Below are 72,089 nucleotides of genomic sequence, written 5' to 3'. Positions count from 1 at the left end.
GCTCCTTAAGACAGTGGTTTCCTGGACTTTCTTACCAACGCAGTTAGGCTTGCTGTTGCTGCAGGTGTCTAATTCTGCAGATACAGAAGTCATTTTCTTGCAGGTGCAACAGATTGTCTATTAAATAGCTGTCTTCTTTGAAAGATGCCTAACCTCTTCACTCTAGGAGACCATTTCAAATAAAGCAGCGTACCTCACCAAAATCCTGAGTGTTTTGGTACCCTTTTCTGAGGATCGGCTCTGCCACTGCAGCTCACTTACTAGTGGTGCTGTGTCCGTTCTCTGCTATGAAGAATTGTGTTTGTTTCAATAGGATTTGTTTAGCTCTTGCTCTTACCAGCTGAAGGAAACCTTTGAGGAGAAGTGTGTACAATTAACCTTGGCTAGACATGTAAAAGTAAAAATATGCTTCTGCTTTGCATTCACTGGGACTGTACAATGAGTGACCTACATCAAAGACAGCTTATAGTACCTTTGTTGGAGCAGATCAAATGAGTGTTTTCTTCTGCTGGCAAGAATGAACTGATGCAGAGCTTTCTCTTTCTTGAAATTTCTTACTTTTATAACTCATCCAAGAGTCTTTAACGGTGCCCCCTATTATTTTTACTTCGGTTTAGCATCACTGGGACCTTCCTCATCCAGTAGTTGTTCTTGGTCCCATGTGATGTAGCAGCATCCTGTGGCGCAGACTGCCCCTGCAGAGGGGCCACATTTCCTGGAAGTAACATGAGTGCAGGGCATGGAAATAATGACAACTATCTGTAAAAATCTAGGTTGAAAATAAATCCCGTAAGTATGGAAGCTTTCTATTAGCTTTAACTAATAAAAGCGCATCAGGTAGAACCTGAGGTATAAATCCTGTTGCTATACAATAGTCTTGTGTATTTCTTCAGAGTTTTTATTTGTGCACTGGGAAGATTAGTGGCATACCTCTGTGTCTCTGTCTCTGTGAGGGTTAGGAACCGTAAATGAGCCGAAGAAATAAATAGAGGAGTTGTGGAGAGAAGGTGGGTTTTGGTGGCCTCTTCCTGCTTCTACTCGGATAGCCCAACGTGCTCATACATGGGACTTCCACTGATTATTCTGCCAACCTTTGACATAAGTGTTTCTTGTCACGGAGAAAATTATGCTCTGCCCCCATCTTAGCCAAATACAAAAAATTGCCAGCAGGTGGCATGCAAAGGGTGCTATTTCTGATGGCTTTTTACTTTGGTGGGGTTTTCCCTTAAAAGTAAAATAAAATAGAAATAGGAGCTTAAAAGATGGTGAAGTGAAAAATGCCCTCTTTGCTGAAAGACTGGTCATCACTGCTTCACCATGAATAAGAAAAGCAGGCCTTTCTTACTTCTCCCTCCAAAATAGTGTTACAAAACATTTCCACATTTTGGGATCTCATCGTAGAGCCCTGCAGCCAGCGTCTGTCTGTCCGTGAGGAGTCTGAACAGCACCGTGCTGTCAGGATGCTGGCCCTCGCCTTTTCAATGCTTTGGGTGTTGACAGCAGTGCTTGATTTCTGCATGATGGCTGGCAAGAATGACAGAAAATACAAGGCACTTTGTTTTGTGGTGCCATTCCAAATTTTTCTGTGACAACAGGTCAACAGGCTGGCCTACTGCCTTTGGGAAACTATGTTTGGATGAAAGAAATACTATTTTTTGTTTGTGGCCTTATTACAAATGTCTGGGTTTAAGAAACTTCTGCTTCTCCCACATTAGTGCTCTAGACAAATCTTGAACTACCTTTGTGGCAAGGCCTAACAAACGCTGTCACTTTGACCTAATCCACTTTTCTGCACAGCTGTGCTAAAGTCACCTTTAGTTTTATCACATTTTAATGCAAACAAGGCCGGAAGGGTGCTTGTTTGGATTGAAGAAGCTGTGACAATTCATCTGAATGGGAACTTCAGTAACTGGGAAGAAAAATGTGACAGGGAGCTTTATCACTGCATTGTACACAACAATCTGAAAATTATTGCTTCTTTAGGGGCCTATTCTCTTCTTGAGGCCTAGCACAGTCTATGCTAAGCAGCTAGACAGAACTTTGAATGGTTTGCCAGTCCTAAAGACAGATTTTAATTCTATTGTTTGTGGGTATCCCTGACTTTCCTAAGAGGATTCAAAGACAGGCTGCAGAACAAGGCAGCTGACATAAGACTTTGGCCAATCTTTAAAATTCAAATAGCAAAGGCAGCTTTCCTCAGTGCTCCGAAATTGGTCAAACTCCAGTGATGTTTGCTTTTAAAATTTGTCAAGTTCATTCAAAACTAAATGAACTTGCAAAACATGCTTTTTTAAGCCTTTTTAAAAAAGTTTGCTTAACCACTAATTTCCTGTAACAGTGTGAATAAAGCAGAGGAAAAATCTTTTTTTCTTTTTAAAACCTTGAAATTGCCATAGTAAGAGGAGCTTTTCAGAAATTATATATATAAACATTTACCAAATATGGGCAAATATTTATATAGGCACAGGTCATGTTTGTACTAATTTTTTTTTTTATACTTCAAGTAAATTCCACGTATAACTGGACAAGTGCTTAAATGTTGAAAAGCTTTATTACAGACTTCAATAAAGCTATTGCAAACTGAATATTCAAAGTATTTGCAGAATAGCACTGAACGAATCCTTCTTGAGGCTACAGAGTAAAACGTAGGTACCGGGAAATAAGGGATTCAATCTCCTAGGAGACAGCGAACTGTCGCTCAGTGGGATCACAGAAGCGCGGAGCTACTTGACTGGCTGATTCTGCTATCCCATAGCTGTAAACTGAACTGGCAAAGCAGCGCACAATGTGAGGATCCTGCTGCTTACTGCTGCAGAAAAAAGTGCCTCTCCAGGAACTCATATACTTGCCTGTCCTGCTGGAAAATATTAAGTGAAATTTGTTCAGGAGCTGCACATCTTCAGCTCGTGGTTTGAAACGTTTTATACAGATATTAAAATACCACTTTGGCACAAATATTAGCAACATAATTGTACTTACCTAATACTAACTTCTCACAGATGGAAACATATTGGGGATGCTTTATAACAGTGTGGACAAATACATATAGTTGAGACGTACCTCCCTCTTAATGCAAGCACATTCAAGTAGACAGGAGGTCAAGGACCAAAAAGTCCACTGTCCCCGTGACAGCTCAGCACTTGCTGTGGAAAAAATTACTGAAGGATAAGATTTGTGCAGTCTTTCCTCTCCTCCCTCCTGTGCCCAGTTGCTAAGATTGCAAACCATGGTGAATAGTGGCAGCACCAAAAACCAAAAGTAATCTGGGCAATTCTGCTGTCAAACAGAAAGGGTGGCATCTGCCCAAGCTGTTTTTGGTGACCACATCTGCTTGAAAATAAATAGCTATCAGATTCTGTCACTTTTCTTTAAAGAGAACCTGCAGATTATGCAGTGGCTGGCAAATATTTCACTGTGAAAAGGTGATTTTTTTTTTTTTTTAAGGGAATATGTATTTTGAACTTTTATAGTCTTTAATAACAGCAACACTTTACAGAAGCATGATTATCCTGGTTGTTTTCAGAAGCCATGTACTTTCCGGGACGCACAAGAGACAGCGGGTTGGTACTGAAGACCTTGGAGGACAGCTCTTGTTCTCATTGGGAACTACACAGTGAAACCCAGCAGCTTCTTTTCTAACAGAAACCTGTGGGGTTTATCGTGTGGGCTTGAGGAAACAGCGGGACATTGCTGGAGAGAGGAGCTAAGCCCGTAGCTCCCGTTCAGCAGCTCAAGGCATGCGGGCAGGCCGGGGCCACTGCTCGCTGCCTCCGCCGTGGACAGCTCCTCGCCGGGCTCCCGGCGCAGGCGGGATGATTTCTGACCTCAGTGAAAACTCCTCCGTGCATAAGGACAGAGCCTCTTCTACAGCAAGTGGTGCCTGTGGAGGGGCCAAGATCTCTAAGCTGCCAGCCTTGGGCTGACTGGCACCCTGGCTGAAGCATATCTAATTAGTTTTATCAAGCAGCAGTATTGCGACACAACTTTGCATTAGAAATGGGCCACTTCTGCCTGGGTCCTTTGAGTATTGCCCAGGTGATAGCTAAGCATGTTTGCCAAAGGAACCTGCCATCCTGCAGAGGTTGCCTCTTTTCTTCAGGGAATTGCGTGCTCTTCAGCCCTACCTAATATGTATGTTAAACTGCAAGACTGTTTTCAATATATTTGAAATGCAATTAGAATTATCTCTAATTGTTATGAATTCTATGCCAAGACTTGTCTGCAGTGTTGCAATTGCTGCTTCATAAATACCTTTCAATTCTTTCCATTGTATCCTTTGCATCTTCTTACCACTTTCCCTATTATTTGCTCATCACCTTTCTGAAACAGCACAACCTTAACTTTCGACCTCTTGCAAAAAAAACCTGCTTAAACTGTCCACTAATTACTTGCAGGCTAGCTCAGGTATTTACTAAGTGGCAAACATGAAGGAGAAATTGAAGACTGGGAACCTACAAAACCCTATCTCCTTATACAGGAATTTCAGGTTGTTCTCACCTTAGCACTGCCATCCATTTATAATCAGGCACTTTCCAGGGAAAGAAAAAAAATGATCCTTCTCTTCCTCCTTCCATACCTGCCTGCCCCATGCTGACAGTAATTATACCGAGTGAGTTGGTAAATTCTTAAGCTTCGGTCTGCTCTCATACTCAGTGAGACTCTAATGGATCTGGTTATACCCACAATAGCTCTACACTCAAACCACTGTCATGGACTCCAGTGCAAGATAATTAACCACAAAGTGAGTTATATGTCCCAGGCTGAAAACGTAATGAAAATCAAGGTCAGTTACCCTGTTGTAGGAGACTAGGAGGAGTCTTCTGCATGGGAGACCATATTAGGCTTCCCACTCTCCTTAAGACTGGAGGTTTTAATATTTAGTAGAACTATATTTTTAAGAAGAAAGTTTTAAATCTGTTGACTTATTATGAAGTAATGAGTGGTCTTCACGCTAATTTTTAATCCACTATTTTTAAAAAATTATTTAGAGCCCACTGGACCTAGACTGCAGAAAAAAAAAGAAAATTCTTCTAATTCATTACTAAACAGTATTCCAGCAATTGGGACTTATTCCCAGGATTCTAGGGATGTAGAGGGAATTTCTGGCAAATCTCAGCAATTTATGGGAATCAGCTTTGAAGGACTAGATCTTTGGCAGTGCCAGAGCTGCTGTTCTAGAAGGTCTTTCTTTGATTTCTTGTAGGTATGGCCTGCAGGTTTTGGCCAAAAGCAGGAGGATAACAAAAGTTGCGTCCAATGATATTTGAGATTTGAGGCAGATCAGATAAGAGAAGCATCTGTACGTGTTGTATCAACAAGAAAATTCCATTTAATTAGAGATCATGATCTTTTTATTTGTGTTTTGTTAGGGATTATGTTTTAGATTTCATTGCATTAATATTATCAAAGGGAAAAAAATAGCCACTGTTATTGTTATATATTATTAACATGTTAACATGGAGAGTAAGGAAATAAACTCAGTAGCTGTTGGACTGTAGGATGTTCTGTGCTCACCTGTCACGTAACTGCAAAGTTCAGGGAAACAAGGGAGTATTTTGAGCAGAAATGAAACTGTGACTGTGCATATTGCCTTTATTCCATATTTGACTTTCACAGACGAAAGTATGAAGCTGTTGTAGTCGGGGTGATCCTGGATATTATTAGTGACAAATACTGCACTGGGACCAGCCCTGGCAGGTAGCTAGATGGTAATCAAGGAGGTTTTTGGAAACATCTTTGCAGAAGTATTTGAGAAACCAGACATAAACTCTTTACTGAATTGTCAGGGGTTCTTGTGGGAAACTTTCTTTTAATGAACTCTATTCTGATGCTATTATATAGCTCTGACGCTATTATGTACTCACTTACTTCAACTCTGTATGCTTATGTCGAAAATAAGAAGCGTGCTTTTCCCACAGTTTGGAAATTTAGCTCCATCTAGTACTTCTTACTATTACATCATTGATTCATGGCCTGGAATCCATGGGCAAAAACTTTTCCATTCAATAAATGATGTAATTTAGTTATCACAAAAAAAATGACAGTCACAAAAAAATTGATAGATGCAAGTCACAGACGGATAAATACAAACATTCACACTGTTTTCTTTTGTTTAATTTGCTTAATACTTTTTAGCATGGTTATACCTTCTTACCATTAGTTGGACATAACTAAACCATAGCTGAAGTGACCTATTATATGGTGTGCTGACAGGGTTAGCTTTTAAAACCCTGTGTTTAGTAGTTTAACAAGCGTTTTAATAGATATACAACAGTTCAATCTGAGAAGGTGCTCATCTGTTCTTCAATTATCTGTTAGTTTAATTTTTTAAGTACAGTCGTGGTACATATGCTTCATTTAAAGTTTAAAAAAAAAGAGTAGCATGCCTGTGACTTTTCTAAAGAAAAATGAAAAATTGATGTTTTTATGGATAACATAAAAATTAATTTGAAATTTCAAATAAATTCAGATGTTTCAATGTTTACATCATTTCATTAAATTATGTTTTCTCCATGTACTAAGAAATTGGAATGAAGCTCTTTTGCTCAAGATCTCCTATCTTAATAGGAGCCATATTGTACCTGTCATGTCCGTTACAACAAGTGATTAGATTTGCATTTCAAATGAAAGATCATTTTAGAGTTATTTTTTCTATATAAAATATAGAAAATAAATGGAAAACTATTCTGATAAAGTCTGGTAAATGGGGCATGAATAACTGGATAATCTTCATCTCTTTTGGCCTTCTTGGGCTGAATTGCTATAGCTACACTGTCTACGCCAAGAGGGCAAGTGAAACTTGTTGTATTAACCTGTTCTTACTTTGGTTTGTTCTTTTTATTTTTAACTTTTGAAAGCTCAGAGCGAGCAGTATCTGGGGGGAGGAGGTCTTGTTCGAGAATTGTTGGAGGGGGTTTTTCCTAGGGATCTGTCTGTCTCTGTGCTGCACACTTGTGTGGTAGTTGCATAGTGTAACTGGAGATTAATATTCTGGAAACCACAATTTATGATAGCTGCAATCGCACAAGTATCAGCTGACGATACTGTGTCACGTTTTATTTCAAAGAAGTAGCGGTAACAATGGCTTATAGTAATAACAGTAATGCTCCTTCCCCTGGGGGAAAGGCAGAGAATGCTATCTTGCCACATGATCTCATTTCTTTTAAGCTTTGCACTAACCGCTGACATATCGCATAAATGCCTCCTTTATTACCTGCCAGTGATTGTCTTCTGTGTTGGGAATAGCCTCCGGAACCCACGTCCACATGCCAGCAAAGTGCTTCGCTTACTCCATGTGAATTTGTCTCTGTCTGGTGCTCCGTGAGGCCCCTCTATACACCTGAGCATCCTGCCTAACTCGGGTAGCCTAAATTACACTGCCTATGAAAGGCCTTTGTTCAGGTGCCTCGGTGGAGCTGGGACTGGGAGTTGGCACAAGCTGGGGCTATGTTTCTGTATTTGCCAAGTAAGTAATTTGCCATTTTAGTTAGGGGTTGGGTTTTTTAAGTTGTGTCCAGCTAGTAATGTAGCCTGGCCACACATCTCTGCAAGGATTCTGGTTCTTATCTTTTCAGTTGCTTTTAAACAAAAGCAGCATTCAGTCACATCACTTCCCTTATCAGCTTGCTAGCAGATAAAATAGTTATTTTTCAAATTGCTCTCTCTTTCCAGTTTTAAATAGACCTATATAGAAACTTTTCAGTCATTTTAGTCCGTAGATACTTGTTTCACATAAACAAGAATACACATTCTATTTAATACGACTATTCATTCAAACTCCATTTCCATTTGGACAAAGCACATTCTCTGTCCTTCATTATGTTATGCTTTAATCTGTTCTGTCCATCCCTTGCTTAAATTAAATGCAGGGGAGAAAGTACCGCACAAGTCGGAGTGACTGTTTTCCCCAGTAGTGAATTACAGTCTACTATGCACACAACTACTCAGACTAGTATGTCACTGATGGAATTGGCAGATGGTACCTTTTACCTTCAGTTCTTTTCCTTTATTTTTCTGCAATGTACTATTTTGAAAAGACTGGTAATTATTAGGTACTCCGAGTACAGCAAAGGACTAAGCTCTTCAATAACTTTGTGCTTTGTAGATAAATATTTTGATCGATGGTAATAAATATAGCAACGGTAATAGCAAACTGCTGTGTCTGTTAGCTGTTCCTGTTTGCTGCGCTCTGGGCCATGCAGCTCTACACCTTCCTCCCTAACGTCACTCCTCCAGGTCTCTAAAGATCTACAAGCCCTTCCCTCTGTTCATGCTCTTCCAGCCCAGCCTGGACTCAGATTTGCTGGAGTCCCTTAGCGCAGCTTTCCAGGCCCCTGGGAGATAAATTGATCGTTCACCACAGGGTCTGAATTTCAGTCCCCTTGGGGCTCCTCCCAGCTTTGCTTCTGGCTTGTGTACCACCTGTGTGGGACCACGTTGATCCCTGTTAGTGGTTCAATGTAATGCCTTCCAGGCCCCGATTCCCAGAGCTGTCTCACAGGTACCTGATTCACACACAGATTCTCACTGTTTTGCCAACAGGAGTGCAAACATTTCCAAATGTCATCTTATTTCTTCTTGCCACACACACATACACACTGTAACTAACAAATAGGCCCTCTGCAAGCTAATGTCAAAATATGCTGTTAGCAGGGCTGGAGGTCCACAGTCTTTTCTCCAGGCTGTATTTCTGTGTGTGCTATTTGGGCTCTGGATGGCAAACTATGCAACCTAAACAGTGAGGTACCACTAAAAGAATACATTGTTCAAATGCTACTTTTTAACATTTTGGGACAAAGCTTTCAAGGACTTATTTTTCCCTCAACATTATATCCGTTTTAACTCTCTCCGTATAATCTCTTCCTGCTGAAATTAGGACCAAAGATGCACTTGTATGCTATAGTTTCAACTGCATAAATATCTACTTCACTTCTGTTGCCACTGCTCAAGCTGTCTAAACAATGGCTGTGAATGATGGTAACAACTAACATGCAATAGCCCTGGGAAAGTATAATAATGCAAACTTAGAATGGGGGCGAGGGAAATTGTCTTATTTTCTTTTCTTCAGAAACATGAACTTACTTCCCACATTTGTTTGCTTTAGTTTGCTGATTTGCCAGGTGCACGGATCCAGTAGGCCAGGGCGCACCCAAGACATTTGTCTGGATGGTTTTCTTTCCTTTTACATTGCTCTTCAGATCCTGTTGCATAAATTAACACGTCATTTTCCCACATTTGGTAATACAGGGTTAGTGGTTGAACATGGTTTCATTCTCTTTTGCGCTCGTGTTGAATCAACAGTGTACAGTGTTGGGTAGGAAGCGGGTTTCAAGTATGATGAGTTTCATCAGACAATAACTGTGTTTTCATGTTCTGTTGTGTGTGAAACAATCTCTGTTTCTTACTGTTTGCTCACAACTGTGATGGTAGAGTGTTCTTAAGTCTGCAATTTGTACTCTAGTTTGGTAGTTTCATAAACTTCTAAATAAAATGTTTGTATGCTCTTAGCATCTCAGTTTTGCACTGACCAACTAGTAAGCTTTTTATTTGGTCCAAGTCCTGTGAAGAGTAAATACCACAAATTATCCCCACAATACAGGAACTGTTCTACCCTTCAGTCTCTGCAGAAATAAAGGTGAGCATAAATCATTAAGAATGGTACCTCCAAAACCAGCATCAGCAGGGCCAGCCATAGCAGGGAAGTTTTGGTTCAGTGATTAAAGAAAGGAGCCGAAAGTCAGGACTTCTGACTGGTGCACTAAACTATTTTTGGAAAAGAGACTGAAGCTCTCTTTGGTTTATCTAAAATTCTGTTAATTTTCATTCTGAAGTGCACATAAAGGGTAGCTGATTTTTATGCACCTGTCTTCCATTGTTTCAGTCCTTATTGGTACTTTGTATTTATAAATACTGTTAACTGATATAAGTATTGTCAGCATCACCATTTAAAATGATTGCAAAGCAGTCCCCCCTTAGCTGAGGAACACATTCCTTCCCTGAGCATTGCAAGCGCCTTTGGTTGGCTTGCAGTGGAGGATGAAGAGCTGGAAGATTAGAGTGTCTGTCCCTTTTGCTTTCAAAACGAATTTTCATTCAGTAGTGGCTAAAGCTGGTGGACAGATGGCTTCAAAAAGCCCTTTAACTAATACGTGTTGCCAGCCCTACATCCTCTCTTCTGTTAAACATTTCATTCATTATGCAGTTTCAAGAAACGGTGAGAGCCAACTCTTTCTGCCAGTGTCACCCCTGCACGTAACTCCCCCTTCATTCCAAAGAGCTGTCAAGAGGCATTTTTCTTCGAAAGGGGTAGCAATCTAAGTCTTGCTACAATCAGCTTCTGAAGAGGAAGGGCCTTGCATTCAGCCAGAGCACTAGCGGTTGCTGAGATGGAATTAAAAAAGAGAAGAAATAAGAGGAGAGAAAATCTCAAAGGGTGTCAGGGGGCTATTTACCTCAAACAGCTTCGTTAGCTGGAGTGTGTTGTACAGATTTTGTTTTACAGATCCAGCTCAGTGTGCACAAAGAGAGCGCCTCAGATGCTGCGTAGGTTACCAACAAGGGAAAAGAGAAATGAAAATAACACTGCAGCTTTTCCATTCTACAAGAGCTTCTTAATGGCTTTGAGTAATTAGAGGCTGCAGAGCAGAAGTGGCTATTTTTCATTCCAAGTCCCATTTTAATTCAGCTCAAAGTCACCTGTTGGTAGAAGAGAAGAGGAGAAACAACCAACTGTTGGTTCTGCCTCTGTTAAGTGTCAGAATTGCTTCCCTTAAAAATGCAAGGAATGAGAGCTCCTCTGGGGACTGTGATCTTGGCCTCAGCAAACAGCTTGGCTCTCGGACTGAGGGCACAGCCGTGCCTGGGGGAGAGCATGCTGCACTCCAGCACGCTGCCTCACCAGGGCGAGTTCACGTGTGCTGTGGCGCGAGGCTTTCCAGATGCTCTAAATAGCTTGGATGTACCTACATTATATTCCACTTGATCGTAAAGTATTTGGGAAAACTAATTTAAACTGAAGTGCCAAAAGATTTTTCTGGTCTATTCAACTCTGAATAACCATGCGGTCGGGGCAACAGAGGGGCTGTGGAAGGACCAGGTTCGTGGGTCTGTTCTCAGAGTCCAGCTCGCAGCCCCACGAAGGTGCGTGCCTCAGTTTCTTGGGGAGAGTCATTGGGTTCGCCAAGGCTGTGTGCTGTCACACACAGGAAGGGAAAAATCATTGATTTTGTCCTAAGAAGGAATGAGAACTGCATTGTCTCTCATATGTTCTTTCTCCTTTCCCATATGCATACGCCTGCAAGATTGGTGTGGTTTGGACTTTCTTCATAACATGATGGCCCCACTTCCTTTCTTTTAACTGGCATAGAAGCAGCTGGGGAGGGAAGAAAAAAACAGACTCTGAGTTCTGAAATTATCTGTGTTTGATCTGTTTGCTGTTAATTTTTCTGTGACATATAAAACATTTTTAGAGTAACTTCAGCCATTCCGAGTAAATGGAAATTGAGACAGGAAGAGGAAATACATTTCTCATTTCAAAGCACATCTCAATCTCCTTTAAATTCAAGGAATTTAAAGCATCCTAGTTTTCTGGCTGCGTAGTATGAAGAGAAAGCATAGGAATTTTCCCCAATCATAATCAGATTTCCTTAAGTTGCAAGAATTTTTTAAAGTGTTTACAAATCCAAGTCAGTTAACAACTGCTCACATGAAGAGCTCTAAACAGTTTGATATCACTAGTGCACAGATTGTGAATATATGTGAAAAGTAGTTCACCAGATTAATTTTGACTCCAGTCATGACTTGCAATTATCTTCACCAAAATTTTGACACATGGGACTCTGCAGACAGAATTAATGTATTTTCTGTGGGAATTCTTTGCTTTGCCTGGTGTGAGCACCTCCCTTCTAGTAATCAGCATTCGGTCCTTAAGCACCAAATTCATGCTTCTGTAGGTTTCATGAAACATAGAACTTAAATCTGAGGCTTCATACATCACTCATTTTAGAGGAGATGTGTATATATATTCTTCACTGACAAAATAAATTTATCCATCTTACATGGATGTTTAAATGGAAGTATACAAAATATGACCAACCCCTTGTCCCAAACAACAGAATGAACCTTGATTAGTGTTTGTATGCTAAAGGAAATAAATAGCCAAACTATCCAAACAACCTCTTCATCGTGAAGAAGTGCAAGCCTGTCCAGAAGTGTTCGGGTCAAGCAAATTGTGAACATTGACGATGACAACAGCAGGTTAGAATACAGCAACATGATTTGGACGGATCAGTCACCAAAGAGGTATTCTCTGCCCAGTCGTCTAAGTAGGGAAACTACAGAATTTTTGGAGAGACTCTGAGGGGAAGAGATGCCAGGAGAGAAAGTTCAGAGGGAAGCCAGAAAGGAGGGAGAACCTGAGACACTCTGAGGGTACCGCAAGATCCTGCACCATGATATGGGGTGATCTTTCCAGCACCAAGAGAACAGGGAGAGCTTGAGGTAACCCACAACCCTGCACCAGGACTCCTGGTACCACTACACTGACCTGCCAGACTCTTTTCCTGAACTACATTACCGTTCCCATGGGAAAGGGAAGTAGTGTAATTCATAAAATAGTATATATATGTGATTAGAGTCGTTTGGTATCCAAACCCATTTAGTCTCCACACTTTAATTTGATCTTAACCAGTGACAAGACAGAAGTGACAAACCAAGAGAATAATTCCATGAAGACTGTAAGTAGCACCTTGGACATATCTCAGATGCTATTGTGATTTGACAGAGTTATTGATTACTGGTTAAAGACTTCAGCGAAACCAGTAAGAATGTGGTGTGGGGAAAATTTGAAGACATTGAAGGAATTTGAAAAAAGGGTAGCAACCCATACAACCCATGAAACTCAAGAAAGACTACTCTGTTCTGTCACAGAGAAAGGTAAGGTCTTTTGTTTCTGCTGGAACTCAAAATTGTCGGTGTGACCTGTGAAGTCGGAATGTATCCATTCCTCCTGTCTCTGAGAATCTTCTGAACTGCAAACCAGCTGAAGTCCGGGTGTAAGATGCGATATGGAGAACAAGCAGAAGGAGGTGCCTGTTATTGAACTGCATGTGGCCACTAAGATCAAAAGGCGTTTTTAATGGTTTCACAAGTGACAGAGTGAATAGGGAGTGATGTGGCAAAGAAGCCATCCAAAGGGGCGGTTCGAAAGGACACAGTCATTCCCTGTTCCTGGATTAAATCACAACAAATGAAAGACAATGAAATCCAAGAAAAGGCTGAAATGCTTAAATGTTGGAAGATAATCTGTTCTGAGCCAAATCCTGCATTTCAAAACACCTTGACAGAATCTGAATTTACTTTACTTCAGAACAGTATTAGTCAAGGACTTTATCTGTGTTTCAAAGGACAGCCTCAGAATTTGTGCTGAAATGGCTCGGAAAGCTCAGTTTCAGGACAGATGATAACTGTGACATGACTGTCTGTGCCAATTTGGTCTGCAAAACTTGGGTTGGAAAATTCAAAGAGCTTCTTATCCTGTTCAAATATTTTGGCTGCTATACTCAAACTCACAAGCACAGAAGGAGAGTTAAATGAAAGTTCACTCTTCATTAATTAGCAAATGAGACTATGGCACATCTGTATGACAGGACATACCAGAATTAAGCGGTCTAGTACGAGTCTCTTGCCAGCAATTACTAAGCCATGTTTAGGTGAACACAAGGGTCTCGCAGAATGAAAGCCCTGCACTCGCTCTTGATGTAGTCAAGGTTCTTCAGTGCTCACCAGGCATGACCTTAGCCATTGTAGAGAATACTAATAATTTTCCCATGCAGTCTTACATTAGAGGTGCATTTCACTGAGGGGAGGGTGTGTGTGTGTTTGTTTGTTTGTTTGTTTGTTTTCAGGGAGTGTCTTTCTACTAAAGAATTCTGTAGCCTGATTAAGTAGTCTAATAGGAGTCAGCTGATCATGGTTATGCTGTACTTGTCTCCACTCTTCCCGCATAGATGTACAGATCTTCATTTTACTTGCTTTATAGCAAAGTTTTCATTTAAAAACTGAAACAACCACCCTGTAAATCCTATTTGTAATGCTTTATAGCTTAAAGACTGAGACAATGTGCTCTAAATCATAAAATAATAGGCCCCCCACAAAATGCAAACCTAAGTAGTATAATTATCATGTAATGACATTTGACCATGTGAATTCAGCTGTCCTGAATAACACACGCCTTGATGTTTCACATTGTAATGTAGTTTTTAACACCCTGTGTTTTGTAGGGATCTGGGTTTGGGGGGTTTCTTTTCCCATTGTTGCATCATTAAATGTAGCAGAGCATCACTTGATTGCATTCCTTAGTTGTTCAAACTTGTGTGTGATTTCAGTCCATTTAGTTGAGTTGAACTACCCATGCTTTAATAACCAGTTGTAAGAATGGACTATGGAGTTATTCCAAATAACCCACAGAAGAAAGGAATAAATGTGTTTTCTCTCATATGTTGATATGAATACTACTCTTGAAGGAAGAAGATTATCTCATTACATTAGAATCTAATAGGAGGAAGTGCTCAATGTAATACATTAATGTACATTATAATAGTTACTCTTCAAAGCTGAGGAATAATTTAAAGTCCAATATACTTGTAAATATTCAGTCATTCAGTAAACCTACCGATCTTTGACTTTGTTAGTTAATGCTTTTTAATTGCCAAAGCAATAACTGAAAAAGGAGGGCATCATTCTAATGTAATTGCCTCAAAATACTATGCTACTAATATCAATCCAAGAAGGTGCCTTTCATATTGAGTCTGCTATGGAAAGGAAATGGAGCTAGTCTAGAAAGAGTTCAAGGTGCTTTGGCATTCAGGAAGGTGGTGAAGGGAAGCAATGTGCATGGGAGAAGGAGCTGTTGGGGTCTGCCAGGAATTATGAATGCCAACGCAAGGGACCTGTACCTCAAGGACTGCTTCGGCACAGTACACAGTTGCAATATTGCTTGCAGCTGCATAAAATACAAAGGTTAGTGACATTACCAACACCACATAACTGAATGTGGTGCCATCGAATGAATCTTGCACTATATGCAGTTCATGGAAGCCAGCAGTATCTCTCTCTTTTTCTCTCTCTTTGCTGTGGTCTAGAAATGGAGTGACACTTGGCACCGAGCATTTGGGAAGACCCTCTGATTTTCTATTAACTGCCAGTTTTTAAGACCTCTCTATCTTACTGGTTGCAGTATCCCGCTCATCACCTTTAGTGGCTGGGAGAAAAGGGAAAGTGAGTTGGATAACTCATCCCCAGTGTATGGTTCCTGCATTCATAAACTGCTGCAATTCTGCACTTCCCATGTACTGTAGCATAGGAATAACGATAGACTTTACCTCTTCTGGGTCTTACTGCACCCGAGTACCCTGTTTACTGGCAGCAGCATCTGACCTAGCATGTTTAAAAGCAGAATGCTTTCCTTAACTATATTGAGTTGATGATAAATATTTCCAGGAAGTACAAAAAGGAGAAAAATCTTTTCCAGGAGAATCGCTTGTTTAAGAGTGCACATGCTGCAGTGTAGGTGCATTGCTGTGTGGCTTTAAATGTTGTTCTAGATATGTCAGGTGCTGGCATCTCCATCATATGCTAGTGCCTTATTTTAGTAATAAGGAGAAGATGTATCATTTGCATGATCTTAAATCTCACTGAAAAGATTAAAAGGTATTTGGATGCTCAGACTTACTATGACATAGTGAAGTTGTAGTATTTCTTTACTTGAGATGTATAGGAACAATTAGACATGTTGTAGAAATTATCTTAATTAATTGTCTCATTTAAGGAAGCATGAAATGCTAATATATGAAATGACTCAATCCCCATTCATCATTTCATACTCTATAAATCCAGTCCATAACCTTCAGCAAGATGCAAGTCAGACAACAGAACAGAATTTCAGCAGTCTTGTCCCTGGCAAACCAAAGACAAATCTTGGTAACAAAAGCAAGGTGGTTAATGATAAGCTTCTAATAATTAACACTCTTGAACAAACTATTGAGGAATTAGATGAATGAGCAGATCTGTAGCCAATTCAATAATGACTTTTTGTTTATGTAACTACATCAGCTTTTAGAAAGTCTAAGACAACTTTGGCACATAATTGACTCATGCGATATATTGGAAACAAGAAGCAGATTTGCCTTACTGGATTGAATTTACCTGATTTTGCGTAATCAAGCAGTGAATGGGGAGGTGGTACTAGTGAGAATAAAGAAATAAGAGTAAGGGGAGAGGAACTGGTGCATGAAAGACAGAGGTACTGGGATGGAGAATAGAAGGGAATGGATGAGAATGACACTTGTAAATGAAATCTATCTGCATGGATTGGTACCCATTCGTTTTGTTCTCTGTTTTTCAGAGGGAAAAGCTTACTTTCAGTAGCTTTTTTGCTTGTTAGACTCTTCTATGTGTCTTTAAACAAGGTAAATGATCTAGAACTTCTTTATCGTGAGAAGGAGTGAGAAGCTGTCTGCACCTTCTTTCCCTTCGGTAGCAGCACAGCAGAGTGAAGGGCAGCTCTAAACTATGTGCCATGTTGACTGAACTGTAAAAGAACAACCTTGTTAAAAAAAAATGTTAAAGTTTGGAACCCACTATTTTTTCCACACTTTCCAATTTTTGGCCTTCTGTCATCGCCTGTACCCTATGTCCTTACACAGATTGATGGTATCCTGAAACACTGTTGTAACCTGACAGCTGTACATGCATTTGATGTAAACTTTATCACTACATACTGCAGGTCCTGCTGTGCTGTACCTCAGAAGAACAATAACTTCCTGAGATCTAGAGCCATGGATTCGACTCTGATGTGGAATAGGGTTTCTGTGATGAAGACGATACCATCCTTAACATACAAGCTAAAGGGTGTACAACATACAGGGCTAAATTTGCTACAGCTGCACACCACCGCTAGTAGTAAGACAAAAATTTCATTGTCCACTGAAATCCTGTGTAGATTTTTAGATAGTTATAGGTAAAAGTACCTATAGATATGATATAGCCATATAAAGTAAAATTTAAGAGTTACTGAATATTTTGTTCTGGTATTGAATGTCCTTCTGAGAAGCAGAAAAATCTGTATAACTCTATTTTGACTTTTGCTTTTGGTTGAAACCAACCCTTTTTTGAAGGTGACTAAAAGCCTGTGCAAGTATAAAGCTCTGGTCAGAAGTACACTTTGTGGACGCTAGCAGTTTTGCTGTTGAGAGTACCATTTTTGAGCAAATATCCATAGAAAAAGTTGACTGAAATGTCGATGACAGCAAGAACTCACATGGATTAACCCCTTCATCCAGTTTCACATCTAGGGCTGAAGGAAAAGCAGTATATACAGCCTGTGGTGGCTGCCTTGCTCCATTGGTGAAAGAAAGTCACTGCTCTGTTGCTGGGAAGGAGAGGAGATGAAGAAATTATGATTTGTTTTTCTTGTGAAAACCATGTATTGTTGATCAAGGTAGATCCATTTGGGATAATAGGAAATAGGCTGTTGGGAGTAGTACTGAAGAACGATGTGCCCTAGGCTTTTACAGTGGAAAGTATTGCAAGTTTTGGTTTGGTCATACACGTGTCCAGCATCCAGAAGAAAATGTGGTATATTTCATTCTGCAGCTTATTAAAATACACTAATGGGACATGGCTTGCTTTCTAGTAACCCAAACTCTGCACCCTCATTGCTTTCTTATTTGATTAGATTAATATAAAAAGATCGGGTTTTATTCAATAAGAAAGAAAATTATATTCCTCAGTAGAGGGAAGTGTGTTGGCTTTAAGAGTGGAAGAGCTACTAAAGGACCCTGTCCCAGTCTTTCCAGAAAGGTTAGGAGTTTCCTCTCCTTGTTGGCTCTATTGCTGCTTCTAGACTCTCATGCAGTTTGGTCCGCAGCTTTCCGCAGGACTGAAATGCTGACTGTCACCACCTTGTGACAGGTCTCAGGGAGGCTTCGTCACCACTAGGCATTCATTCTCCCCCTGAACCAAAAGAGAAGTAATGCATATATAATGCGCTTCCTGACGCACGGTCGCTGGTTACTGCTCCATGATGTGGGTTCCTAAGGGTGTTATTGCAGAGAGCTACTGCATGCTCCACTAACACAGCTAGGAGCAGCTAGTGTGTTCATGCTAATGATTGATAGCAATGAGTTTTCAAGGGTTGTGGCAAAGGTTTCTTGGTGTCAGGCACTGAATGTGTGTACGTGTGTGTCAGAAAATTGGATTCCGACTACAAAAATGCAACACTACTCAACTGCCCCAAAATACGAGAGGAGCTGTGTTTCACGGATTTTCTTAGTGAGGTAGCTGTGTCTCATGTTCTTGAAGACAAAAATCATGTCCCCAGTCCCATTCTCTTGTTAGTGGTCTTTATTTATCCAATAGTCCCACTGGATGTGGTGAGCCAGGCGAGATTTTATGTGGTGATTCTGTCCACAAATCCTTTCAGAGGATTTGAAAGCGATAGCAGCAATAAGAGTTACTACAGCGTGCATCTAATTTTGAAAGCATTCTGCCAGAATACCTGTCCTAATGCAGTGTTAACGTCTTCATTGCTGCTGGTGTTTCAGAGCATTTGTAATGCACGGCCTGGCTAAAACAGAAGCTCAGTGCAGAAAACCGCTCACAAGAAAGAACTTGTTGGCTAGATTTCCCCGCGAGAAACTCCAAGGTCACTTTGTAACATAACCCTTTATTAATGATAGAAATTGAGTCAAAGGAAAGTATTGCAAGCCACTGAGGTTAACCAGTATGCCACTTAAATATAACTGTAGTTTGTGTTATCTGTAACTGAAGAAGGTCACGGGATCTATCGTTTGCAGTGGGAGTTTGCAGTGCCAACAAATTAGCATCAAAAGCTCTGGCTTGGCATACAGAACAGGGTGATAACTACAGCCTCTGAAAACTTCTCAAGAGAGCTGTGAACGGAGAGGAACAAGCTCCCTCAAGCTTGTGAACTTACTGTCATTTATTACAACAGCCCCACTCTTGTTGCCAGCCTTAACGTGCTTGAGAAACTGTCAGCTGAGCCTTAGAAAGCAAGTGGCAGAGACGGCAATGCCAAGGTGGCCAGTGGGAAACTGAACCCACATGAAGCACGCATCCTGGTGGAGCACTGCTACAGCCACTTGCGGGGCGGATGCGGCTCTGGGGGCAAGCAAACATCTCACCTCTTTTTGCCTGAAGGGTGAGGAAGGCAACAATGGGATAAGCCCGGAAGCAAAAGGACTTCTGAGAGGGTAGAAAAGAAAACTAATTTACTTTGAGAGCAATGAATTTAAGTGCTTTTGCCCTTTCTTAACAAGACTGGCTAAGAAGGAGAAAAAAGGGAGAAAGCAGTCTCCTTCTTCCTCCCCTCCCCCTTGCAAAATCCTACATGCCCTTTTGGCAGAGATCCATCATTCACTTAATGTGTCCTGCTGAAATCAATTCATGTGTCAGGATTTGGAGGGCTAGACCAAAATTTGTTTGCTGATCCCATCCACAGATCACTCAAGAGGATTCATAAAGGTTAGCAAAAAAAAAAAAAAAAACCCCACATTCAATTTACTGTGTAATGTAATGCATTAGAAAATGACAGATTCCAATAGGGAGGAGAAAGTCTGATTGTACAAACCAAGTTGGCTCAAAGTCCACGAGCACCTTCAAGCACATGCAATTACACGAAAGGGGATTTACCTCCTTTGGCAATTGAAAAAACTGCCCTCTTTATAGTGGAAAACTGTGCACTGCTGAGCAAGAAGGTCAGGGCTTGAGGAGACACTTCCCCCACGGGCAGCTCAGTGGGGTGCTTGGGGGCACAGCCCATAGCCTGCAGAGGAGCTGCACAGCGCCGGGGCTGGACAGAGAGCATGAGATGGAGCACACATCAGCATGACAGGAGCAGTTCCCTTGGCCACAGGGCCAGGCTGGTGCACTGAGCCAAAGCCAGCTCCATCTCCCTGTTGTCTGTGAGTTTGGGGAGTACTCCTAGGTCCAGATTTCTTCTGGGACATGTGTGGAGGAAGTGTCCCATTGTATACACCCATCAGGGCAGGTGGGGAATTTTGTCCTCCAGCTGCCTGTCTTCACAGACCTTAGGCAACCTGTTCTGGCATTCCCTGGTGTCTGTCTGCACTGACACATTCAACTAATGTAAAACATACCAGCATAAAACTAACCTTCTGCGTTGTAAAACTTGAAGGGGGATATGTGGTAAAGAGAGAAACAAAGATTCCGTCCAAGTGTCCGTAACTATCCGCTGATGAGAAGTTCTCAGAATACAGGCATGAGCTGACTTAGCCACAGCATGCTATTTTGTCTGCTGATGTGCTGAGAGGGTTCACTTTATGCTGTTGCAACAGATACAAGTAGGACCTTGCTTTTTTAAATTATTCTTAATTAAAATACAATTAAATGCATTAAATAGAAAGCGGCCTTCTCTAATCTCACATTTGAATAAAAGGGATTGCTGTAGATGTTAGTCAGCAGAGTGCTCAGGAATGTGTAAGCTTGACTAACACCACCCTTGTTGCTTTCCTAGGTTCACACAATTGCAGCTTCGTACAGATTATTAGATTGGGAGAGTAGAATTATACTTATTGTAGCTGAAGATCACACCAACTACATTAACGTACTCACGGACTGATGAGCTATTTTATAGCCTCACTGTATGTAGTTCCTCTGGTAAATAGTGTGGGGCATAATGTCACACTTGCTTAAAGCAATTTGTTGAGTTGTAAATATTACTAATCAATTCCTGTGACTGAATCCTGTGACCTTGGGTGTAATCCATGACAGCACTGACTTTAATGTATTTTCTTGCCTTAGCAGAAGTACTTTTAGCTGCCCTTTCCCATTAACTTCCCATCTCACTAATAAAATACTAAGAGAATTATATTCACCACTTCTGCCAATTTTAACCGGAAACGATTCTGACTAAGGAATATTAAATGTTGCACATTGACAAATTTGATCTCCTGCTAGCCCTTGCTAAGATCGGCAGCCACCTCCTTGGCCTTTTCTTAAAGCCAGACATACTTTGCAGCTCAGGGTCATCTGACCACAGTTTCAAACTTAAATTTAAGGGGCTTTTCATTTATGCCCAAAGCAGCACAGGGTACACGATCTCTCTCTGTGTGAGAGGTTTTATTGTGAGGCTCCTCCAACTTGAAAACTTCCTTCTTGAAGTCCAGAGTCTCCTTCCTGCTTCTTCTCCCTTCCACCAAACTTGCATGCAGACACTTTTGAAAATGAGTAGTAGTTGTTTCCACTTGATCATCTCCTAGAGCTGGATAAATACTTTACAGTGTGATTTTTTTTAATAGGTTTTTGAAGGGTAGTTTTGGGGAGGATTATTGAGGACAGGACTCAACTATTTAACAGGAAAGATATCTGCACTCAGAAATTTTTTTCCTAACATCTGAGGTGATTCCAGTGATACAGGCCCACATCCTATTAACTGAATTGTCTTCATACTATAGATCATGGGTCAAAAATCCGTGCAGATCAGCTGACCTGGCCAGGTTTCTCTGACTGAGGGCTGCTGAGCTCTGACACTATTGCAATGCTATGTGTGTGCACCTTGTGTTTGAAGTAAGGGCGAGAGCTCGGGAGCAGAATGTGATCTGCCAAAATCTCTCTTGTTGTCTTTCTGTAACAACTTGAGAAATCTCTGCATATTTGGTTTTTCTTCTAGACTTGCGATAGGAGTATAGGCGTAGTCAGTACCAGATACAGCCTTGTGGGACTCTAGATCTCTGTAGTCCCCATGGAGATTTTACACTTGTAATTCTCAGTTCTGGGCTTTAACTGTCTTGCTGGCTACAGCAAAAATCGTCATTGCTTCACAACATCTTGGTGAGAAGTTGATGTTGCAAACTTGTCTTTCATCTTTCCCTGTACTGCTGGAGCGCCTTCAGCATCTCCAGGCCTCCCAACAGTTTAATTTCAAGTGTCTTGGCACTGCAGGTTTCAGCAGATACATCAGGCTCGTTTTTGTGTTGTGGACATGATGGGCAAATCTGCAGCTCCGAGGCTCACTGTGCTGAGTGACGTGGGCGTGTGGGTGGCAAGGAACTGCAAGCAAAGGCTGACAAAGTTGTTGGAAAGTTTGTTCCCTGGAATCTGAACTTCAGATAAATAGTACATGTTGGCTATAATTTAAATTCAATCAATATTCAGTTAAAAAATACATAGAAAGCTTTTTAGATCGGTGATGTAAGGGAATGTTGGTTCAAGGAAGTAATTACATATTATGTAGAAAAAGTCAATTTAAGTTCTCAATAATTTACTTAAGTGATTTACTTGACTGATGTGTTGTCTTGACCCAATAGGGCAGAGTAACAGACACTAAGTTTTGGCATAGTTCCAGCAAAAACAGCCGTTGTTACTGTCCAACATAAATCATTAGCTACTGTCTTGTTCCAGGTGTACACAGGTGCTATTTAAAAAAAAAAAAAAAGTGATAAATTTTATGTTTGTAAACATAACTCTGTCAAAACTAATCCTGTTTCTGGCAGATGAAGATGTTATCCATACCTCTTGGTAAGGCAATATACATTTTCAGGAAATAAAGTTCCTAGTATATAATTAGCTTAGAACAGCAGTCCACAGGGCAGTAGGGATATGTGCTGGTTTTCAGCCGGATAGCTGTGAAAGAAACTGCCCTCTTTGCCAATACTGCACATAAACATGGGGGACAGCTGAAAGAATGGCTGTTGGTGTGGGCAGGCGGTGGCTGAGCGAGTGTGGCACCTGCCAGTGCTGCTTTGCTGAGCAGATCGGCTCCGGGGCTGAGCCAGTGCGACCACCTCCGCTTCTCACTCCAGGCTCTGGGCTGCGATCAGATGTTAGCGGCTTTTTAAGGATGCTCTTTGGGCTTTTCCCAGATTACATACCGTACATGTGGAAGATAGAGTTTTCAATTTGTAGTCATGACAACGATGCTGGCGAATACTGCCTTCCTCTGCTTGCCGTACCTGTGATACACAGAGTCCTTTTAAAAATTACCTTTTGTGCTGCGCTCTTTCTTTAAAGTTGAGAGTGAACTTTAGCTTCTGAAAAGATGAATCCAGAGTGAATCGCCGGTGCATTGGGTAGATGTGCTGAGCTGCTGAACTTAGCCTTGAACTGCATTAAGTCTAAAAGAACAGCACCAACTCCCATATGCTCATTCCACATGTATGTGAGACCAACCAAAATCTGAATTAAATCTACTGCTCAGTTACACTAGAATATTTGCTGGTATTCCTGGGTAAAGTTGGGAAGGTATGATCCAACATGTTGAAGAGCTTCAAGCAACCCATTAGTGACCTGTTACACACCTGTTTCCCTGTTTTATACTTACTCTCTTGAGCACTTATAGCAGCAGTGCCAGGGCTATGTCTCCTCTCACGCTTCAGAAGTGCCTTCCCTGGGCGATCGGGACAGGCAGCACTCAGACAAGCAGGCTCAGATGTGCACATCAGGTATAGCTTCCTGCAGCCATCAGGAAAACTGAACACAGTTTTCCACTGGCACTTCTGAAGCTCTGACTATACTATGAACTAAAACAAGAAAAACCAAAAGTGCCAAAAAAACCCAACAAAAAAGACCCCAAAACCCACTTCCCAGTTGTACTCCCTTGAAAATTAACACTGCATTCAGCATTAGCACTAGTATTCATGATCTCCCTTTAATTCCCACGGACTGAAGATCAGCAGCTCTAGAAAGAATCTCTGGAAGAAGCAGAAAGCTCAGGACCGAGGAGGAAAAATAGACATATGGTAGCTGGACAGGATGGTGGTGAGCAGCAAAATGTAGGTGCATTCTTCATTTAAAAATATGGTTTTCCAATCATAATGTGAAAATGCCTATTAAAAATAATCACACTGGGGGCACATGTGACCCAGTAAGCCACTTTGGGGAGGGAATTATAACAAGTGTTTAGAATGTAGCAAAAACGGCTACTGATGATTTTCCACATATATTCTTCCAGTAATCAGCAACTTAAAATTTCTTGAGCTTGGTTATGTAACTAGACCATTAGATTAACATTTGGGACCTATTTACTGTGACAGAAAAACAATACACCTATGATCTATCGTGGGCTGGTTTTAGATTTCGAACTCCAACGGTAAATGTGGTTGATAAACTTGCAGTTAAATGAATATGATAGCCCTGAAATAGTAGTAGTATTTTGTGTTTTACAGGTAAGAATAGGTGTTGAAATTAGTTCTCAAGGAATTAACCTGAACTTCAGTCCTTCCAGGTCTTCAGTCTCTTCATAAAGCCTATGAATACCACAGACAGGGCTTATGTCATTAGTCTCTTAATGTTATAAACATTTAATGAAGTTAAATTTGAAGTACAACACATTGTAAAATCGATCTGGTCTTGCTGGGGAGACAAAAGGAAGAAAATCGTTTGAGTCATTTGGAAAACAAATTAAGAATTATATTCACTTAACTTTGAGGTGGATGAAAAATTATGATCAAGACAGATAGACCCATTCTATTTCAAAAGAAAGCAGGGATCGGGAGCAGGGGAAACCTCTCTCTGTTAAATGCCGTCCAGCATATATTAACACCACCGTCAGTGGCAGGCAGCCCAACATGAATCACTTGGGAGATGACAAGCAGCGCTTTCCTAGAAATTGGAGGAATTTCACTCTAAACATTGCAGCTCGGATGCGTCTTCCACAAAGTAGCTACTTTAGCAGCTGGAGATTTCAGTGCTTTTGACCATATGTCTTCACTATGCCATCCACAGTTAACTTACCAGGGGGACGTTCACCTGCTCCCAGTGTTGCTCCTGTTTCCTCAGGCACAGCATGCCCTGTTTGGCTCTCAAACACGATGCTGCGTTCTTTGGCTGGAGGACAAAGCTATTCCTCCTACAAATGCCTGCAAATGCTTTCCTATAATTGGCTTTCTAAGGAATATGTTGGAGTGTGAGGTTCCCTCACCTTCTACTGAAGTGGGAGCAAGGGACTTTACTGGCAGCCAAATCGGTTTCCTAGCATGGTTTAACATCACCTAGTGTCTCCTTAAAGTGCTAAGTGGGAAGACAAGAAATAAATAAAAATAAATAAAACCCTATTAGCAAAGGATTACTGTGTAAAAATGTAAGACAATGAACAGGAGAAGTGAAGGGGTAACGGACATGTTAAAATGCTGCAGACAACAAGCTGCTCAGAGGAAAGTGTATTTGTTCTTTCTTTTTAAAACTCATTATTTATTTTCTCTATTCTTCAGGCCTAATGTCTCACTAATGAATTCCAGGGGGATTTTTGAATCATGGTGATATCATGGGTTAAACCCCTTCTCTACTTTTTGAATGTAAATTCTTTTTGACATTCTTACTTATTGCGGAGCACTGACTTCTTTCCTACAACAAAACCAAACGCTATTTGGTTTTGCATAGTTAACATTTTGCTAATGGGTAGCCAAGATTCTCTCAGCAGCTCAACAACATTTTCTAAAGCACACTGGCGTTGTTGTAGCAACTGGTGGCTGATCTGTGAATAAAGCAGATGTCATTGTGGCAGGATAAAGGGAGAATAATCTATCACCCAGCCACTACCACTCCTGCCCAAACAAGTCATCAAAATGACAACTTTGGTGTGTAGTCATTAATTAAGGTCTGTGTATCACCTTATCTCATCTTGTTGTTATATAAACCTATGTTATGTTATAAATGCTAAGAATTTCTCAGCCCCTCACCATGGCCTTTCTCATGGAGGAAGCGCAGCTAGGATGTGCTGAGGCACTGACAGTTTGCCAGCTTCCTTTTAGGCTTTGATTGATTTTGCACTTTCGTCCAAGCTGGTCTGGCCTAAATAAACACAATATATATTCTGGGAAGTTTTTTTTCTTTACTGTTTAATCTGAATTCAGCTCATGTGGCTTACAACTAAAGATGGGCAAGCATCAAAATATTCTGACTGGTACCCAAGCTGAGTACAAAAGGAGAGACAGAAGCAGATAAATTGCCTTTCTAACTTCTCAGAAAGGCTTTAATCCATTTATTTTTTTTTTTAGCTTCTTTTCTAACTCTCACAATTTGTACTTAGTTGGTAAAACTCATTGACGCGAGTGAGTCATCTCACATCCCCCTCTTTTGGTGGCAGAAAATATGGTGTGCTTTAGCGTTGTCCTATTAAACGCTTTCCATTAGAATATTTGTTAACTTTTTTATACGCTTTCAGTGATGAAGCATCACAGCAACATGTCCCTGCTTTATGGAGACCCTCTGACTTTGCATTGAGTTTCAGCTCGCTAGAGGCTATTTGTTCCCCCTGTGGAACTGCTGTCCACATCTTCTGACTTAAAAAGCCTACTCTCTGCTACCTCCTTTGCCTCACATCTTTGTCAATCATTTGACTTAAGGAGACAAAACATGAGACCAGGTTTCTATGATTTTCCTGGTGCATGACTCATACTTAATGCGGAGGTTATATTAATTACTGTGTGCTTAGCATTTAATGCTAAGGTTGAGGAGTCCCCTCACTTCAGCTATACACAACACGCAGTGAACCTACTACATTTCCAGAACACTAAAATCTGGATATGTATTTTATAAATGGAGGCAAATCAGTCATTGCTTGAGTTCCTTAAAACAGGATGGCAAAAGCTGAGAAATCTGGGCCGTAGTCCTAACTCTTTCACAGACTTCCTTTGTGCCCACTGGCCAACCCTCTTGTGCTTTGTGTGTCCTGATTTCCTGTCTGTTTTGGGGGATAATGGTGGCTGACTGAGGCCAGGCTCAGTGCAGAACATTTATACAACTTGACACCACAGCATTATAGAAGGCCAAAAGGAATTATCCTGATTTTTTTTTTTTAAATATATGAAAAAACTTTTTTTGTGTGTGATAAATTATGTGTCTTCCAGTCCTGTGTGATGGCATTATGGTCTAACACTACTACCCGGACTGTATCTTCTCTGTCCTTCCTTGTTAACTTATTTCTCAAGGTGCCAGGTATTTAATATACTCTGTAGTTGAAAACAGTTCAGATCAAATTTAAATCATTTCAAAAATAAGCTGTATGTGGACAGATGTGATGCCCATAGTGCATATTTCTGCAGCCCCACATGCAAAAGAGAAGTTGCTAGGAAAGAAATTAAGCGCGAGAAACACCTCACAAAACAGGTTTCTTGCTGATTCAATGGAATAGATGTTTGGATTTGGCTTGAGCCAAATGAAATTGCACTATGAGCTGTGTAACAACTAGGCAGCCTTAGCTTGGGCTAAAATTTGTCCATTTAGCCAAGCCCTTTCTGTGTTCCCTGGTAGACTCAGTGGTGTGCCTTACATGCATTGAATTTTTCAGGGATTTTCCTCCGTATGTGTTTTTTCCTCTGTTTTCCAAAGCATTTCTGGGCTGCACCCTATAATAGGCCATTAGTTTCTTTATCTTCCGAGTTTCTTTTTCTGTCTCCTAGTTAGACTAGTTCTTGCCTGATGAACTGCTTTTCTCTGATCACACTAAAAAGCAGTCTGATGGAAAAATTACTTTTCTTCAAGATACTGTTGCCATCACTTGGAGAATCTCTGTGCTCCACTGCTGAGAATGAGTCAAAGTATGTGGTAGTAAAATGTAACCCTCAGGACAATACCAGGAACCTCTCTAATGGATTTTGATTTAATTTATTCTGTAAGTTCTACAGGGCCAAAAATAAGTTTGGGGGGGTTTTGTCATTGAGGTGCTAAGAGTGTTATGGCATTTATGGCCTCTTATTGTGGAAATAATAAAAGGATTTCAGCATAAAAGGAGAAATGGCATAAAGGATCCAGGAGGGAATCTGCTAAACTAATTCGTAAAATCTTAATAGTTATAGCAGTGTTTGCTGACATCGTGTGAGTGAAGCAAGCTCCATAACATTGAGAGAATAAGAAAAATTACTGACTGGAAAAGGGTTGTGAAAAATGAGTAAATGTGATTAACTAATAATACTAAGCAGTATCTATGGTACAGTTCATTGAAGTCCCATTTATATTGATGAGTCTGCCTGACAAAGAACAAAATTCAGCACTGTCTCTTTACAGTTTTTGCCACAATTTCTTATGCAAGTTTAGCTGATTAGAGAACACCTCTTCTGGTCCACTCTTTTTAACTTTGTTTTAAATAACCATCAGTGCCGCTTTCTTAATAATATTGAAAAGGTGAGTTAGGAGGACATGGTGCATTAGATGACTGGAGTAATTCCATATTTCTTGTATTGGTCTGAAAAATTAAAGGTACGCTGAGAGAGGATGAATGGTTTTTCGTGTTGAGTGTCCTCCTCCTCCTCTATTGTATCGTAGCCCCACATACAGATCCAAAATCAAGACACACAAGCCACCAGTGACTGGGAATGGATCGGAGAGCTTATAAACACTCTACAGAGAGCTAAAACTCCAAGGGCTTGGAGGGAATAAAATAACAAGCATGTACACGCTGCAGGCAGGCGTGCTGGTGAAAATGGGAAAGTGAAGCACTGCAGTAACAGAAAGTTGTGCATAATGTGTTGTTCCCAAGAAAATCTTCTGTGCATTCTTATAAATCAGAGGTGCATAGGGTTTTCTACGCTGGTAGTATTGGGCTTGTGATGTACTGCTAGCGAATTGTTTGTATCAGCAACCACAAAATCAGCTGTGGATCTGGTATGATATATACACGTATTTTTGGTGTATAGGGAAAGGATGCAAGCTAGCATAGGAAACACAAAAACTAGGGTTAAGTTTTCTGTGCTAAGAGAACTTGGTTATGTGTTAATAATCACAGGTAAGTGGTGCAATTTTGATACCATCCTCTTTACCTCATTTTTGGTTTTTTTGTGCACACACAATCCTGGAAACATTTCTCTAAAGTAAAGATAATCTCATCTTCTCCCAGAGATATCAAACCTCTTTACAAAGCAGGCATCTTTCCTAACAAGAATGTGATGCAGTGACTTTGCTAACAAAAATACAAGATCAAGGTAAGGAATTATATGAACCTGAGAGCACCAGTAAATATATTGTGCGACACTTAGAAGTGAGATTTCTCTGGGACTTGTTTCTGACCTCCCAATTGCAAATTACATGGTATGTGCTATTGATGAATCTATGAATATGTAGTAACAACAAAACAGAAAAATCAGTAATTTCATAAAACTCCAAAGCATCAAAAGAAGCCTTTAGGGTTTTAGAGCATCACCTCTGGACAAAAGAATCACAAAGTTCTGGTATCCTTCTTCAAACACCTGGAGTCCTTTAGATCCAAGTACATCTTTTCATCATTTTGACTTAATCATATGTTATTAATTGTTTGTTTCCAGAGGAAAGATTCCCTTAATTTTTGTTCAAGATTAAAATGCCCACCTTTGAGGAATTATTGGTATGCTTTTGACCAGAAGAACGTGAATTGGGTTAGCAAATTAGGTCACTTGCCATGGTGACAACTATTTGAGATAACCATGAATTAAGAGAGAATGTTTTGGAATCTAGATGAGCTTTGTCATCTGAAGTTCTGCTATGTGATAAAATTCCTGTACTTGGTTCAATTGTGGACAGTTTTGGAACATTCAAGCCTGACTCGGGCTGTATCCCTGCCGGCTGACAGCAGCAGTATCAGTCAGATTTGGCCAGCCCTGTCTAGGCATGTCAGTCACTGCATCTGCAGTTTAGTCCTTCCACCAACAGCAGAGTTGGAGAGCTTCTTGTTCAGTTGACTTCTTGGGGTTACAAGTTTGGGGCAGGGAGCTGTATTAGTTAATACACTCATTTGGGACGTTCACAGTGCATATTTCCTGATATCTATTATAATGATAAATGTAAAAATGTTGCGGAAATACTTATGCTGAATCTTCATTTGAATATGTGCACCCTGACTGCAGTCTGCGATGCTTCTGTATTCAACAAATTGGTTTGTAAGTGTGGTCAGTTAAAAACAGTTTTGTAATCCACAGGATAGTTCATTAAGAGCCTTGTGTAAGATGGTACGTGTCCATTACTTTCTGTTTCTAAGTAACTGTGTACCCTTACAATAACTTTACCAAATGAGCCACTTAAGAGTACGTTTTAAGGATGTTTTCAGTTTAATTATCACTGTTGAAAGACATATCTCCATTAGGTTTGTGCATACATGGCAAAGAAAAGTTAATCATTGACTGATTCATGTTTTATGCAGGTACTTCGAGTATTCAAGCTAATTGTATTCAGGTTAGTTGTCCTTTTGAAAAGGCCGAGAGGTAAAATCCTTAAAACTTGCTTAGGAATCCCAAGGCAGAACTGCTTCATTTCCATGAATCACGGTTCCACTATCAAATGAGGAAGTGAGATTTCATAAATAATACCTTCCCAACTTGCAATTGCGCTTGTTCTCTTACGCTTCCTACTCCTCTTACTCTTCCTGCTTCTTGAATGTATGTTTTCTTTAAGAGCCTCAGCTAGGTTATTAATGTGGACAGCAATCCAGTGCTTCCCTTGGTTAGTAGACATGAAAAGATGTATTTTCTTTTGAGAGCTGTATTGTTCTGCATCTGTGTGCATTTCACTCCCATTGTGTGGTTCTTCACCAAGTAAAAACAGAGCTCTTCTATCCCTGAGGACAAAGAACAAACTGTTGTCGAGGGGAGGAACATCTACAAAATCGTAAATCTTTCTCCTTCTCCTGTTTATTCTTCATGCCATTCAAGCCCATTTAGAGAATGACCAATTAACTCCAGACTCATGGCAGATTCTGACGGGCCAGGTTTCTCCTATCTAAGATGACACAGCCAAATTTCCAAATACTTTCTAGTTGAATGCAGTGTCTGGTTTTCCTTGCTCTTTAATTCACAGTTCCCGAACCAATATTCCAGTTACCAAACAAAACAACATTTTCTCCAATTAATGCACTGATCACCGGCAATATTGTAAAATATAGGGAAAATGTGTACCCAATTCATTTCATTGCGCATCCAGTTCTTTATTATTGTGAGTAAAACTGTTTAAAGATATTTGTCCTTCAATAATTAATCTGCTAGCTGTACATTGCACATCACTGCATACTGAAATATACAGGAAGCAGGAGTTTTACAGATTACTTTTCTATGGTAAAAACATGCTGCAAAAGTAATAATTTGTAAAATAACTAATCAGTGAAGAAAACACACTTTTGACTATGATATGATATTCATTAAGTAAAAAACCAATACAAACGGGGGGGAGGCGATTCCAGAATTAAATGTTAGACCTGAATTATTTAACCATAATAGAGTCTTGTAATTAACGTCCATACTGTATGTACTTCATTGCATTTTACATCTTACCAATTCCTGATGTGTGGAATTTAGAAGAACTAAAAGCAGTGACTCAATTACTCCAAAAAATTGCTTTTATATTGCTTTATATTGACAAGTCGTAAGTTTGAGAGTAAATTATGTTAATCATTTTACTTTGATATCCCATGCTGGTGTCTGAATTGCATATTTTGTGTTAAGTGGCAGGTCTGCAAAGAAACGGTATATTTAATCCTAATTATACATTGCTAGGATCAGGTACTGCATGGGCTTGTGTTCTCACATAGATAACGTATATACAAGAAGTGAGTTAAAAAAAACCACCATGCCACATTCAGACAAGTTCTAAAAGGTTAGGTTGTTATAGCGAAACTTTGCAACATCTTTTGTGATACTTCTGTTTACTTTCTCAGAAAACTCTCTGTTTTCGCAGTCTTAGGTGGGAGTTTTGCCTCAGAAAGATCAATGGACACAAGATATATCTGTATTATCTACTCCTTGTAAAGCTTGCTGTTATCAACAGGAGTCAGTGAAATGCACTGCATGCTGGATGGTGGTTTGTTTCCTTTACTGATGCCCCTCTTAGCCTCATGAAAGGCGTGAGATCCTGTAGTCTGGAACTAGGGAAGAATCTGGTCTGTCCCAGACAGAACATGCAATACCATTGATAGCGCTGGGATACGTTTCTTACCCAATGAAAAACAACATTAAAATTAGATTATTTTTTTATCGGTCACAAATGAGTCAAGCAGGAGAAACAGAATGATCCTAAAAGCAGAGAAATATTTACCACTCAAATATCTGAAGAAATTAGCAGTGATAAAAAGGAGATACCGTAAAGGGAACACAAAATGGCTTAGCTGGGCTCTGAAAAACAAGTGAGTAGTCTTTAAATTTGCCTCGATGTTTTTCTGGATTTTTGAGCTCTGGCCTTTTGGGGGGAAAGAATAATGTAAATACCAAAAAGAGCTGGACAAAAAGTAAGCTTTGTATCCTATCTATGAGAATCAGACGATGTGTGTCATGCTAGTTTTTACAGTCATAGTCTACAGTCTTCCACTGATTAAAATCAAATTTGACAGTAACACAATATAGAGGTTTAACTGACAGCACACACAGCACATTGCTAGTCATAATGCCACAGTTTAATGACTGACGCATGTGGGAAGCTAATTCGGATTTTTTTTCTTGAATGGGATAAATGAGCATCCCGTTAATACCAATCATGAATTCAAGCCATGTGACAAAATTGATGCTACATACCCTGTTCTTGTTTTGCATATTCTGCAAATTGAGCTGCAGGAAAAGAGCCGGTTTGTACACACATCCGGAGAGAAAGTTCATCCTGCTTTCTGACACATCCACCAATTGCAGCTGAATCTATCCAGCTTGCTGCTGTTGTGTCCACAAACTAATTACCCTTTCTCTGTTAAATAGCCTAAGAATTACAAATTGTATGCCTGTTTTGAGAAAAAGTACAGGTTGAACAAGCAGACGTAGTATAAATAAAATATTTATATAAAAATAGTCTCTTACAAAATATACTCTCTTATCCTATGGTTGATTTTTCCAAAAGATGGAAATTTGTCTGGATTTTCTTATTTTTAGGCATATTCCAAACAGGATTTCATTAATGCTTCTTTCTTTAATTGAAGAAAAAAAAAAAACTGGTAAAGATTTGTAACCCCTACCGCTTGACTTTTGTTCCAGACAACTAGCAGCAAACAGGAAAAAAACCAAAAACAAAAACAAAAACAAAAACAAACAAAAAAAAATCCAACAGTGTGTGTTTGTGTATGTACATATATATAAAGATGCCAGCTTTTGTACTTAAACATCTAGTACTGTAGAACATATCCTGCAAGTCCAACTAATAGAAATATCCTAGTTAAGAATAATATATACAGCTCCAGTTTTTCCTTGCTGTTTCTACAAAATTATTCCACAAAGAAAGCCAGCTATCTACTTTAATTGCAGAATAGTTCCAAAAATGTTGGTAGAGTTCTTTTTAATTAAATAAATTAATATTAGTTTTATCTGAATAAATTGTTAAATATTGCTATTATTATGCCCAAGTGTCCCAAATCCCTGTGCTAAAATCTGCAGCACACACACACACAAAATAGGCAGATAAAGCAGTGTCTACAGAAAACTTCAATAGTTCTACTCGCTGTAGCAAGTGGTATGAAGTGGTAAGATGGGCAAGACCAGCAGAAGCTTTTCACAAGTGTAGAAGCCTAAATCCGTGTCATCCACACACTCGCATGGGCAATTCACGTTGGGCACTGTCCATCAGATCCTGTGCAAAGCCCTTTTTTGAGGATTTCTCCCCTACCCCTCCCTGCTCCTTATAGACTGAAGTTTTTGACCGTCTCTTTTCCAAACAAAGAGTTAATTGCCACGCTCAGAGATTTTTCTCTGACTGGTGTCTCTTCACAAGGCAGTCAATGCTTCTTGCTTTAGAGGTGCAGATTAACTGAGATGATCTTTTTCTCTCTTTTGTGTGTCAGGTGGCTCGGGGTGGGGTTTGTTTGTTTTTGTTTCTTGGCTGACTTTTGTTAAGAGTCTGAAATGTGTATCGACATAAGCAATGAAACATGAGAAGAAAAGAGAGGGCTCCATTCATCAGCATTTCTTCTGGGAGAGCAGGTCTTTCCTACAGTCTTGCGTAGGTACGTTGAGTGCATGTGCAAATGTATTCGTGGCCAGGGACATGATCAGCCTGCCCAGCCACGTACTCACTTACAGGTATATACTTCTGTTCTTTCACTGCATGTGTTGCATTTAACATAGCAGCACCAATGAAATTTGCAGTTGCACTGCCACACTCTTGAGTACTGGTGTGTATTGTAACCTCGACCACAGCACATCAGATCGCAGCCATTGGACTGCTGGGCTGTCTTGTTGCACATCCTTCCCTGCGTTCCCACACTGCCAGTGACAGGGTCTTCTTCACAATAATTGGGAGATTTTTCTATGTACACTAAATCTGTATCCATGGGTTTGCGATAGGAAAGTGGCTTTTTTATTTTGAGGAAGGTTGGACGCTTGTTACGACTTGCCCTCACTGGTTCGACTTGAACAGCTTCGTTGTATTTGTCCTTAAGGATGTAGCCCAGCTCCCGGAATTTAGGCAGGGTTGTCCAGCATGTTTTAGTGGTACAGGATCCTGAGACCCCATGGCACTTGCACTCTAACTTCATGTTTTCTTCCAGAATCTGTATTTGGAAGAACAAAGAATGACGCATTAATACAAGCTAGAGCCTCTTCAAAATAACAAGGTTATTTGATGCATACTGAATGACAGTCACGGATGGGTTTGCTCTCCAGCATGAGTTGCCACCAGACACAGGCCAGGTTCCCACCAAAGCTGTGGGTTTTGCTTGCCTGGTGACTCTGTTGTCCCAGGTAGCAAACGCTCACCAGCATCAACTGAATCCTGCCTGCAAAGCTGATTCCCCATTTGCACTTTGAGTTAAGCAAGGAAGATAACTTTGCCTAATTTCATAGCCCATGGACCAAAGGTAAAATGGGACCCTCCTTAACTACAACTTTTCTTCACTTTCATTTGCAATATGATCGTACGGTGCTTCAGATTTGTCTGTTGTTGCAATTTTTGGCATATGGCAGTGCAATTAGGAACTGGCAGAAAATCACACCTTTACATGAAATGCCACATGCAGGATGCTTTGAAAGTTCAACAATAGGTACTGGAACTTGATTTTTGTAAACAGAGGTTCAAAAATAAACTGTATTTCAGTTCTTGCACCTGAAAATGACATAAGCTGGTGCAAGATGTGAACAAGCCGATAAACTCTACCAATGCTTATCCTCCTGTTGGTCTCACATCAATCAACAGAGTAGAGCAGATGATCATTTATTCATACAGGTATCATCTGTTTTAAATGTTGCAAGGGCATCATCTGTTTTAAATGTTGCAAGTTAATGCTCCCATTTGGAAATCTAAGCATTATTTTGATATACCATAGTCTTAAGTTCTTTGCACGTTCTGGAGGGCTTGAATTGTTTTGTCTCCTCTCACGTGGATAATGAAGCATACAAAATGCCCCAGCTACTTTGCAAGAAAACTAGGTCAGTCTTAGAGCATAAACGGTAACAGTAAAGATGAGGAATTGGTTTCATATTTTGTCATCAATTCTTGCTCAAAATTTTCTACCTCCTTGATACTGTAAAAGCGTCTCAAACATCTAAACGTCAAGGCTTGCTCCACCCTGTCTCATGTTCTCTTCTTTGTAGTGGTCTCTCATGCTTATGCCTGAGTTGTCACTACTTTCCTTATGAAGATAACCAGCTTCATCTTCCCTTCAACCTTCACATCCCTTGAAACTGTATCCTTGTATCTTTTTTGTTTACCAACCCAGTCTTTGCCAAATAAAACTGGAGACCAGTTTAGTCCCCGCTGTCTGTCCTGAGCCCTATAACTGACCTCACTTAGCAGCTACCTTGGATTAATGCTAGGAAACACACCTAATTCCAGCAATTATTTTCACACTGGTCTTTGCTTGAAAGAGAACATAATAATTTTGATTATTAAATTCTGCCTGACCTGGCAGATACCAGCAGTGGAAAACCCAACCAGAGGCATTATCTGGGTTCAGGGAGTGGCCACATAATTTTTCCCCTGAGAATCCCCAGCTGATCTGTGCAGCCCCAAACCTAGGCAGCCTGGAAGGCTGGAGGTCAGTCAGTGATATGGAAATCTGAATTAACCCTTTGCTATAAACCCCCCAATTCAGTTTCGGGTGTTTGGAAAACTTACCATGCAGACACCATCTGCCTTTCCACCGGCTGCTGCTGAAAATGGCAGCCTGCACTGAAGGAGCCAAGTCCAGCTTGAAGGCTAGACATGTGTGCTGCGACTTCAGGTCTAAAATCTCAGCATAAACTGGGGGTGGCAAGGAGAAATAGCACGTCTTAAGTTGTGCAGCTAGCAGATTGTAAGTAGTGCACTAACACTGGCGAACACAACTCTGTCCTGTTCTTGGCAGCCTTAAAACAAGTAATTTAGAGACTGCACATCGTAGCTTATTATTCTCATACCTTTTGGTCTTGAGGCTGTCCCTGTGTCACCTAGGCACAGTAATTGCTATTGCCTAACCTTAGGATAGTTTGTAGCTGCTGCTTTACTCATTGTTCTTCCTCTGCCCCTTTTCAATGAAGATTGGGACTTCAAAGGCATTAAAATAGCTTTATTTTTATTTTAGTCTATGAGTGAAGTGTCAGCACGTGTGGTCTGAAGACTGGATTAAAACCCCTAGAAAGTATAGGTCCAAGATTTTGAGAGATGTGAACTTTGCATATATTAGGTCACATTTTGTGCTACTGTTTTTGAATTAGTTTTTCATGCAAACTATCTAATGACTGCCCTAAAACTCAGATGTGAGAAACTTTTATATTTAGATCTACATCTTAACTTGCAGTTCTGCTCAAGCTTTGGCTTATGTTTTGCGTTATCTTGTTATCTTGAGTTTCTCTCTCAGCCACTGCATACTTCTTTTATTGCTCACTCATTCATAAGGTAGTACACTTAGAAGATAGATGAGGAGACGGAAAAGGAGTTATAGCACAGAAACCGGAAAAATAACATAAATTCTTTTAGTCTCATTTGTACCTTTTTAAAAGCTCTGGTTTTTTAATTTGAAACTAGCCAGGGATACATTTCTCAGCCCTAATTCAATCACTGCTCTTGTTCAAGTGGCTGGCCTTATATCCTGGTACGATGTTCAAACTTGCAACAAAATATTTCTAACTCACCTTCCATCAGGATCTGCCAAATTGACTTGAAACATTAATACAAAATACATCATGGCTTAGTGTCATCTACCCAGGTAGGGCTTTTTTCCTGAAGTGTAGTTAAATAGCTTAAATTGCCTTTTGGTTTATTTCATTAACATCCCATTTACAGCCAGCAATCTCTGAGAGAATGAGTAGTTCCACTGCAAAGAGCTGAGCAAGCGGCGGGAGCAGTTCAGCAACCGGGCGGCCTCATGTCACGTGTTGGTCTCCTGCTCCTGGTGACATGATGCCAACCAGAACACACTTCTGCTTTTCTGGTCTCGGCTAAGGCTGGGCACGAGCAGTTAGGATAAAAAGGTCTGGTTTTGTCTGAACATGAGAAGTTTGAGCAATACTAGTTGAGCCCAAGTACTAGGGGTCCTTCTTAGATGACTTGGAGGGGGACGGGAGGGGGCAGAGGGATGAGAGTTTTATCTTTTAAAACTGTGCCATGTTTATTGTTCTCATTTTTTTTTTAGATAGCACTTCCTAAGATTTACTGGCTAACCCTCCCTTTTCTCTTCACACTTGTTGGGGGTGCATTTCCAATACACTGTGCTAAAATCACTTTAACACATCTGCCTAATTTGGGTCCACTGAACTCTGCAATTGAACTTTCCCTTCCAGTTCTGCCTTTTCTAACCTAGCCGCTCTACCTTTCGCTCACAAACCCTTTTGTTGGTTCTGTTCTTGTATATATATCCTCCTCGCTGGTGCTGTCTTTCAATGTGGTGTTTTGCAAATTCAGCCAGAGATGAATTGACTCTATAGCCTTTAGAAATTAGGCTACATGTAATTTGAACCGTCTATCCTCAGCAAAAGCAAAAGCCTGCAATGGTGATTTGATAGTTTTATTGTACTGTGATATCAGGTGCTTGGACTCTTAGTTTTGCATTAAAATATGTGGACGGTGATATTTTAATACTGTTACATTATTCTAGTAGCCTCTGATAAATCAGTGCCTTTATAAATTCAAGACGAGAGTTGAAAAGAGCAGGAAGAAAATAAAATAGGGGATTCTTTGGGTAGACACAGGAGTCCTCGGTCTCTCCCTTGGTTTCTGTGAGCCAAAAGAAGTGCTCTACCCCTTAAAAATTTGGTCTGTGTTAAAAACAGAAAGCGTTCTTCATCTTTCAAGATCAGGATTTGTTTCTTTGAAGGTATTAGCCAGCAGCTCACACTTTTTACATTAGATTAAAACTTTATATATGTTATAGACTAACTTTTCCTAATATGTAAGAGCCTAAAGGGCACAAAATTTAAATCCTAGATCCTCTGTTTCTTACCAGATGACCATATCCAGCTCTGTCAGCCATGGAAAGTAAATCTGTATGCACCAGTGAATGCCCTGAACTGGATTAAATGCGAACAAAGAGCTGGAGTTCTTTTAGCTTTGTCCACTTTTTCTTTGAGCTCCTACAGTAAACTGTCAGTACTTGTTTCTCTCTCTCCCCCTTGCCATTAGCCTCTGGGAAATAGTTGCGTGAAGAGAACTTGCGCTGGCTCTCTCTGTTGATGTTATCTTCATATATAGTACCTTTGGGCACTGCCATTAGGAACTTAACATGTTTTTTCTTCGCTTTTAGTTTTGCAGAGAATGCGTAGGGTGCGTCATGTGAGGGTGGCAAGCTGTAGCTCTGGAGAACCCTGCAGCCCAGGAGCTGCATGGGCTGGTAGCAGCACTGTGGTCCTGCAGTGGGCAGCGACGAGCAGGGGTGTCTGGTAATGGTACCCCGGCTGGGCACTGGCTGAGCCAACGGTTCTGGTTTCCAGTGAAACCAGCAGAAAGTGGTGGCTGGTGCGACTTGGCACTGGAGTGGCATTTGCTTACGAGTGCTGCCGCTGCTGTCCTGCAGCTGCGTCGGAGGTGTGCCCTCTGGGTGGTGGGATGGGTGCTGTGGGTGCTCGGGTCTGGGCAAATGGAGAGGTTGTTATGTGGCTGGTGTGCTCAGAAACACTGGTAACCCTCGTGCAGTGAGTTTTCTCAGCTCAGTGTCTCTGTTACCGGAGTTAGTCAGTGGTCTGTACCTCCCTGGGTTTCCAGCATCTAAAGTCAGCTGACTTTCCAAACGCATCTGCCAGGGCAGTCTGGGACCCCACATGCCCACTCACGTGGGGTCAGGAACTGCACAGCCCTGGGTTTGGTCACCAGAACGCTAAAGCACTCGATGCCAAAGCTGTCCTGAAGGACTTACAGCGTGAAATACAGTGACCATCACAGCTCCAGTGCGTTCTCCTTCACCAACGGGATTTCCCATAGAAATTAAATCCTGCCTCACAGTCAATACACTGCCAATACCATAGTGCCTGAGGCCAGGGACCCCTTATTGCTTCATCAGAAATAACTCAAGACTCCGGTCCACATGTGAAGCTGATGTAATTAGTGAGACAACAGACACTGATTCCTATCCCACCAAGGCCAAAATCTTTCCTAATTTTGTCTGACATCAGATCATCTGGGTCAGGAAATACCTGTCTCCTACAAGTGCCTGCACACATACCTTTACTATAAGTCAAAGAAAAGACAACTATTGGCAAAACAAGAGAGAATTTTTCACTCCGGAGAAGAACATGGCAGGGCTTGGAGAGTGGTCACGACATTTCTGTGGGCTGGAGAGCCCAACCGACAGATGCAAACCTGCCCCTTTCAGCTTGTGGCAGATGAGGACTTATGATTTATATTACTTTCAGAGGCAATTGTAGCTATAAGACAAAGCTCCTCAAACTTCAGGAATTAGGTTAGAGATATGTTTTTTGCTTTTGAAGAAGGATTCATTGAGTAAAAATATTGTTTTAAGCTAATACAATAAAGCCATGTCATATTTAGTCTTTCAACAAATTAACTCATTTGAGAACCAAATCATATCTAGAGCAACTGGCAGTGAGGTCTAGAGTAAGACTAGGCATTGAAAAGGGCAGTGGATGTATAAGTAAGATTGATTTGACAAGCAGTAAAAGGACAATGTCTAATTAAAATGACCAGGAAATGACTCTGCCACCTGTTTTATTCAAGTGTGACAGTAATCTCAAAAGGATGCTACTGTTTAAGTAACGTGTAGGACTGTCTTAACACCAGAGCTCTGAAACTTGAGGAAAGTAGAAATAATACTTGGTGCTTTTTCATTGGAAAACAAAAATGAACACAAGAGAGCATAAAAGAAGAAACAATGCTGTTAAAGACAAACCCTATGAAATCTTTAAGAAATGTGAGAAACAGCATAATAAAAAAGTACCCAAATGCAAGTTTAAAGTTAGCAAAGGCATATTGAAACAGAAAAGATTATTTCCCATCAGTGGATGTTCACTAACTATATTAATAGAGCTGTTGTAAAATGTGTTCTGTAGAAACATAACATATTTTGCATTGATATCCTATGGCAAACTAACTGTGGATGAGTTTGGAACTGATTGTGTCCCATGTTAAGAGTGATTCATTCCAGACAGTCTTTCATATTTCAGTTGAACATACTATGAAGACCTTATTAAGCACAGCCAAAAGATTTTTTTTCTCATGTTTTTGATTAGTAAATCTGTGCAAAAGAATAATATCTGAAGTCAGTATCAAACAAATTCCATACACTGCACACTGTGAGCCATGACTATCCCAGAAATACTACTACCCCTGGCAGGTTGAACCATTTTTCTCAGTACAAGAAATTTTTTGTTTCAAATAAAGAATGGCTGGGAAATCACCACAGCATGTGACCTACATCAATCAAATCACCATTGCACTTTCCTCGGAATAGATGTCTAAAGATCAGGCGACATGCTGGTCTGAGGACTAATTATGAAGACAGCCAAGAGAGTGCTGATAAATGACATGCTAGAAACATCGCAGATGGGTGGTATTTCCCAATACCACCATCTACCTTCAATAAAGGATAACCTATTTTAAAGAGCAGAAACACTTTTTCTATATTCTAACTCACGATACCCTTAAAAATGAAGACTTCAGAAATTTTGTGCTCTCATAAGTTTAACCTTTTGTGTACTATTTCTGGCTTTTCTCTACGCTGCCACAAAGCAGGAGGGTCTTAACATTTCTTATATGCACTTTATAGAGTTCCATAACTATTTTTATACTTTCTGCCCTGGAATATTAGTTGCCCTTTACTTCAGCTTTATTAAAACAGTTGACCATATGCAGTAATTATTTTCTAAATGCAGCTTCTATTTCCACAATATATCAAATGAGTAAAGGAAAAAAATATTAGTCTTTCAGTATGGTCACAGTACTCACGCACCGTTGTCAGCACACGCAAACTGAATGAGATGTTCCTCTCTTTCCCTGGGTAAGTTAGATTGTTTAAATTAGAGGACAGAAAACCTAGTACCCTTCATTCAATGACTAGCACTGTGCAGAATAGCAAATGAACACAGAAGTCTGAGAGCAAGGCCAGTGAAAGCTGAGAGGAATGCAGCAAAAAATATTTTCTCCTACATATTTTTCTTATACTTCTGATAACCTTCATGACTTGCCATGTACTAAATCAATTCATCACCACTTCGGGGACCAAAAAACAAAAGAGCATTAGAAAATAAATGACATGGGATGCTTTCATAATTGTTATTTTTGAAGAACAGTTGGACTTAGGATAAAAAGGACATCGCTGTTTTTTAAAAAAGAGATTTAATAAGACAGATTCTCACACAACCTAATAATGCTCTTCTCAAATTAAACCATAAGGCATGACCCTTGCCTTTTTCCAAACTGTAGGAACTGCTATGTGAAATAAAACAAGGTGTCATAATACTTCAGCTTTCTGTTACTGAGGGGTCCTTCTCGGAGAACACCTTATACCCCGCCATAGCTGCTCCTAGGATAAACTTCTGCCAAAACCCTCTCAGTTTTGCAAAAGTAGCTATGAAAGTGGATTCCACGTATGTGGCTCAGAGTCTGTATCTAGCTTGCTCATTCCTCAATATTTTTCTCTGGCAGCTCTGCAAATCTAATCATGGCCCGTGAAAGTCAAATAAGGTTCTTAAGTTTTTATTTATCTTCATCAAGATACTGCTTGCCGAGATAGTGGGCATGATGTGGCAACACCTGATGTTAATAGCTCAGCAAAATCTGATACGGATTTGAGAGGAATGATACACGCAGACATCCACACTGCCACGTCAGACAGTCCCTCCTCGGAGCAGGTCTCATGCCAGGTATTCTCTTCTCCCTCACCCCCTCCCTTTTCCATCATATCTGATAACAGCTGCAAGCTAGTCTGTGGGATTCCTTGCCTTTTTACGTCTCTCATGAACACATTCCAGTTTTCCCCAGAGAGAAAGTACCTGCACCCTCATCTTTCCCTCTCTGGTCATCAAAATGTAAATCGAAACCACTAATTCCTGAACTGGAACTGTGAGCTTCAGGTTGAGTTTCGTATACTCTTAAGGGATGTGGTCAGTGACAAAGTTTTCTGTGTCATATCAAATACAAAACCTTCTTACCCACCCTTCCTCCTGTTGGCAGGAAGTCCTGTTTTAAAAGTTTTTCTCAACTACAAATTACCAAACTAATGCTTAGGTAAGTTTTATATGGCAAATAGGCTGTGAGATTGGGGGGTTCCTGGTGTGGGACCTCTTGTTTTCTGACTTGCTAATGACAAAAGCTCAGTACTTGAAAGTTGGCTTGACAGTTTATTGAGGGGTTACTGCTGTGATGGCTCCTTGGTACATCTGTCTGCAAGACTGGTCTGTCTTGCATTTTGTTTTTGTGGATTTTTCTATTTATAAGCAAGGAAAATATTTTAACGGAAAAAAATGGAAATAATTTGAAAACATAACGGTCAATGTGTTTGATAAACTACTTGTTTTTAAAAAATAACTCTTGGGAGACCTATTATCACCTAGATTAGACTGGATCAATGCGGTGCCAAGTAAGTGTCATCATGTAGGAAGTTTAAAGATCAGCCATGAAAAAGAGCTTGGAAAAAATAGTTCTGAAAAATATCTGGTTTCTTTTAATGTGCTTTCACCCGCTATTATTGGAATATAGCTGAATTGTCTTAAAGCCATTCAACACGTTATTTTATATTCTGTATTTGTTTAACTGAAAGTGTGATTTCCTAGCCCCTTACTGAAATGGGACTGTGAGATTAAGGGAAAATTTATCCAGGATTGTTATTTGCTGCTGTCCAAGCAAAACTGACACTGGATATGATGGATTTTAGTTTGTGAAATACTGAATAGTCTTGCTGTCTGGCCTACCTGGGCACTTTGTACAATGAAGCTAAAATAGACTGGAAAGGGGGATGGTGTTACAGAATTACAGATAGAGTTGTTGGTTATATTATCTAGTTTACCTTCCTATCACTACATGAGTTTTCTATAGTACGTATCTTCCTCTCCAAAAAGATACTGGATAGCATGTTCATGCCAGAAGTGAATAAAACGTGATGATGAAGCAGTTTTGAAAATGAAGAAACAACATGGTGTTCACTGACTCTAAGACAATTTACAAAGAAAATGAGACAGCAATTTTTCTGGATTTGGCCATGTTACCAACATAATATTTCTTAGATCATATCTATGTTCTTTACATTCTGGTCACAAATTAAAAATCACTCCAAAATACTGATGCTTCTAAAACAGGCCTCTCTAAAATATTGATCTGTGCGATATTTTGCCATGTATTAAAAAGATGACGAACATCCATTGTTAAAAACATCATTTTCCCTAATCCCTACTTCAGTCTAGGAGCTCAGTCCTGCAGTCAATGTATGGATCAGAGTAATGAAGCCAATGAAATCTTAACTGAGTGATGTCTGCCGACCTGGACCTCTTCAAAGTCAATATAATTCTTCTAGCATCCTATGTCCAATGTGTCTGTTTTTAGTTTTGATCTTGGGACACTGATCTTCATCCATACTCTGGGCTTCTAAATGTCAATGCATCAAGCTGTCATTAAAATGTAGGATGGAGTAGGTTTTTTAAAAAAAGAGAGAAAGAAAGTAATTGTGCTTATAGTTTATATTTTAGCATGCTATTTCTGAAGAAATTGGAAGTACTCCCAGGTAAGATGAACTAAAACTTATTTACATTCCTCAGTTCGGGAACACAATGAATTAAAGTCTTGGGGTTTATTCAGGCAGGGATGCCATTGCTGCCCGTCACTTTGGGCCATGTCATGGAGCCTGAGTCATTCTTCACGTAAAAAAAAGTAGGGAAAACAGGAAATGACACAACTGGAATTCATCCTCATCACAGCTAATGTACACAGAGAGAGGAATGGTACAGGGTTGACTCATTCCCACTAAACTTCATCTTCCGTGTAACTCTCCCCACTGGTAGTGAAGCACTCAAATGAAGTGGTGCTGGCATTGTATAGTAAAGAATTGGGAGCAAACAGGTAGAGCATTTTGACAAATGCTTAAGCTGTCGAGGGAAAAGTTTCCAAAGAGTGATAGAAACCAAAAGAACGGTCTTACTTGTTCCAGACAACTCATCAGAAAACACCTCTTGTGCTAAACTAATAAAGCCAGGTACTGGCAGGAGTACTAGTTGCAAAATAATATCACTTCATATTGCTTCCAAACATTTTTAACCAATAGGCACACACAGTTAATTATAGGTTCATTTAGTTGCATACCAAACTATGAGAGTTAACCCTTAGGTACTCAGCAAATAATACTATGCAAGGCATATTTCTCATGCTGAAAAGCTTACATAAATTTTAGTTCTCCAAGTTTTAGTAAACAAAGGATGTTTTTCCTTTCTGTCAAGCTTTTTAGGTGATTTCAAAGTGCTTCTACATTAATTTTTCAGTGCCGCCTTTGTAAAAACACAGTATTTCTTAGCTTAACTTCTTCATTAACTCCTTTGATCTAGAAAGAAGCACCAGGTATCTTCATGTTTGATTCACAGAGAGACGTCTTTAAGCTTCAATCCTAATACCTAACATGCTTTTCACAACTTGGTAAATGACACTGGAGGTGTACCCATTGCCCGCTCTGCCTACCTACCATTTATTCAGCAGGAAAGAGCACCTGAGCTGTCTCAAACTCATTTCCATTCCCTTCAGCCACACTATTTTGCAGAAATAACACAACCTAGACTGTGGCAGAGGCTTCAAGCCCATTGCCAAGGGTGGTTGTACCCTGGCTGAGATATCACCGTGCTGGCACATCAAGCGACAGCTGCTCAGGAAAGTGATAGCTATTCTTGTCATTTTAAGAGAAATTTCCCACTACTCCTCCAGCTAATCAGCACGCAATTAGTTTAGTTATCATAAGGCAGAAACTTGATCACAATAACACATTGTGTTTCGTGAACATATTTCCACACACTTGGTGTTTACAACTCAAAATATTCACATTATCATAAAGTAACATGATTTTGGTGTTAACTGTAATATTCTTGTGAGAATAATTATTCCACAAAGATGACTTTCAAATTAAGTTTTATACATAAGAGTTTTCCCCCTCCAGTTGCAGTTGGGACAATAGATCCACACTTCCATGTTTTCAAATAGCTTCCACTTATCAGAGATAAGATCCTACCAGCAGAGCCTATCTCTGTAGCCTAGCAGCTGCCAAGATCAGCATGCCCGTATCCAGGCCAAGAATTTTAACAAGGATCTTCTGGCCTGTTGTCAATGAAAATTTCCTCCTATACAGAAGAAAGTGGAATTTCCTAATTTTATGCATAATGCCTAGTGCAGTCTAAGCAGTCCTCTTTGGCTTTCTGTCTTACTTACCTGGCTTACTAGATTTTCTCCTTTTCATTCTAACAGGTATTTTTAAGCAATAGTTGAAGTTTTTGTCTTGCAGGTGAGCAGTCACGTATTAACAGAAATTCACCTTTAAGGTGCACCGTATTGAGGCATGTGATTCCCCTCAGTCAGCTCACCCTCCAGACCAGACATAGCTAGTGTTCTTTGTTAATAGATCTACCTGTTTACTACTCATAGATGAGTTAAGTATCACCATCCAACAATACCATTAATAGTTCCTCTTTATAAGCCATATATAAATGAGTCTTGATATCAAGATTGATGTTTTAACCAATCGCTCTAGGTCTTTAGTTCAGAAGGTCATAGGATGCCTGTAACAATAGCTTCTAAGCACCAGTTTCACCAGTACATAAACCCATCAATAAAAGAAACCATGCATGTCTTCAGCACACATTTAATGTATTAATCAGATATTAACTTTATAAATCTCTCTTTAAGAGGAAGCTTAATATAATGTTTAATTCTGTTAAATAGAATTACAAAAAAATCTTAATGCTAAGGTATTCCTTAGCATAGTTATTTAAATCTATAATGTTCTGGAAAATATTTTAAGACTTCGATTACACCTTTTAGCCTAAATTTGCTCCAGCTACAGCAAGGCAGACTTCTCAGGTTGATTTCCTGAGAAAACAAAGCCTAAGTGCTCACTTGGTGTCTGTCTCCCTTCTGCCTTCCTATCTTCTCATGTCCCACTGGCAAAGGCTGCACCTTTTTAGTAATTTCAACCAAATATGACAAAGGGTAGACATTTTGAAGAAACTTCTATGAAATAAAAGACCACAGGGAGGATACAGATCCTATAAATACTCCAGGTGGCAGCGTGAACGCTAGTGTTGTTAGATCCTGGGCAATTCACAAACAAAGATTGCCATCTCCTGCAAGACATGCTTTTGCAGGAGAGCATCTCCACTGTTTACATTTCCTGGAGCTTTTCTTTTTTAACCACGGTCTTAATCCAAGCCTTTTGGACACATATTCTTGACTCCTTATTGAACTTCTTTATTTACATGCTAACTGTTGTGCCATCTCCATAGTTAATTGTTTTATGACTGCAGGATTTATGTACCCAAAGATAACCGTATGTGCTATGACTCAATCATGTGGGAATAGCCCTGTAAGAGAATACATGGTTGTACTGATAATTGTGTGTGGTCTTATATTTAGTGTAAGCTCTAGTATGCTTAAGGCAAGGCTAGTTTCCTTAGCGTAAGCCACCGGCTGACACTACCAAGAGAACCTATTGCTAGAGCACTAGCAATAGATGTTGGCTTAGATCTTATCTAGAGTCTGTGAATACTGACACTTTCCTTCTGTTTGTCCCAGGGGACCAAATGTAGTCCATTAGGTGCAGCTTACTTTTAAGTACCGGAAGGCTCAGGGTCATTTCAATAACCAGTTCTAATGCAAATTAATACTAGTGCCTTTTGGCACTAATTGGGCATGAGCAAAGCATCCTCTCTGCAATTACCTGAAACCCTTATCCTTTAATAGATCCATTCTACATTCTTCCAGTACCAACACAGGCCTTGTTTGTGTCCTTGGACTAAAAGGTTGTTCTTCATTTAATCGATTTTTTAATTGTTTACTTCAAAATACCTGGAAATTCTTTCCATTAAAGCAAAAGTCTGTTCCATTTGTACAGCAAATGCTAGCAATTATTGCTTTTGGTGGGTGTTCAGGGCTTCATGACTTCAGAGTTTGCCACCAAGTGTCTCACAAAGCATTTGAACCAAACCTTGGTTTAACTTTCATCTTTACCAAAACCTCTGTTATGTGTTGTTCCAAGCATCTCTGCTTAGCCCAAGTAACTGAGTTCATGTTACTGACTCATCATTGCAAGGCTCTTGGAAACGTTCCTGGAGATACTTTCAGTTCAGACTCTAGAGGTTTGGGTTGTAACTGCAGAAGATACCCATTTCTGTCCCTGTTGACACAGCATGGTAGCAGAGATTCAGCCATGCAAACCTAGAGTTACGTAATGAATGGGTATACTTTGTCAGAGATGCAATGAATGAGTCTGCACAGTGCAAGATTTCCAGCATAATTCAGTGTAATCTTTATGTGTAGTATAAACACTGCCCATATGTGTATTAAAAATGTTCTCAGTGAACAGCCTGGCCTAACCATTAGTTTCCTGCTAGCTTGACCAATACCTGCCTTCTGTTGGTTTTTTGCTAAAATTGCTAAAATATGGAGACAGAAGTGTCTAGTTTTATGCAAGTAAACCAGTCTTAGGTTTGGAAACCTAAATTTGAAGTTTGACAAATGTCATCTGGGGAATACAGGAGAAGCAGAACTGTGCTCGTCAGCTATTTCTGAAAATTTTGCAACAACTTAGGCCCAAATTTAGGCATGAAGCTCAAAACTTTTGGATTCTGATTTAATTTCTCAATAGAACATCAAAAAGCACAGGTTAATAGAAATAATACAAGGCAAAACAGCCATGTTCATAGGTCAGAGTTAAGGTTAATAGGTGCTGTGTTTTCCCTCTTTCTTACTACTTTTATTACATGATCAACATAAGTTTTATGGTACCCAAACATAGCACGTATTTACTTTGAAGTGCTTATGCTTTGTGATAGCTGCATTTGTTTCAAATCAGTAATGTTTGTTTAGAAATGAGGGCTTTTGTTCTGCAACATGAGAGACACTGAAGACTCTACCCAGGGTCCCATCCAAAGGTGCTGAAAACAGTGGGAGAACTGAATAATCTATACAGCAACTACTTTCGTCTAGATGATGTTCCCCTCCAAGTACTGAATGACAAGCGTATGCCCTCTGGGAAATGTTGCTAACTGTCCAAAGAGAAAGACTGAATTAAATTAGAAAATGTCCAGAAACGTGTGACCCAGCCAGTGGCTTTGCTGAGCAAATTAATCATTATAGCAAGCATCTGATTATTTCAGTTATAAAAGGTGCATGATATTAAATTTGGAATTTGAGATCTTTTTTATTTATTAACAGAACCTGGCCCTCGGTCTCAGCTATCTTTGTCAGCAGCATGACAGATTGTCAGCTCTAGTAATCATATACATGAAATGCATGTTTTGCTCATAATGCCAGAATCCTCTAAAATTGCGACTGCAGGTAAGTGATAGCATTTATCATTCCCTAATCTTCAGTGTAAATCAGGAATTCAGTTTTCAACCACATAAGATATAGGAGGGAGTTGAAAGCCAAAATACAAGTAGGACCATGTATCACAATTTCTGATTAGCTGAAAGTGGAGGACAAGTGGAATGAAAATTCATTCTTGCGGATTACAGTTCTTGTGCAGTCCAATTCCCTCTCATAATTTAGACCAACATTAATGTTCCCTTTATCTTTACTCTGGGCTGTTGAGAAGATGCAGAGCCTGTCTGTCAAGTTTGGACTTGTTTTAAGACTACTATCTAAAAAAAGTAGGAAAGCCATAAAATAGAACTTTGATCCTTTCAAATATAAACAAAATACTGTAAGAGTGCACAGGATGTATATTTTTTTACACACCTAGGAAATTGCCCAGCAGAGTCTCGTTGTGCACTGCAAACACTCAGTAGGGATGGGGTTTTTGGAAGCACTCAGCTGGGTCCTGTGGTCCCACCAACCTCAATGGGAGTCTTCCCATTCAGTGAATTGGACTTCCTCCAAATTCAGTGCTTGGCCTTTCTGGAAATCCTGCTGCCCCCCAACAAACTAGTGGTGATGAAGTTGCCAAGAAAGACTTTGTTGCATCTAACACTCCTTTTCTAATTGCATTGAACTACAGCTGTGGTGCCAGGCCTTGAGGCTGGAGTGCTTGGAGAGAAGGGAGGTACTCTGAGCAGGAGGGCTGTGAAGCACGGGAACTGTAGGGTGGGACAGGACTGCGTTTACCTCAGATAACCTGCTATAACTGGACCCAGGTCTGTGGGTGGACAGTCCTTCTCTTTGCCTGTACCTTACAGCCATGTCAGTGAGATTTGTCAGAAGTGTTTTTTACATATTCTATCTGGTCACAGTGAGGCACAAGCTACGTGTATAAACCTTCTTCTAAACCTTCTCCTTCTGCCCAGTTTAATCTAGGCAAAATTTTGTACAGCTTAAGCAAGATGGCTTAAGCAAGCCATCTACCAGGACATTCTACATAGGCATATTTGGTGCACCTAACACCAGATTTTCTAGATGTTACGTGACATTTTAGCAGTGGAGCCGCATTTTTCATTTGTTAAGACTACTATTGCTTTGTGAGTGGAAGTGCTGTGTGTTGCTTTGGCTGAAGATTGTTTGTGCGGTGTTTTAGGCATGGTTATCCCCATTACAGCTGTGCCACTGCTCTGCCCCATTCTCCACTGCCAGGCTCCATGTTCACATGTCTACCAACCTCATCTGTCAGGGGTCTAAACAGCTACAGTTGAAGTCTGTCAGAATTGCTACTGCCACTGTCAACAAGGGGCACCTACTTGCCAACAGACTGAGCTCCCCATCTTCCTACGGGAATGGACGCATAGGAGGCCTTTTCCTGGTCTCTTATCAGCGAGGCAAGAAACCTCGGAAAAGGCTCAGTCAGTTATGTGTTGCAGGTGCAGCACAGGGCTAAGCATTTTCCTTGTTGCTTTTACGCGCTCAACACATCTGTTGACAATGGAGGGCCAAGTGAGGGAGTAGTAAGGGGAGCTGGATGTAAATGAACAAGCTTTTGAGCAAGCAGGCATCACAACTAGTCCTGGGTATGCTTCTCTCTTCAGGATCCCTCACAGGAACTTGTAACTAGAAGTGGAAAGTTACCCCTGAAAAATGCTTTCCAACTTCAAGCCACTCTAAATCAGTAAAGTACCTCAGCTGTGATCGTTTCACAAGTAGTTAATATCTACCAGTAAAGAGGAAAATCATTCATCAGCTTTGTATTTAAGGAGCATCCCTAACATTAAGAACTAGAAGCTTCTGAATACAAAAATCAGGAACATTTCTGTGCCTGTGCCAAAAAAAAAAAAAAAAGTGAAAAACCGTTGGAAAATGTTAAGTGGAATTGCAAGGGCACTGTTAAGTTCTGAACTCCAAGAAACATGTGGCTGTGCTGCTGATACTATAATATCACTTGATTGCTGGTGCCAGGAGTATCAGGGCAGCCTCACCCAGTTCTGTTCTGCTCGAAGCTGGTCTCCTAGACTCTCTGGAGTCTATGGTAATTTTCAGCAGCTCCAGACACAGGCAAGCTTTATTCCGCTGTGCGTGTCCCATTAGAGACATTCTTTCTGATGGAGCTGAGAGACAGCTGAATACAGAAGTACATGTTTTTGGTTACTATTAGCCAGATGCACTGTGTGCAGAGATTGCTTAGGGCCAGATTACAGCTGGTACATATAAGTGGGAAGGAATCTTTTGGCCCCACTATGGGCCCCGTGTCCTCCTGGCACACCACCTGTACCCTGCTAGCACTGCGCTTGCCAGGCAGTATGCATCCCTGATCGTCTTCTGGAAACAGAGCTCCTACCAGGAGCCGCTGGACTGCTGCAGTCCCCCTGGAAGGTTGTGGTCTTCCTCGGGCAGGGCCACCCCAGCACGGCTGCAAGCCCACAAGCTGCACTCCCTCTCCACTGCAGGCAGCTGAATGGAGCCACGGCTGCAAGCAGGAATACTGCCATGTTTTCACATGCTTTAAGACTTAGTTCAGGCAGAACTATTAAATCTCCAGAATTTCATGCCTATATTCAGAAAAATTACAAATGTTAAATTGTTTGGCAGCCTCTTTTATTAGCCTTGTCTCTTTTCTAACAACGTGCTAGATGCTTACAACCTTTGAAGTGGTTCATCTGCAAGAGCTTGTGTTCCGTGATGCTTCTTGTAGTCAGGCTAATAGGCTAGTTAAAGTAAAAGGTATCTTGAATGAAGTAGAAATAGCCGTCTCCTCTAGAGGATAGTTAAATCCTTGCAGTGGTGTGGTGATTGCACACTATGCAAGAACTGGAAGAAGTTCAGGAAAGTTCTATGGCAGCAATCTCCTTCTGAGGTCAGAGATGCTAGCAAGTAAAGGGGGTGAGTGTCATAAGTGTAGGCTTTACAGAATAGCTTAGGAGAACTCCTGAACCCCATGCTTTCCAAATGCTGGTGTTTCACTTCAACATTATTACAGTTTTTCCTAAAGGATAAAATACTAAACACTTCAGTCTATTATGATCATTACATGATCCACTTCAGAAGCACCTTCTGGTTTCTCATAGCTTTGCTTGATATTTGCAGCAACTCTGTTAGGCACGTACTGCACTTTTCCTATCAGCCCTAGAGCTGAAAGGGAAAACTGAAATGCTACTGATTCAGAGGATGAAGATACATTGCAAAGTTAGTGCACCTAGGTACGCCTCCAAAGAGAAACGCTGAATAAAAATCCACCTTGATGTGCTCTTGAATTGCAAAAGCCTTCTAATGCAGCCTGTGCCCATGATTTATAACAATGACTCATAATATTGCATTATACTTAATATGAAGTAACGCTGATGCAAGATGCCATTCGTGGAATTTCAATGTCACAGAGAAAAAGAGAGGAGAGAGCAGTCTGGTCATGTACCTTGCCATGCTGTCAAAATGAAAAGTTTACAGCCAAAATATGTAGAACCTTTCAGTACCTACTTTGCTATTTTTTAGCAGGATAACTTGGAGAATAACATTTTTATTTCCTGAAGCATAAGTATCTCTCAGACATACGTTATTGTGTTACTTACGGTAATTTAATTAACTTTGTACTTGAGAAGACAAATTTGCTAACAGACAATTTAGTCTTGCAATTATAACCCCTCACATGGAAGTTTGCAGGGCAAATCAGGATTATGCCTTTAAATTAATTCAAGCTTTATCTCTCTTTTCTGACCCAGCTGTTACGAATTCTCCTCCTGTTCTCCCTGTACTGCTTGCTTCTTCCTGCAGTGAATCAGCATTTCAGGAAATACTAATTCAAAGAGGAAAGACACCCTAAACTCTGTTTCTGGAGGTCAGAAATAGCTGCTCTCCAATAGGTTTGACAAATGATGAGAGGCTTCTCGGGCTGCTTGGGGCCAGTTTTGTAGGGTGTATGCGACCCCTGTTTTGAACTCTGCCCCTTCCCCTCCAAGTAGCCTGGGAACTTTGAAGTTGTGCCTATGTGCTACAGAACTCAGTCCTGGTGGTTTGACGTCAAGACAGAGAGACAAACAGAGAGTTAGAGCCCTGTCTTTTAACGGTAAGGAAAACTGTTACTCACTCCACCCCAGCAGTGGAGGCATCATGGGTGCTCGTTCTGCAGGAACCGTTGGCATCGCTGGCATTAGTTTGCAGTGGGGGAGCAACTGGAAATAGAGACATTTCACACACACTGATCTCAGGTGGGATGCGCCACATCATGGGTGTGCACATGGGTATTTTTCAAAATTGCACTAGCAAGGCTGTTCAGGAAAAGGACTAGCAGCATGGATGTTCTCCACCTATGACCTCTAAAATCATCCGCATTTGACACAATCAATTTTTATTTGCTTCTAGAAAGAACTGACAGATGCTCATACTATTGCTCTGACAGAGTCCTGTAGTCAGTAGGTTCAGAGAGGCTGTTGTTGGCGTCGCAGGCAGCAGAGAGACATCTGCCTAGGTAAAACAAGACCATGAGAAGGTGGAAAGTCTTGAAATGAGATCTCCAAAAAGTCTGGATCAGGCTTTTCCTTGTGGTCCTCTGTTGGTTTATACCATGCAGTCCTACTTATGCCGAGTTTTCCTGGTAAGCCCAGCAGGCCTGCCTACTGCAGTGTAGTCTGTCATCTCTGGCTCGCCAAGATGGAACAGATTAATTTACTAGTGATTCTTAAGAAGACAACTATATAATAATATATGTATGATTTACTAGAGTGCATCCTGAATCACCTGCAGCTGATGTCATCCTAAAGAAGGACTTTTTCACAGGTCATTCGTGAGCGCCTGGGGGAGTGGGGCACAGCACACAGTGCAGTTTCGCATTGCAAGACCAGAGAAGTAGAGGGGACTGACTTTTGAACAGCATAGCGGTGCCTACAGGTGAAGATAAATCAATAAGAATTGAATATCTATTTTATTTTTGGAAGCCCAGTAGGTGCCAGTCTGTCTCCTAGATGCATAAATATCATCAAAAACCTAGCCACGGGTGAGTAAAACTAGACAAGAATCTGTAGCCCAGGGGAAAGCCACCAAGAATAGATTGTGTGGAGGCTGATAAGATCCATATTGCTCCAAAAGGGAAAGTACCACCTCAAAACAAGACAGTTTTTGTTGTGAAAGGGTTAGGTTGTGAGAGACCTAGCTTGCCAAATACCCGTAATGGCCTCCCTCTGCCAATTGTCTTTAAATACTGTGATCTTTCACATAAGAGCAAAGCCTGAAAGGAATCTCTCTAGCAAAAACATCATTTATTCATTCTCTACAGGATGGTGGAGTAACATACCTCTTCTCAGTCGTGTTACTCTTTCCTTCCCCTGAAGATTTCAGAGATTTGTTCGAACAAAGATCAGTAATTTTGTAAGGGATGCAGGAAGAAGCGTAGAAATATCTCTAGATCAGAACAGTTCCTGAGCCTGCTGGAGAAATGGCAGATCGCCAGAGATAGGACGCACCACTGTTCTTCCAGATAACAATGCGTAGAGCTGAATCTTCCAGGCATAATCTTTTAGGACAGCAAATTGTGCACATATAGGTGAGAAACACAAGGAGCTCATGTCCTCAAGGGGAGGCTGCTGAATGCTTTGCCCTCCCACAGGTCGGCTCCAGGACTAATATCCCTCCTCCTCTACCCTAGGTCCACACCCGGGTGATAACAGATCCAAGAAATGCAACTCCTTTTTTTGTCTATATCTTTGAGCTTTGTAATTGAAACAATTTTCTAAGACAGTAGCCAGTTCCATCTATGTTTGCAGTCCTCTACAGGCTGGTGTGTTGTTTCTTGGGAATCTTTTACTGCCAGCACCTATCAAATAAAAGCAGACCTTTCAGGGAAGTAGCTTTCCCACAAAGGTGAAACTCTTCTGCTATTTTTTATTTCAGTGGATTTGTGCTTGTATAGCAGAGCAGACTGTGGGCCTTGGTGTTTTACCAGGCTTTTCAGTATGTGCCTTCGTGCTACCAGAAGCCAAGTACTAAAGATACTGAATCTCAGATCATTTGATTAGCAAATATTAATGGTTAGTCCTTGAGTTATTCTCAGAATTCAGTGTCAATTTTGCTAGTGTTTTGAAGTACCATGTTTGCACTAGAGAGCCAGACACGGGCATTTGGGATACAAGGCAGAGTAAAAAACATAATCTGACCTATAAAACTACTACAGTAGCATTAAATAAAAGAAAAGTTAGGCTTTTGTTTGGGGTGGAAATGGCTTTTCTTCAATGCCATCTGCTTGGCTCCAGCATAAGTGGAGATGTCTCAGACCCTAAAGGTAATAATCACAACAAAAATAGTATCCACAAATTAACTGCTGTTCCTAACTTCCTTCTCCCATTTGCTTCTAAGTCACGCTAATATAATGCTAAAATCAGTACTGATGCACAGGAGTGCAAACAGTGAAGAAAGTAAGATAGAGAGCTAAGACAGCAAGAGGATTTACATTCATTCTGTAAGATGTGATCAGCAAAACGGTAACGCATGGAAAGCAGCACTGGACTGTACCTGCACACAGCTGTACAAGGAGCACGCAGACATCCCCTGGCTATTCCTAGCTGGTGTAAATCAGAGCCCCTCCACCACTCACACATGCTGGGGATCGTCTGATCTGCAAGGATCTGAGGAGCAGAGATCAGGTTTGGTCTTGCATGTGCAACGGCTGCCACTGACAATCAGAAAAGTGGCCGAGTGCAGCAAACAGCAAAGGCAGAAAATCTGGGGCAGTCAGTGCCCAGGATCCCCAGGAAACATGCGTGTTGGAAGCTGCTGAATTCCTGTCTTCCCGAGCGCTGGTTCTGCAGTAGCTGCTTTCAGCTACCCGGTCCCAAAGAACAGGGAGGGGGCAGGAGTGTTGCTGTGCAAAATGATAAACCAAATCCATATAATGGTGTAACAGTGAGTCAGTCTGTGGTCTTTTTGCTAAAGTATTTTTCTCCTTGTAGACGTAGTCCTCACACAAAGAGCAAGGTTTAAACAGTTGGGTTGAAAATGATCCCTTTTCAACTAAGTGAGAAGTTCATGTCTGAACCTGACGAGAATCCCATTCACCCACACAGTAGCAGGCAAGCTTTTTTATCATAAGTACCATTTGACTTTTCAAATAAAATGTTTCTTTGCTTTTTTCTCACTGTAAAGAGTAACATTTAGACAAATATTTGATGGACAGAGCGTCCAACAAGCTTGTATAACTTGCAAAGGTGCCTACCTGTCTACTGTAAAATGAGGTTAGCATTAAAGCGCACTGTAGTTCTCATGCACTGCACATGATCTAACCCCATCTCCAATCCCAGGCTGGAGATGGCCGTGTCTGGGGGAGAGCGGAAGTACTTACCTTCCGCCCGGCCTCGTTGTTGTGCAGGTTCATGAGGGTCCTTGCATTTTGCTTAATCTCCCGGGCATCCACAAACACTTTGGCGAATCCTATTCCGTATCTGATGTCAGCAGAGCAGCCTCCCCATTTCCATCCTTCCTCTTTATGGTACTGTCCTTGTTTTTCTTTGTCACAACCACAGTCACTCAGGTTGCCCTGTGTACAGGCAGCCGTGATTGCATGTGCTACTCCAGCAGCAATGATGGCATATGTGAATGCTGCTTCTCTGCTACCTGAAATCAAAACAGTGCCGTAAATACACGATACAACATGGTGACATTAGTTAGAAAAAGATAGGCAAGTTCCTGCAGTGCAAACATCAGAAAGCTATTATTAGAAGTGCTGTAAATCTGCAGGCATAAGCAGGTCTCTACTCTTCTAAGTATTGATTTTTGTGGATGTTCACTCTCTAAAATGATAGCTCTCCATGAGGTAGTAGGAGATAAAGTATTATTTAGGCAACTTCATATATATATTTCCAGATGGTATTAGAAGTAGTCAGACTAAACTTTTTCTAGCAAAAGGGTGGGGTGGCAAATGCTCTAGCTCAAAAAGAAGGAAAGAAAAAGAAAATAGGTGGAATTGTGGGTGAAATTGCTAAAACCACCATATTCAACTTCTCAAAAAATCAGCTCAGAAACAGGATTTTATTTAGAAATTTAATTCTATGCTAAAAGGTATTTTTAGAGGAAAATAACCTCTGTTAGAAATCTTGTTCTGAAAATATTTTAACTGAATTGGAACATCTTTTTCACATTGTAGGTGTCACAAAGTTTTCAACACCGACATTTGTGCAGACTCAGTGAAATAAGTCTTGGTTTTAATTTCAAAATTTCTCACAGGGCGGAAAAAAAATCCTGACCTGTTATAGGTACCATGACAAAAGCAAGGCAAAGTAACAGCCTCACCAGAGGGCTGTAAGGAAGAGGTGAAGCCAATATTATTTTGTGCAATATGGCTATAATGACAGGCTTCTGTTTGTTTGGGGTGGGGCTCACTTTAAATCTGTGATTTAATTTATCTTCTTGAAGCTTTCTTGCATTCTGGTGTGTGGATTTCCCACGTGTGGATCCTATGAGATCTGCAAGACTTTTGGAACCAGTTCTGCTGAGAGAGGTCCTCTTCAAAACGTAAGGAGGTTTGTAGAGGTTGCCCATGTATATCAAACAGCCCTTTAAAAATTCTTGGACCTCCCAAACTAAGAACTTACTCCTACTCTTATTTCTCCAAAGACAGAATGTACCCTTGCGTCAATAGGATCAGAATCAGGCTCTTAATTAGGAGAGGGCAGATGGGAAGATCAGCTTCCCTTCTCCAAACACCCGCCAGTTAAGTGCTGGCAGACCTCAACTGCTGGCAATAGTTTATTATACATGAAACAAGCACATTTCTGCTGTTTATTGGATTTCACAAAAAAAAAAAAAACTTGGGAAAGAAATCTTACAAGCACTTCATTCTCGGCTACATCCCTTTCACATATATGATCTAGATTTCTGTACTTGTCACTAAATGGTTCTTTTAATGAAAAATATTCACTTCCTTATGGCAAGGAAGTAAAACGGAAAACAAGATGACATATAATCAAAATCTGTTAATAGGCAACTTCGTGCCCTTTTATTAGCATAGGCGATTCCCATTGATACTGCTACACACTGTGTTTATTGAGGAACTTGTAGTCAAGTATCGGACTTCCTCAAAGGATTTCTTGTTTTCCCTTATTTAAAAAAAGAAAAATCATAAAATGTTGGATTGTTATGACTGTGCACTTTGCAGATGAGGCTTTCTAGAACTAGTGGCTTTTTATGAAAATCTGAACTTGGGATAGAAATCCCAGGATTTAGGTGTATTTGGAGTTGTGCTCTCAGTACCTCTGTGCGGCCGCATGGGGAGAGCAGAGGAGGCAGGTGGAAGTGGGGACCCACTCCAGAGTGAATCCACCAGGACCAGCCAGGGGCACCTTTCTAGTTCCTCCTCCAGTTTACACTCAACAATATCCTCACTATTTTAAGTACAACACTATGAAAAATGCACTGATAAACAGGGGAAGGTACAATAAGAAGTCCCAGTTTCTCCACTCAGAGGGGAGCAACCCATTACACCAGATTTCCGTTTCATGAAGCAGCAAATGGGACAGAAACAAAAAAATATTTTGAGTTGAAATTTGCATCTGGTTCTGTTTTTCCTTTGGCTGGATGATTTCTGATCTAGCACAAGTTGTTTTCAAGATCTAGAATAAAAAACACTGGGAGATCATTTTAATCTGACACACTCAACATTGTAAAGACTAAGCAGCTCTTTTGCTTCTTAGAGGGGAGAAAAATGCAACGTAGAGAGTATAAAACTAGCACAAGCAGAATCAGAATCCAATGTCAAGCTTGATCATAAAATATATTATACACATTACGTTATTTTGTGAGTTCATCTTTTTTGGGGAAAAGTTTAGCAGCTTTTTAGAACTAAAAGTTAGCAGATTACAAGGTAAACAAAGCAAGTGTCTGGAGGAATTGATCCAGGTAGGAAGCACCTTGGCACTTGTGCAGTATTGATAAAGTGGCACAGGCTTGTCACGTCTGCATCAAACTATCCCTGTTTTCCATAAATGATTCACTTTTTAAAGCTTCATTACCCTTGTCTGGCTCATAGAAATGTCAGCACACAGGGTAAGGGTAGGCTTAGTTCATTCGGAGCCTCTTCTGTGACAGTGCTTTAGATACCAAAACAGTGTAATAGGGTTTTTGTAACCAGATGGGATAACGTGAGAACATGTGTTTCCCTGCCACTTTTAAGTAACGAATACTACTGCTCTACTTCCAATTTCAGCAGACAGTTGAAATGCCTGGAGGATCTCAGAGGGAAACACTGCTTTAATAAGGTATGCTCAGACAGCTGCTCCTTGCAGGCAACAGTTTGTTTCCTCTGAGCTTCTTCTGAGGCTCTAGAGCAGGCTGACCGGCGCAGTACTGCTCCACATTCAGTCTAATCTCAAAATACGGGTAGGTTGAAAGGCACAACCTCATCATTTCTGGATTCCCAAAGATGAACAATTTGGGAAATGACCTGATACGACCCTCCTTTAGTTTCTTTCTTGTTTACTTTTCAGCCTACACTTTTTATGTGCATCTGACAGCCAACTTAGACCTGTGGCTTACTTTCCCTCTGAAAATTTAGTAGTAAAAAATCCAGGATGTTAGCATTAGAAAAAGGTCAGGCTTTGATATCAACACAATACTGAGACTTTCTCTTATTTACTTTAATCCACAGGTGATGGTGACTGTAGCATCACAAAATACTCCATAGGTGGGAACAGCACTTCTGGTTCAGGAGGACAAAGAAAGTTAGCAAAGCGGGAGATATGGTACAAAATATAGGGTAACGAAAGAACAGAACTGGCAGCAATGCATCACACTGTGAGACACAGAGCCCACTTTGGCTAATGACCAGAATAAGCAAAACACTTCTTTCCTCGCAAAAATAGATAGTCAATAGGCTGATGGTAACATCAAGGGTTTCGCTCTTCTGTATACCTGAAAGGGTATGGAAAATCCTAATCTGCAGTCATTACCTTCTCTAGATGGCTGGAAAGATCAGTCAGTGGAAGAGTGAACTGGTATGTTTTCAGCAGTGAGATCAGAAAAGACCTTTTGAAGAAAGTTTAAATAAAATGTACTCATTGGCATAAGCTACTCAAACTGTCTCTTGAACAATCTTCTGAACCATTCGCTAGAAGCATTGGGTGGAGACCCAGGAATTAACTCTTCTTGAAGTCAATTCCCACTGAATCCATCCTTAAACCTCCATTAAAATTGGATTAAAATCTATGATTTTTTAAAAAAGATTTTAAAAAAAAGTAAAAATTTATTTTAAAAATTCACATAATGAACAGATCAGTTGATCTTTGTGGAGGATTGGTGCAAACTGTGATCCCAGATGCTGGGTCAATTTAAGAGAGTTTTGTGGGGGCTTTTCCAGGCAGTGACATGCAAGGGTGCACATAAAACCACTTGTGATGAGTAAACTGGCAAGAGAAAGAATGACGGCTGCCTGAGACCTACAGGAGTTGTGGGGAAAGGTGGAAAGTTGGCTATATACGTACAAGAATTGTAAGCCATCCTTTCAGCTCCCGAATGACACGTTCTTCTCATTGTCTAGAATAAGCAGAGGCTAAACACACACCAGAGCTGAACTCCAAGCATTAGAAACTTCAGAAAAGGATCTAGCAATCTTTCAAAGGTTGCTCTGGTCATTTACAAGGCCGGTGATCTAACAGGGATTTCTAACCATGGCAGCATTTCCAGGTATAACCGCTGTACTACCATAAGCGATGTTCAAGCTCAGTGCGGATGTGCTGGGGCTGGTGGGGACGGGTGAGGCACACCCTGCAGCAGTGCCACCCATCAGCACTCGGCTTGGAAGTGGGGTGTGGGCATCAATGTATGCCTGGCTCTGCTCCCCCCATTCAGACCTGGGGCTGTCCTCAGCCTAAACAAGTGCTTTAAGTGCTGTATGAACACAGAGGCTTTTCTTCATGTGTCAGACATAAATATCTCCCTGCTCTTTCTGGTTTTTTCTGGACTTAAATAAGGTATGCAGTGTGTTGCAGCTCCATTTGCTTTGATGGCAGATAGCTTGGCATCCATGGCTTCCAATATTTCTGCAGCTCCACTCTTTTGATGCAAATTGTCCTCCAAAGCACTGGAGTCCTGTCTTCAGACCCTTCACTGGGTAGCACGTGACAATCCCAAGCTGTCTTCAACTTTGTCTCTGAGCTCTGCACAGTCAACCACCACCACAGGGTGTCAGATGTCATAAGGGGAAGCACTAAGATTATCACAAGTAAGTGAAAACATAAATATTACCAGCACAGGTGGCTCTCCTAACACTGAGCATACTTATATACAACTCGTGCATACCTTGGAGCATTAATCCTGCAAACACTCACATGCATGTCTTTGCTCTTGTGTATAAATGTTTGTGGGCCTGGGCTTTGGCTGGTCAGCAAGTGGTCTGCCTGTGTAGCATCTGCAAAGAGTGGTCTGCATTCTGGTTTTAATTTAGCTAACTTAATTTTTTTAAGTTTAATCTTAAAATTTGAACAGTTTGTAAAAAGCTTCATTCGCACTGATTAGAAATGAGAACTTAGTTTTAAAAAGAAGCACAATAACTTGGTGTTGCATGGGAAACAGGACCTAAGCCGGCAAGATACAGAGCAGATTTACTTGCAGGAAGTCAGTAGGTGCTCAGCGGTTCACCTCTCAGGATCTAAGTACGTTTCTAAATAGCTTGGCCCGCCCTATCAGTCCCCCTCATAAGCTGACTAAGCTGTGAAATAAAAAAGACAAATTTCTATTTATCTCACTGGAAAACATGGGTTGTATTTTCTGCTATTTAAAGCCAAAGGGTCAGAGAGGGAGTTATCTGCAGTGACACGAGCTGAAATATGATTGTCAAAATATAAAGATGGAAAATACAACGTACTTTGCCAATTATGTGCCATAGCTAACATTACTTCACATCTCTCTATAGAGGTCATAACTCATAGCTTGGAAAAACAAAGAACAGAACTCATCCTCTGCCTACTTTGGGGTGTGCCTCCTCCTTTCTTGGTAGACCACGTATGGTCTTGCAGGTTTTTTATTTTTATCTTTCTTTAACCTAGCATGTGTGATTAATAAAAATGGTAGCTTAAAAAAATCACTGAAGTATCCCCCTCCTATTTTTCTTCCCCCTTCTGTAATGGTTCAAAGTTTTGAGGGGTTTGGTGCCTTAAAATATTGTACTGACTTGAAATGAAAATGACAGTTCCCTATAAATCAGCAGCGTGTTCTTTGCAAAGATTAGTACCAATAAATAAAATAAGTAGAATTGCTCTAAGAGGCATTTGAGACTTTGGGGTATTTAGTCACTGCCCACTTTCACAAGCTAAAGTTTGTTTCATCAACACATGAGATTCTTGGAGAGGAAACGCTCCAGGTATAGTGACTCTTTTTTAAAACACCCTCTCTAAACTTACGAAGTTACTACTCAAGCCATGCACATTACAAATATCACAGCCAGTATTTTGGAGTTCAAACAGCAGTTTCCCCTTTTCAGACAGCTCTGACCCCTCCACACCACTGCCTTACTTTAGAAAACCCCACGTACTGGCCCTGCGATAGGAGATAGCTCTTCTACCTTTCTAATGAAATGTAATCTTTTTGTTTCTCTGAAACATGTACTCACAAGACACATCTGAAGGCAGGTATGAAAACCTTCTGATGAGAATTCCAACTGCAGTGACCTTGGGGCAATGTTTTATCTTACTGTGACAGTCCCTGCTGGGAAAGATTGACTTTCTGGCATAAAGCAGCATGCTAGGTTTTGGATGTTCAGGCCATATTTCAGCCTGGGTGCTGTTTTGCTTGCAAATAACTGTTCTCCTGCAAGATACTGACATTAAAAACAGGTTGTAAGGGCTGGAAACTTAGCACAGAAATGCAAATCCTGATCCTGCTTGAGTAGATAGCAAGACTCCTGTTAATTGCAACTATATTTCTTTTCTGTATGTCTCCGGGGTTTCATAACACCACTGGTTCAGAAAACAGAGTATTTGCCAATCTTTCTTCTAAATACTGACCACACTGAATAGTGCAGCAGCACTTAGAACCTAGTTTCCCACAGACTTGTGCAGGTAATCTTCCATGCAATATAAAAACAGCAAGCATTTTCATGATGATCTACCAGTGGTTGTTTACTTGGTCGGTTATTTTGTAATTCAGAGAATCAGACTTTAAAACCTGACACAAGAGACTACACCAGTAATTAAACTCAAACAGCTCTAGAAAATGATTGAAGATTAAATCCTTTCTTGAACACACCCGTACCGGGATGTTTTCAAAAGTGTTTGCCTTTAGCACAGTGACAAAAAGAAGTTTTACTCTATTATTTTTCTTTTAACTCTACCAGACCAGATAGGAGAATGACCTAGATCTTATTCTCTTTTGCATGCTAGCAAAAGAGAGAGTTCCTGATAGCTACTGCACAAGCTAGTTAAGAGTTTGGCTTGTAGGATAGTTGTCATTTGTTTCAATAGGCAAGAGCGGGAACGTCCCCTCTTCCTTTACGTTGTTGAAGCTATAGAAGAAAAGTTTATTTTTAATATATGGAAAATAAATCACTGCTAAATTCAGTCCAGTGAGCAGTGTAGAGCTAACAGTATACTGTACAAAGGAAAGCTAACAGCCTCTTCTGTTTTAACGTGTACATTTGGGTACATCTGTAATGGTCCCTGAGTCAAAAGCATTGTGCACAACATACATAGGTGCTGACTTGTCCTGCTATGCTCAAAAGTTTTAAGATCAGTTTGTCCATGTGGATTCTTGTTTTAATTTCAGCTTTCCTTATTCACATGAGTAATGTCAGGTGGATGAACGTATCAACGTGATTACACTGAAACATTTTTCAGTGTAAAAAAACCCAAGGAATTGGTGGATTTTAGATTGGTTGAAACCAGTTTTGCTGTAATGCTCTTCAGGGACCACCACATGTCTTCATAGCCCTCGGCTGATTCCCTCCATACTCTCCCATGCAGGGTCCAGGACAGGTTCCGCAAGGCTGTAGTGCCTTTCTTTTCATAGATCTGCACTGCAACGAGTTTCCACTTTGCTGTGTCACTTTGCAGAGATGCAGTCAAACAGTTTGTATTATTTTTACTTGGGAAGTCTCATTTAATAGTGGCAGTGCTGCTCAGTTATGACAAAAGGACATGGTTTTGTATTTTTGCCCTATGATGGCAATATGGTGCTGTCCTCTAGGTACCATGAAATGTATGCATATCCTAAGGCAATTATTTGAGACAGTTATTCCTTGGCCTGTGCTTATCACAAACAGCAAAGTTACTGTTGGCTACCTGTTCACAAGGTTGCACACTGCAAAATGGGCCACTCAGGCACCTGAAGAAAGGCCTTCGCCATAGCACCTGCTCTTGCTGCGATCCACCAGAGCCCAAACCCGATTTTCAGATTCTATCAAAGGCATCCCTGGTTGCTCAGATGTTTAGGCCTGAACCACATTTCACCTGAAGAGAGGTGGGCAGGAGTTTTTTGGCCTATCCTGCTTTAAAACCTTGTTTTTGATTGTGGCTGTCTTTGAGAGCTGAACTGCTGACCACTGTAAAGAATACGTTTGTTTTTAAAAGTGTCCATAATTGCAGTGTTGCGTCATCTCCATGGTTATTTTAAAAATTCTGTTTGTGACTTTACATTATTAATAAGGTGACTACAGAATTGTCTAGAAAAAAATCCTTGTGTTGATCTTGATTGCGACTTTTATCATTTCCTGTCGTAATTGGACCAAGTCCTCAGCTGGAGCAAACTGTTGTCACTTTTACTCTGTTAGTTCTCTTCATGTTATTGGCACTATTGTCACCAGCTGTCACGATAAGATATCCACAGTATGTCAGTAGGGAAGAATCTCTCTTTTGAAGGACAAACTAGATAAAATGACACAAGAAACGGAGAGTATATGCTGTGTGCTGGTTGGAAGCATGCTATAACGAGCTGGAAACTCAAGTCTGTGATCACAAATATGCCATATGAAGCATGGGTGAATTTAAATGGTTGCTAACTATAACTCTACAACTAAATTAGCACTGGAAGACAGATTATATGTGAATTTGTTAAAATGCAGATACATACATGCTACAGATTAGAACAGGAAAATTTTGTTTGATGCTTTCCTTCTACAGACTTCCAAGTGTGTCACCAAGGCTAGTATCCCTGTTGCCATTTTAAAAATAGGAAAAGAGAAACACAGAGGAGGAGAGTGCCAGGGTCCCTCAGCCACGCAACGGCAGAGCCACGAGAACTTGGGCCTCCTGAATCACCCTGCAGTGTCAACAAGAGAATTTAAATAATTTGGGTACCTTTGCATAACATTCATAAAACAGATTACAGAGTAAAGGTGAAAGTAATGAAACCTGGTTTTGAAGAGATTTAGCTTGGTGTGCTATCAAAATCATGGGTTGGGAAATAGTTTGCAAGAATCTGTGGTATCCAGGGGAACTTATTTGTATGGACTAACACACGCAAATCCTATTAACAGAAGAGTTACTTAAGCACATCCTCCCAAATTGATATTAGACTTTGCTCGCTGCACGCGTTCAGCCGTGCAGTGGCAAGGCGAACCACATTACTGTCATTCTGAAGTCATATCCTAATCATAGAGCAAGTACATCAGTGCCACTCCAGAGGCAGAGCGAAGCCCTCTAATAGAGAAAGCGGAATGAGGTCATGTGTGGCCCACTGACTTTATTGCAAGTGGCAAGACAAAGGTGCCCCGCGTACTTCCGAGGTAATAACTTTAAGGACGCAATTGGCAGAGGAACATAATCAGTCTTTGAATGCTATAAAAGGTACTAATGTATTAGTTGCTGTTTGAATAGGATTTTGTAATACACACCGCGTCAAAGGACTGAGAATCTAGAGCTGCTGCTGCTAATTAAAAAAGCTACAAGGGTACAATATCTTTGCCCGAATGTTAACCTGGATTGTTCTTATGCACAGTAACCTTAAAACACGTCCTATAGGGTATAAGGTCCTTCACATCACACGTCTCTCTCTCTTTCCTGTTTAGGGTAGGGCACGCAGATCTCCTGTTTCTGGGCACCAAATTTGACTGATGGCTTTATGGCACATAGGTTTTACCCTTTTTAACCAGAGCAAAATATTAGCCTTTATGTCTCTGAATGGCAACCTAGAGCACACCCCGACACAGAGATCTTAGGGAAAGAGAGAGAAATGTAGGAAACAGATGCTCTTTCTTTGTAGCCGTAGAAAGATGAGCTGTGTCAGATAGTCTAGGTTTCTATACACGCTGATAGGCAAGAAGCGGAAGAACAAGGAGACAACCTGAGCAGGAGTGGTTACATTATAATATTTCATGGTGTTTGAGGGCCTGAGTATTTTTATCCTTGAGACACCATGCATGTCTTGTGTGCAAGTAAAATTCACCATTGCAGATTTCAAACCTGTGTGATTTTTACCGACGTAAAAATTACATTTCAAATGTAAATGTATAACCTGTTTAAATTTGAAGTTTTTGGTTATTCTTTAAATGAGTTTTATAATTTGGATGCCATTCAACACTTGACTCTGTTCTGAAATCAGCAATGAATTTGCCCTATCCATCTTAGCCTCATAATGGATAGATAGAACATATTAAGAGTTATCACCTCAAAGACAGATCAAAGTCTACTTCCTTTAATATTGACTTTCTTTAAAAGGACCTAAATATAACCCGCTAGCTAAATAATTCAATTTTGGGAGGGGGGCAGGAACTGAGCGCATGTTTATACAACAGACCACAATAACTCTGCAGTTTTATGATTTGTTGAAGAAGAAGAAATCCTTCTCACATTTTCTTTTTAAGGAAATGTTACTCTTAGACTAAATGAGCCCAAACCTGTCAGCCATCCAAATGGACTCTTCACTGACATAAGTGGCAAACACTTGCATGGATCACTGACAGGAACATCTAGGCTCAAGGAATAGAAACAATGAGCTAATCTGAATAAATGGTCCATTTTCAGATGTTTCACAATGTTGTGCAGGGTGTTTTTTACATTCCCTACTTGACTCACTCTGTTTGATTATCAAAGGCGTTGAAAGATCGGTAACTCACACAGGGCTTTCAAATTTAGTCGTCTCGTTCTCTTTCTGTTCTTTCCTTAAATATCTCTAAGTTTTGGAAAATACACATGTCAGCGTGCACACATGTGATAAAATATATGTTCAGTTAATGCCAGGCGTTCTCGGGAGTTCCAGAAGCAGAGTGGCAATGCTGTATCTCTGCATTTCATGAGAATGCAAGGAATGAGGTACTAGGGCCACATCCTGCCATTTGTCCATATATGACTAGACGGTGACTGGAGCCAGTCCAGTCCAGAGGGTTTCCTAATAAGCTAGAAGCCAGGCACAGCTGCTGTACAACTGCTCAGGGCTCTTCTAGCTTCTGTCCTCGGTCACTTCTTCCGTTCTCATGAAACATCCGTGGTTTATATCATGCTAAGCATTGTTTGACTGATTTTCTGGGTTTTTGCACCTACATTTTAGATGGGGAGGGGGCAGAAAGACCTCAAGGGTGGAAACCACAGATCCCAGCTTCAACTTCTGGATGTGGAATGCCACACTGTGAGTGATTAGCTTTCAGTGATGGCTCTAAAGATGGCTATACCTGTATTTAGAAAAGACTTTTCCTCGCTCTTTGTATTTTAAGTGCTGTGGAATCAATGAACATTGAGTAAGCTCCACTAGTATGTGTTTTGCAGTACAGGGGTATGAGAGTTTTAACCTCAGCTCTGTTTCCTCAGGTATTTGTGTTTGTCATTATTACTGCTGTTTTAGTTAAGAATTTTGAAGTATTTTGTACTGTTGCAACAACTGAAAAAAATGGAAACTGGAAGTGGGATCTTCTGCCTGTTGATTGGAACAGGTTTTGTAAATGCCCTGACACCTCAAACCGGAACACACCCATTCTTTCTGGTGGGAGAGAGGGCACTAGATATAGTTGCTATAGAATAACTATTTTGTGTGGTGGAAATCTCTTGTAATGAGACTGATTGCCGGACCTTAGTCCAAACAGGTAGAAACATCAGGCCAGTATCACTGGTGAGGTGCCTGCACCCCAGAAGTGTAATTCTAACCCCGCTCAGCATTCAGTCTCTGACAACTACCTTTAACCAGAATCAAACACCTTTTACTCATCCTTAAGTACACAAATAAGGCTGCTGTCCTGTGCACACAAATGGAAAATCTTTCAGAAAGGATTTGTGAGAGCAGGACAGCGAAATACTGTGGTGGAAGCTAACGCATGTAGAATTGCTTTCCTGAACCACAGCAAGGGCCACGGCAGGTACCCTGCTAGGAGGAAGCAGAGATGACCGTCACGTTGGTAACAACAGCCACAGCATCCCTGTGAACACGCTCAAGGCGACGGTCCTGCCCTGGCTGGCACAAGCTGTGTGAGCTAGCTGGTCTTTCCTAACGCCAACAGCTGTGCCCCGTGACACTCCCCGTGTGCCCCCCTTTTGGTGTCATGCGGGTGGGAGCCAGTCAGTAGCGAGCAGAGAGGCAACATACCCACTTTCAGCTCCTTCCCGAAGACGGTCCTCTCTCCCAGGGCAGAGCAGTTCCAGCGCCCGTTGCGAAACTGGAACTGGCACTCGTTGATGCCCATCTGGGACCCTTCCCCGATGACGATAATAGCGTCGGGCCTGCTCTGGCAGATCGCCCGCTGCCGGGGGGCAAGACCTGGGATCTTGTTACAGATGATGCTGGCTCCCAGGGCCACCACAGAGGAAAAGCCCCTGCAACGACAAGACACCAGGGGCGGCTGAGGGGAGGCTCATCCCGGAGGCGGACGCAGCACCCCACCGCCTTCCCGCGCTGCAGGACCCAGCTTTGGCAGGTGCCCCCGGAAAGCACCCGCCTTTTCCCCCTGTCGCTTCCCTCTCCCTCTCTCCACAGCCAAAGCAGAGATAAGGAGCACGTGGGCTCCTGCCAAAACGGGACCCAACTTCCTCATTCATAAATTAAAGCGCATACAGCGGCGTTGCGTGCCCGGGCCACGCACGGTCAACGGGCTGGGAGGGTTTTCCCTCTCGTGTTGAACAGTTAGAGGGAGGGAAGGGGGATAACCCACGCGCTCTGCCCCCGGGCTGCGCCGCCTCCCCCCCGCAGCCGGGCGCACCTGGACGGGCAGCGCCGCGGCGGCTCGGGCCGGGCCAGGGATGCTGCGAGACCGGAGAGCCGCCACCCTCCCTGTTCCCCTCTCGGTGCGGGCGGCGGCGTCTCCTCCGGCTGCAGCCGCCGAGGAGTTTCCGTGCGGGGAAGCGGAGGCCCGCCCCGAGCTGCAGGCGGCGGCAGGTAGCTGCGGGAGCCGGGCGGGGGCGGCCGCGGCACCCCGCGCCGGGGACCGCAGGCCGGGGCGGAGAAGGGCCGGCTGCCCCGGGGGGTTCCCCCCGGTCGCCCCCGCGGCGGCAGGGGCCGCCGCCCGGGGCCGCCACCTCGCCCCGCTGGAGGCTGCGCCCCCGAGGGCCGCTCAAAGGTGTGGGGCTCTACCTGTCTTTTAAGAAATAATCGTGATCACCACCATCATCTTTTTTTTTTTTTTTTTTTTTCTTTTTTTTTTTTGAGACTTCCCTAGTTAAATAGTAACAGGTCTGGGCAGGTTAGGCTGAGAGCGAGAGAGAGCGCAATTGTTATAAAAGAAAGAAAAAAAAAAAAAGTTACTTACCCGATCTTGATATACACAATCCCCAGGCTCAGGAAGATGTGGAAGATCCAGCGCCTTGTTTTCCTGTTCATATTCCTTGCTTGCCGTGTCTCAGACCAACATGCGAAACGATGCCTGCCACGCTCCCGGCCCGGGGCCGTTTCTGGCGGTGCAGCTGCGGTCACGGCAGCGCGGCCGAGAGGGGCAGCCCCCGCCGCGCCCCGCGCCGCCCGCCGCTGCGCGCTGGCGAGCCCCCGCAGGCACTCACCATGTCCCTCTCCCGGGGCTCTCCGCTCTGGCCGTCCGTCTGCCTCTGCCCCTCTCGCTCTCTTCTCCCTCTGTCCCGGATTTGTATGCCTGTCACACGTAGCGCTTTATTGCTGGCAATGTATGGGCTGCGGGATCCTCCTGAGCGCCAGCGGCTCCGGGCGCTCCCCCCAGGTTCAATGTTAACTATCTCCCTCTCTCTCTCTCCCCCCCCCCCCCCTTTTTTTTTTTCCTCCCTTTCTCTCTTCTACAGCTACTTGGGCGTGTTCTCCAAAGGAGGGAGTTGTCCAGCCGGGGGGGAAGAAAGGCGGGGGAGGTGGGAAGGAGGGTAACAAGAAATGGCAGACAGATCACCTGCCTGCAAGGAGGCTCACAGCGATCCTCCTCGGGCGGAGAGCGCGGCTCCTCCTGCGGGCACGGCCCAGGGGAAAGCGGCAGGGGCTCCGGGGGTTGTCACCGGGGGGTGCCCCCGGGGCTGGCCCCGGCCCGCCGGGCGGCATGGGGCCGCCGCGCTCGGCCCGCACCCCGCGCTGCTCCGCGCCGGCCGGCACCGGGGGGGGGGGGGCTGAAGTTTTTACTCCGCGATAGCCGCCCGTTCGCCGGGGCTGCTGAGCACCTGGGGCTGGTTTTATGCGTTTGCCCCGGCCCCGACGCTCCTCCCCTCGCTCTGCCTCCCCGCGTGTAACGTGCTGCTGCTCTCCCTCCCGGTTTCCGAGCCGAGATGAACCGGCGCGGCGGGGTGAGCCCCGGGCAGCCCGCAGCATCCCCGGCGGCGCGCCCGGGAGCGCCGCTTTGTCCCGCACCGGGGCGGGTTAGGTGGTACCGGCAGGTACGGAGGGGCGGCCGCCCCCCCCAGCCACCAGCGGGCAAAGAAAAACCCCGGCGTGGTCCAAACGCCCCGCCTGGGTACCTGCAGTGCCCTCTCCGCTTATTTTTTGATTGATCCTTCTAATGACAAAGAGAGGGACGCTTGGCCGCCTGCAGCCGGGTGTCCCGCCGGGCCCCGCGCGGCAGTGGGCTCGCATCGGGTGTCTGTGGGACTTGGCCGCGCCGGGTCCGACCCCACGGGGGAAGCAGGCGGCTGCGGCCGCCGGGACGCTCCGCGGAGCCGCCTTCCTGCCGCGGGGGGGCCGGCCCGGCCCGGCCGAGAGGAGTATCCCGGCTCCTCGTTGCGGGAATTTACACGGATATGGTGACTATTTTATTATCCACTTAAAATATTTCAAACAGGGAGGTTACCTAAATGATAACAGGGGTGTGGTGCGGGAATTGTTCTGCTGATAGTGTTTTTCTGAAAACAAAAAAACAGTGAAAGGCCCTCAGGATCCGTCCTAGGAAGCCGGTTTGAAGCCCCTCTCGCGGGGCAGCGAGCGGAGCGGGACGGAGCGGCGGCCCGACCCCGCCGGTGCGCCCGCACGGCCCCGCCGCTCCCCCGAACCGCCCCAGAAGGGGGATCCGAGCGGGGGTGGCTGCCGGCCCCGGCGAGGGGTTGGCGGCAGTCCTGCCAAGTCTGTCCCTGCTGAGTGCCCGGGGCAGGGAGGGGGCTCCCCCCTCCCTCCCCATCGCTCCGCGTTTCCCGCCGCAGCAGATGCTTTCGCATCAGCTTTTACGCCCGGCAGCCTCCCACCGCGGGCCGGGCCGTCCTCCCCACGGGCAGCCGGAGCCAGCGGTCGGCCGGCCCCAGGCCCTGTGCGGAGAACGAAATGAAATTTGGGGTGCCGGTGGCGTGAAGCAGCCCCCCGAGCCCCGCGGGCACAGCCCGTCCCGCCGCCGCCGCCGGCCGCAAACTCTTTGTCAGGGCGCCACCTCGCGGCCGCGGCGGGGGCAGCAGCCGCAGCCCCGCGCGGGCAGAGCGGGCAGGGCGGGCTGCGGCGGGCAGAGAGGGCAGGGCGGGCAGGGCGGGCAGCCTCGGGCAGGGTGGGCAGAGCCGGCAGAGCGGGCAGAGAGGGCAGGGCGGGCAGCCTCGGGCAGGGCGGGCAGAGCCGGCAGAGCGGGCAGAGAGGGCAGGGCGGGCAGCCTCGGGCAGAGAAGGCAGGGCGGGCAGCCGCGGGCAGAGCGGGCAGAGCCGGCAGCCTCGGGCAGGGCGGGCAGCCTCGGGCAGGGCGGGCAGAGCCGTCAGAGCGGGCAGCCTCGGGCAGAGTGGGCAGAGCCGGCAGCCTCGGGCGGAACCGGCAGCCACGGGCAGAGCGGGCAGCCGCGGGCGGAACGGGCAGCCCCCGGCACCGGCAGGGCGTTTAGGGGCAGTGGGAGCAGCTGCCCCAAGCCTTTTGCAGCCTCAAGTGGAACAAAGCAGGCGGCTAGACCTGGAACGCACCCAGCGCCAGACACAAGCCAGTGG

General features: G+C 42.1%; 1 protein-coding gene across 1 annotated transcript; it reads right to left on the bottom strand.

Moving 5' to 3' along the window:
- Positions 1–30,030: 30,030 nt before the first annotated feature.
- On the bottom strand, positions 30,031–69,677 carry WNT7A (Wnt family member 7A). The gene is made up of 4 exons (XM_076345921.1): positions 69,506–69,677; positions 68,350–68,576; positions 56,198–56,469; positions 30,031–34,456 (listed from the first exon to the last, which is right to left on the bottom strand). The coding sequence occupies exons 1-4, from the start codon at positions 69,574–69,576 to the stop codon at positions 33,977–33,979; spliced, it is 1,050 nt and encodes a 349-aa protein (XP_076202036.1). The 5' UTR covers positions 69,577–69,677; the 3' UTR covers positions 30,031–33,976.
- Between the last annotated feature and the right edge of the window lie 2,412 nt (positions 69,678–72,089).

The sequence above is a fragment of the Aptenodytes patagonicus genome, chromosome 8, assembly GCF_965638725.1.
Source record: "Aptenodytes patagonicus chromosome 8, bAptPat1.pri.cur, whole genome shotgun sequence".
Lineage (NCBI taxonomy): Eukaryota > Metazoa > Chordata > Aves > Sphenisciformes > Spheniscidae > Aptenodytes > Aptenodytes patagonicus.
This window is presented reverse-complemented; position numbering and strand designations above follow the sequence as displayed.

Bases quoted from the DNA above. Each gene is read 5' to 3' on its own strand.
- WNT7A (XM_076345921.1), bottom strand. From the start codon at position 69,576: ATGAACAGGAAAACAAGGCGCTGGATCTTCCACATCTTCCTGAGCCTG. The intron at 56,470-68,349 runs GTATGTTGCCTC...TTTTGATTTCAG, and splicing joins CGGGAAGGAGCTGAAAGTGG to GTAGCAGAGAAGCAGCATTC. The intron at 34,457-56,197 runs GTAAGTACTTCC...TTCCAAATACAG, and splicing joins ACAACGAGGCCGGGCGGAAG to ATTCTGGAAGAAAACATGAA.